The sequence below is a fragment of the Desarmillaria tabescens genome, assembly GCF_030435595.1.
Source record: "Desarmillaria tabescens strain CCBAS 213 chromosome Unknown EV420scaffold_91, whole genome shotgun sequence".
Lineage (NCBI taxonomy): Eukaryota > Fungi > Basidiomycota > Agaricomycetes > Agaricales > Physalacriaceae > Desarmillaria > Desarmillaria tabescens.
In genome coordinates, this window is record NW_026848390.1 from 1 (window position 1) to 54,926 (window position 54,926).

At 47.0% G+C, this 54,926-nt stretch overlaps 6 protein-coding genes across 6 annotated transcripts; 3 read left to right on the forward strand and 3 right to left on the reverse strand.

Moving 5' to 3' along the window:
• Positions 1-1,005: 1,005 nt before the first annotated feature.
• EV420DRAFT_1486481 (uncharacterized protein) lies at positions 1,006-2,082 on the forward strand (the record flags this gene model as incomplete). The annotated part of the gene is made up of 2 exons (XM_060470395.1): positions 1,006-1,605; positions 1,639-2,082. The coding sequence occupies 2 exons, from the start codon at positions 1,006-1,008 to the stop codon at positions 2,080-2,082; spliced, it is 1,044 nt and encodes a 347-aa protein (XP_060323088.1).
• A 20,622-nt stretch (positions 2,083-22,704) lies between these two features.
• Positions 22,705-23,780, reverse strand: EV420DRAFT_1651166 (uncharacterized protein; the record flags this gene model as incomplete). Its single annotated transcript, XM_060478522.1, has 2 exons — positions 22,705-22,746; positions 22,791-23,780. 2 exons carry the CDS (start codon positions 23,778-23,780, stop codon positions 22,705-22,707), a joined length of 1,032 nt encoding a protein of 343 aa, XP_060323089.1.
• A 1,247-nt stretch (positions 23,781-25,027) lies between these two features.
• On the forward strand, positions 25,028-25,819 carry EV420DRAFT_1735690 (uncharacterized protein; the record flags this gene model as incomplete). Its single annotated transcript, XM_060480012.1, has 3 exons — positions 25,028-25,401; positions 25,585-25,597; positions 25,688-25,819. The coding sequence occupies exons 1-3, from the start codon at positions 25,061-25,063 to the stop codon at positions 25,817-25,819; spliced, it is 486 nt and encodes a 161-aa protein (XP_060323090.1). The 5' UTR covers positions 25,028-25,060.
• A 3,298-nt stretch (positions 25,820-29,117) lies between these two features.
• Positions 29,118-30,675, reverse strand: EV420DRAFT_1279801 (ankyrin repeat-containing domain protein; the record flags this gene model as incomplete). The annotated part of the gene is made up of 2 exons (XM_060468165.1): positions 29,118-30,290; positions 30,340-30,675. Coding segments are annotated over 2 exons (1,509 nt in total), but the record flags the coding sequence as incomplete, so codon positions are not given.
• A 329-nt stretch (positions 30,676-31,004) lies between these two features.
• On the reverse strand, positions 31,005-32,172 carry EV420DRAFT_1651169 (uncharacterized protein; the record flags this gene model as incomplete). The annotated part of the gene is made up of 6 exons (XM_060478523.1): positions 31,005-31,354; positions 31,419-31,571; positions 31,631-31,687; positions 31,721-31,739; positions 31,798-31,995; positions 32,041-32,172. The coding sequence occupies 6 exons, from the start codon at positions 32,170-32,172 to the stop codon at positions 31,005-31,007; spliced, it is 909 nt and encodes a 302-aa protein (XP_060323092.1).
• A 13,297-nt stretch (positions 32,173-45,469) lies between these two features.
• EV420DRAFT_1486485 (uncharacterized protein) lies at positions 45,470-48,271 on the forward strand (the record flags this gene model as incomplete). The annotated part of the gene is made up of 8 exons (XM_060470396.1): positions 45,470-45,876; positions 45,927-46,017; positions 46,102-46,120; positions 46,172-46,298; positions 46,403-46,493; positions 46,565-46,932; positions 47,045-47,416; positions 47,608-48,271. 8 exons carry the CDS (start codon positions 45,470-45,472, stop codon positions 48,269-48,271), a joined length of 2,139 nt encoding a protein of 712 aa, XP_060323093.1.
• Between the last annotated feature and the right edge of the window lie 6,655 nt (positions 48,272-54,926).

Below are 54,926 nucleotides of genomic sequence, written 5' to 3' on the forward strand. Positions count from 1 at the left end.
TGATAGGGATGAACAAACATCAGGATTTGGAGTGATGAGGAGGAGGTGGAGCTGGATGAGGAGGATTATGCGGATCTCTGAGGGAACAGTGAGTTCCATGAGGGGGAGCACTGTATGATGTAATCATGCTGTATCATTTATTCATAATTTCATTATTTTTACTCCTTTCCTGCATGTCATCAAGTTATTTACAATCATAATCCTAATTGGGCAGTACGGGACATCTAATACTGCACCACCGACATACTATTTGTGCTGTTGCTAATTGAGAAAGTGGCTGCACTGGATGATCTATATTTAGCTTTAATTACACCTATTGGTAACAGGCAAGTAGTCTACTGGTTAAAGTCTGTGCTGTTGCAATGATGTCATAAGCTTAGTCAATATTTTGCCGCGTTGCTGGTTCAAACCCCGGACCTCGCCGGTTCTTGTCTCTGATGTCGTAACTGCCAGCGCGGGATCCTGTGGGATTTGTTAGCCCAGGCGTTAGTTGACACTTGGGTTCTAACTGACACTCCTGATGCATCACAATTAAGTGCCAACTGACACCTTTCAAACAGAAATCTAGCAGTCCAGGCTGTAAACATTCGTTGTGGTACAATGAACCTTACACCTCTCACCCCCTCAGACCACGCCGCCATTATCCTCAGAAGTACCTTCAGTACCTTGACACTACTAACTGCAGTCGCAGTTATCCACACTACCTGTACCCCTCGAGAGCACTGACCCTCATTCAGTGGGCGAGTAACAGGCTCTACCTTGACTACCCTTGTCGTTTTCGTTAACAGAACGATCGTAGTATCCAGAACATTCAAAATTGGAAACCTTTGTCGCTATACAACAAGTCCTTGGGGTTGCTCACCCCTACAAGAATATTTTATATTCTCCCCGTTGTTCAAACGATGGTGACCATATGAATCCTACAAATGCTACTGTCGCCTGCATCCTGGAAACCCTTACATCCCTAGTAAAGCACCCCTCGTACTGCAGTGCTCAATCCTACCCATGAGATGGATCAACTCCCCATCACAGGAGGCGACCACCTTCAGACCCAATACTCCGAAAATCCACAATTTGCGACTGGATACTGGGAAGATACCAATGGATCCTGGGATGATCCCAGTATCTCCATCCTCACTGACATTCAACAGTTCTACACCAACGAGTACAACTGACTCATCAGTGTACGAACTCTGGAGAAAGATGATGGAGACGCCGCTGATAAAGCAGAATGGTGAGGAACCACCTTCAAAGAAATCAACAACCCTTTCCTCCCTACCCGGGGAATCAATCAAGAAGGTGGACATACCACAGCCGGTAGAAACCGACGCAGGAGGACATCGAAGAGATGAATCTCTAGAGCTGATTGGAAATGCTGGACCAATGCTCCATGCCTCAGAACTCGGAGGGGGAATCTACTCCCCCACTGAAATTTCAAGAAAGGCATGGGGAGTCCACACCGGACTGGGTACCTCCTCACAGGAACTATCCCTCAAGGGAGATGTCTCCTGTTGGAGCCCAGACACCGACTCCTCCTATGAGGCAGAAGTCATCCAGCTCAAATCTGAAGTCACCTCCAGGAGATCTGCTCGCCTCTGTAACTGGGTATATCAATGGTATCACTAAATCGCTCTCCAGCTTGCACACGGAATCCACCAATTGGCTAGGAAGGAAAGAGGAGTGGCTGAGGAAAAAGGGATACTGGATTGGGGGGCCATCTTTCCAGTGGATTACTGGATCACCCCCGAAGAGGGATCCTGGGACCTACCCACCATGCCCTCTGACTCAAATGCTGATGACACCTGGCACTTCATTGCTGGGGACAGTTGGGAATCCCCCTGGCCAGAAACCTCCTATGAGGCCTTTCCATGGGAGAACGAGCAGTATGAGGCCATCTGGCCCAACCCAATGGCCAGAACGCACATTGATGAAAACCTATGGGACTCGCTCTCCACCCCCTTATTTGTGGGGGAAGAATACCAAACAGTCCCAGAGGCAGAAGAAGGCGGCAATACCCTTACCGACACCTCCTCTGATGATGACGGGACCATCCACATCTTTGGTGCTGAATTTCAGCACTGAAGACATCTTCAACATGAGGAGACCTGGGGGAGACTGGACCAAATCACACCTACCATCTGAGGTGTTTTGGACCATGACTCTGGACCCAGAACTAGGAAGAAGGGTTCTTTCTCTTTTCCAATACAGAGGTGCATCACACCCTGAAGGGATGGACATGGATTGTCTCAAGAAAGAGGGGAGATGCTTCTAATGCGGAAACACAGGACACTTCAGTTGAGACCAAAGGTGCCCCACTGACAGATCAAAATGGCATGAGATAAGAAGGCAAAGGCCGATATTGATGCCATTTCATGGACACCCAGAAACTGTATCAGGAGGAAGTGGACAGCAAGAATTTGTGAGGGAGCAATGTCTCCACTGTGGATTCAATGGACATGTCAGGTGGGACAACAGATGCCCATCGGATCGGTCCAAATGGCGCTCTGCTTAAAAGGCAGAGCAAAGGTCCCTCAGCAACGACCGATGAAGGGAAGGAGTCCACAATGAACCAGGCAATTTGCCTTTGTACACCAAGACTCAATTTCTTTCAGGTAAAAACCTGCTCTAAATTTTATATGTTGAAATCCTATCTGTAGGTACCACTATAAATATGGACAATAAATTCCTTTTGTCGCAGTCATATCGGGAAGGAGAAAACCTTTAAAAATCAGATGACCATCAAATTCTTTGAGAAGTTCAAACAAACTGGTCATGGGAGCTGAGCGCTTCTGCATAATGTGGAAATGGAGGAAGTCATCACCCTCGCAATCCAGCCCAGGGTCAAGGAGATCATAATGGGTGAAGACAATATGTGGCCTACCACCTCCTGGGAGTGGAGGTGCAGGGTCCTACAAATGGACAAGAACTATTGAGTTCATCTTGCCCAAGGTGGGAAGTATCCCAGCGGGACCACTGGTTCCAAGCCCAGAACAGCAGGGGGCTCTTCGAGTGGCTCAAAGGGCAGAAGGGATGCCACTAAATTCACCTACAGCAGTGAAGGTGAACCTATGGATATCAATAGTCTCAAAAGAGAAAAGCGATACATCTGGTGCAGACACACCAGACACCAGGGGCAGGACAATAAATGTCCACCCGACAAGTCGAAGTGGTTTCCAAAGAAACCATCAACTTTGCAGCCCGTCTCCGAGCCGTCCTAGCAGAAATAGAGGAAGAAGACCTCGCTAGCTCGACAGAGATTGAGGAGACAAAGGAGACGCCGGCATAGGACTTTGTGATTCTACTTCGTTGGCTGGGGTTTATCACAGTGCGCCTCATGACATGAATATTCATGCTGATGTTGTATCTGTAGATACTTGCAACAATATATCGCATTCATCTCGCATTATGAGGAATCGCAAAACAAGAACGGTGTAACAGGGGATTACCACCACCTGTCAGGCAATGAACCCCGAGGGTCGGGCACGAAAGAGTCGGACCTGACTAGCAGCTCGAGGCCATACCAGTGCGGGACGGATCCCGATCAGTCGATCAAGGATCCAGAAGCAACTCTTGATCATTCAATCAAGAACCTGGAATGAGTTCTCGATCAACGGATCAAGAGTTCAGGCATGACCAGGAATGAAGCCCAGGATCGACGGGGCTCCTTGCGCCTGTCCCCTCCACCCAATGCTTGCATAAAAGCAGGAGGGGGACCCTTGAACTTGCGCATCAACAGTGTACACGGGATTTCCACTGCTTTAACTAGCAATGAACCCCACCAGCCAAGTCCTAGTGCTGGTGGTACCTGCTGTGTCCAAGCCACTGCAAATACCCCTTTGGGGCACATGTACAATGCAGAGGAGCCTACCAGTTTGACAGGCGACCAAGGGTGGAACCTTGGGGGTGTGACGTTGTTGTTCCCTGTGGGTGATGTCCACCATATGGGAGGTCAAAACGAGGACTACGAAGTCCGACTCCTGGGAAAGCCACACATAGTGGCAGTGGATCCAGACGATGGTGAACTGGCATCTCCTCCAGGCATCAAGGTTCCCCAATGACAGACCACTTCAGTGATGGTGAGGTCAGGGACACCAGGCAAGCCTAGGGACAAAGCTGAGGGCCGGCAAAGCCCAGTGGACCCGATGGTGGACTGTTGTAAAGCCTCTGAAGATAACCCAGCACCACACGTGGAACCAAGTAGAAAGGATACCTGAGGAACGGCCACCTCTACCCTAGAGGACACCGGCCAAAAAAGCTCAATTGCCCACAAGGATCAAGCAGGCCGCACAGGAGAGAGAGACTCCCCCTTTCAGGTATGTCTCCCCTTTAAGGATAGCACTAACAGCAGAGACAATCCTAGTTATTTAAAGAGTTTACAGAACTCTCCAAAATCCAATGAAGTCCCAACTAACCCGAGTGGGTGTCCGCACTGAGGTGAAAGGGAACTGACCAGTCGCACAGTCATAGGAGCAGGGCCTTTGTGGCCTATGGACTGTGACAACGAGAGGAAGACCCCGATACAGTCAGCATCGGTGGAGTACTCTCAGGGCTCCCAATGGCTGAAGCCCTTCAGAGCTGCCTGGACTCAGCGAGCTATGCAACTCGCCAAGACCCCAGGAGAGAAGATATCACTTCTCAAACAGTGGGTCCACCCCTGATGACAAACGGAGGTGGATGAGCTGCTGGTTACCGACTTGGAACACCAAGTCAGGGAGTCCTATCGGGACAAATATCGAAAGCTGGAACATATGGACCAGCTTACCAAACCACCCCAATACATCCGAGGAGTGAAGGGGCAAAATATCATGATCACCCTACAACTGGAGACCTTTGATACTATGGCCCATCACTCCGCAAAGGCCCTGATTGACAGTGGCTGTACCGGAAGTACTATTGACCAGCAATGGACCCATGATCATGGTATTACCTTGCATAAAGTGGCTCACCCCACTCCAGTCTATAATGCGGATGGTACTCGCAACAAAGGTGGCGACATCATCAAATTCACTGAGGTCCGACTCAAGATCGGAGACCACAGCAAACGTATCGAATTAGCAGTCGTTGACCTAGGAACAACACCCATCTTCCTAGGACACGACTGGCTACAAAGGCATAACCCACTTATTGACTGGAACACAGGTTCAGTAACCTTAGCGTGCTGTGACTGCTGCAAGGTACCGTTCCGACTCCCAGATGAGGACCTGGAACAGCAGTGGGGAACTGAAGTCGAGGATGGGGACACTATCCTCATCATAGACTTTGAAGCCTTTCACGTACGAGCGGTGGGACATAAAGCCAATGACTTAGCAGCCAAGGCCAACGAGGGAAAGAAAATAAAATTGTTTGAGAAAATCATCCCCGAACACTACCGGGACTTCATCAATGTCTTTGCCAAGGAGAACTTCAATGAGCTTCCCCCTTGCAAACCTTGGGATCATGCCATTGAGCTGATTCCCAATACCAATGCTAGTTTGGATTGCAAGATATATCCCCTGAACCCAAAGGAGCAGGAGGAATTGGACAAATTCCTTGATGAAAACCTGGCTACTGGCCGAATTTGACCCTCCAAATCCCCAATGGCATCTCCCTTTTTCTTTGTCAAGAAAAAGGATGGAAAACTGCAGCCAGTACAAGACTACCGCAAGCTTAATGAAATAACCATCAAAAACCATTATCCTTTACCGCTTATCTCCGATCTTATGGATAAGCTGAAGGATGCGAGGTATTTCACTAAGCTAGACATTTGTTGGGGGTACAATAACGTTCGAATCAAGAAAGGAGACGAATTCAAGGCCACGTTCTGCACTAACCGAGGGCTCTATGAGCCCATAGTTATGTTCTTTGGATTAACCAATTCACCAGCCATGTTCCAGTGGATGATGAATGATATCTTTAAAGATCTCATCGCTCAAGGAAAGGTCACCATTTATTTGGATGACATCCTCATCTTCACCAAGGACAAGGTGGAACACCAAAGAATCATGCGGGAAGTCCTGAGGATCCTGTGCAAGAACAAGTTGTTCTTGAAGGCGGAAAAGTGTGAGTTCGAGGTACTCGAGACAGAGTACCTCAGGGTCATTATCAGCGAAGGATCTGTTAAAATGGATCCAGTAAAAATCACTGGTATCATGGACTGGCCAGCACCCTCCAAGAAACAGGAATTACAGTTGTTCCTGGGATTCACCAATTTCTACTGGCGATTTATCTGACACTATAGCGCAATCATCAAACCAATGACGAAACTCACTGGGAAGAACCCTTGGACATGGGGAAAGGAACAACAAGAGGCGTTTGAGGAACTCAAACATCAATTTGCAACGGGAGTCGTTTTGGCGATGCCAAATGACTACAACAAGTTTCGCTTGGAGGCAGACTCCAGCGAAGGAGCAATCGGGGCCATCCTGTCACAGGAACAGGAAGGAAAATGGCACCCGATTGCATTCCTATCGAAATCCCTTTCCGTGACAGAACAGAATTATGAGATTTATGACAAGGAACTGTTGGCAATAATGATTGCCTTGGAAGAGTGGCGACATTATCTTATGGGTGCTCGTCAAGATTTCGAAATCTGGACGGATCACTCAAATCTGCAATATTTCCGCAAACCCCAGAAACTCAACTGCAGACAGGTGCGGTGGGTTACTGAACTAGCAGAATACCACTTCATGCTCAACCACAAGCTGGGAGCATCCAATAGGAAGGCTGACCATGACCAGGGCAAGAAGGACAATGACGATATTGTCCTCTTGAAGCCAGAATTCTTCCATGCCCTAATAATGCCAACAGAAGAAGAAATTCATGGCAAAATTTGAAAAGCGACAAGCGATCGCCAACGGTGGGACTGAGGAATCGCTTCAAGCCTCAATCATGAGAAGGGGGTCATTGAGAAAGACCACCTTCTATTCTACGATGGACATATCTATGTCCCTCGTGACCACACCCTACGGGGAGAACTCATCTCCCATCACCATGATCATGTCTCCGCAGGACACCCGGGCATTGAAAAAACCAGGGAACTAGTCTTAAGAGACTACTGGTGGCCCAGAATGCAAAGGGATGTGGAAACTTATGTATGAGGATGCAAGGCGTGTCAAAGGACAAAAACTGATACGCAGCAGAAAGCAGCTCTGCTACATCCCAACGCCGTACCATCCCGACCCTGGGAACACATCTCAGTTGACATGATCACTGGGTTTCCAGAATCCAAGGGCTACGACATGGTATTAGTCATCGTAGACCGATTCTCGAAATACATCGTGTTGATCCCATGCACGAAGGAACTCTCATCGAGCGGATGGGCCAAAATCTTACGTGACGAGATCATTTGTCGATTTGGGGTGACCCCCTCCAAAGTCATCTCTGACCAGGGATCCCAATTCGTGTCAAAATTCATCACTGAACTATACGCAATGATGAATATTCAAGGAAATCTGTCAACAGCCTATCACCCTCAGATGGATGGACAAACGGAGTGGGTTAACCAGGAACTTGAAAAATACCTTTGAGTCTTCGTTAACCACAAACAGGACAACTGGAGCAAATGGCTGCAGTGGGCAGCATTCACTCACAACAACTGCCAACACTCTGCAATGGGCTTTTCCCCCATCAAGATCGTCTTTGGACGAGATGGGGAAATTCGCCCAACCACGGTGAGGCAGTCGGAAACACCATCGGTAACTGACTTCATCGAAAGCCTCCAGAGAGTGCGCAAACAAGCGGAAGACTCTTTGAATAAAGCCGTCGAAGTTATGAGAAAGGCTTATGACAAACACACTCGCCCTGCACAGGAGTACCAACCAGGAGATAAAGTCTGGTTGGACTCAACCAACCTTCACCTCCCCCAACTGGCAAAAAAGCTAGGTGACAAATGCATCGGCCTCTTCAAAATAGTTTCCAAAAAGGGGCCCTCCACATACAAACTAAAGCTGCCACCAGGATGGAAGATCCACAACAAGTTCAATAAACGGTACCTAACTCCGTACGTCCCTCCGGAGTTTTCCAATCAAGAGAAACCTCCACCACCCAAGCCAGAACTTGTGGAGGGCAAAGAAGAATATGAAGTAGAGGAACTACTTCAGGACCATGACTGAATCATCAGCTGAGGACACAGCTGGAGGACCATAACAGAATATTTGGTCAAATGGAAGGGATACCCAGTGGAGGAGGCTACTTGGGTCAAGAGAAGCAATCTCGCCAATGCCGAAGAACTCATCAAGGAATACAAGAACGAGGAAGACTGCGTACAGGATCACGATTTGCAACACTTGGAAAACAAAGGAGGATGCATAACCATATCATCTCCTGGCTCTTCAGCAACTGAGAGCTCAACACTCTTTCCAACTGCTGGCAGGAATCATACCGATCCATTATCCTCCGACGAGCAGGGCTTTTATTCATTGGACACGGATGAAGACATCTTCGAAGACGAGCACTCCATGTCTCCTCTAACGACTCAGACCAACCCCAACTTCCTCCTAGAAGAACAGGGCATGTCTGCTTGGGAACAAAACAAGGACTACGAATCAGATATGGAATCTACTAACTCCCTCAACTCAGGGGGTGAGTACGTCTAAAGGACTGTTGGGATGACAGTCTTAGTCAGGGGGTATTATTACAGTTTTACCCCTATTTTCCTTATCTTATCTTATCCTTATCCCTCAGAACCCCAGACCTGCCTATCTTATCTCTCGGACCCATGATATTCTGCTGGCACACTCTTTACCCACTTACCTGGTTGCCGTCACCCCAGTTCACAGCTGCCGCATCCCAGATGACTGATGACCCACATGTGCCATCATGCTTCTCTTGATGGCATCATGCTTCTTAGTAGTTCGATGAGAGTCGACCGCCAGTCGAGAGCGGTCTACAGGATGCAGCCTATTCAGACGGAGTCCCATGCAGATGCAGGTGATATGCACTCTTTACTCTCATTTGTCGGGAGTACACTTCTTTTAGTGTCCTCTCTCCTCATTCATTGAAAGATGCACTTCTCACTGCATGCGCCCTTGTAGACACTATTCTTAGTACGAGTCTAACATGTATTTAAGCTAGCCTATGCTGTGGCCTTAGACCCCAGCTTCAGTGATGAGCCTCAAGGCTCTGTACGCTCAGAATTCGTGGATTTTAGCATTATAATAAATGCCTTGTCCACTTAGCGGACTTTCACTAAGTCAATGATTGCAATCACAGCAATACCCACTCTTACTGCCAACTATCCTTCTCAGCTCGTATTCCGTATCAATATGCGCCACTTCATTAATGCCACCAGGCACCTGATTGCAGATCTCATGGAATTAGGACCATCATTGATCGCCCAGCACAGCCATCAATGACATCAGCATCAAGCATCATTTAGAAGAATGCCACAGTCAAAGTATCAACTCCACAGCAAAAGACCTAATACTGTGACCTTTCCACTCACTTTACTAAGGCTGTTACAATGCCAAGATAATGCCGCATGCATCTACTTCAGTGTACTACCTTCAGTGTACTTTGCCACAGCAACACAGCAGCCCAAGAGTCCATATGTTGGGGGAATTCTTTCTGATCACTAAGTCTATACATGGTAAAACCATGTGGGTGCTGTTACTTTAGAACTCTGGGAGCATGCATTTTGTATCATTTCTTACCAATCAATGTACTAAGGACTTACTAAGGACTCGTTTCAAGTATTCTAATTTTATTCCAGACTTGTAGTATAAAAGCTAGTGTAGTAGGAGTTGCTAGACACAAGTTACTGGACACTAGCCATCATCCACGTTATCGACCACCGTTATCGCTTGTACTCGCTAGGAGATAGACAATAACAACATAGTCACTCCAAGTTATACTCTCTGTCACTGCTTTTCTTCTAATGGTATTGGTGTACGCTCATATTGCGCCAATACATGGAATTTGGTGTCCACAACTCGCTTTTATCTTTTAATCCGCCAGCATCATTTCACTTTCACCAGCCAGCATCGTTTTCATCAGTTTTCACCTTCTACGTCACCATCGTTTTACCCAGTTCAGTTCAGGATCGTTACATCCCCGTGTGGACTCAGATTAGGATCGTTATTGCTGCCAGCAGCATCTGTCACAGAATTTCAGTCAACAGCTTCAGTATAGGATCATCAGTCATGGTATTTGGTATCTTGCTGTCAGTTTCAGTATAGGATAGTCTCCATGTAGACTCAGGATTAGTATCAGTTTTGTTTTGCTGTCGTTAACCTCAGTATAGTTTCAGTTTCAGTCCAGTCCAGTCCCAGCCATCGTTTTGCCGTCACTAGTTCCCCCTCATATCATTGCCAGTTTGTCTTATCTTCGTTTTACCACCAGTTTCTCGTTTCTCGACTACAGTCTTCATCTCTTGCCATCACGGTATTTGTTATCTTGCCAATGGTATTGCTCTTTGATGGCATTTTCTCTAATTTCATCAACATTGCCCACGGCTTTTACTAGTTAAATTGCTGTCACTTTGTTCACGGTTTGCTGGTATTCCCAGTTATACCGGATTCTGTTCCTTCTCGACTATCGAGACCCTTCCTGACTTACAGCCAACGTTTTCTAGTACTCGATCGTTAAGAGTACTACTTCACTGACTGAAAAGTCGCAGTGTATACTTGTGTTCTTGAGGAATTCATCGCATGGAGGTGCACCGAAACACTCGCACAACAACAAAGCCTTTATTGCCGCTACATGCCATTTGCCATGAACTCCTCTAGAGTTTTGGTTTTTGCCATTGCCATGGAAGTTTAGGCTCATCATCGGCTAAGGTTATATACTCCTAACTCTTACAAGCTCCTTGCTTTTGCTATAAAGTGATGCCTAACTTCTCGCAATCTACCAACGCCTCTCTAACACTGAATCACCGAATGCAAGTGACAGGATAGAGATCAGCCTTGGTTCAGATTAGGGTTAGTGCTTAACACCGCCCGCCTTCATTGAACATCTAGAAAAACCCTGCTCCCTCTCTTCATCTGTGGGCATTTCTCATTCCGGATCTTCTAAGCTAGGGCCTCTGCCTCTGGTTCTCAGCCCTGACCTGCCTCCTCCTGCATTGTTTTGCGAGTGGAGTGCATAAACTTCATGCTCCAAGTCCTGCTTTTCTTGGAGAAGGACCGCCAGCGAGCCTGAGACGTTCAGCAGACCAGGAGTCACTGGCCCCGACAGTAACATGTTCTGACTCAGGTTCTTTGACGCATCCAGATGAGCATAATACTCATCAATTCTGTTCTTGATGTAGGGATCCCTTATTTCCTTGGGAATGATCCCTCCGCCTGGCAGGTGAGCTCTACCATTCATGAGGACTATCTTTCCTGTATTGACATAGTCCATTTTTGTAGGGCACTCAGCAGATATGTGCCCGTCTTTCTCTCCACAGAACCAACAGTCTAGTGAGCTCACTCCGGAATTGACATTACCAGACCTTGGGAGACTCCCAAACCCTGGATTCAGAGTGCACGTGCTAAACTGAGGCTGCTGATTCAAGTGCTGTACTTGGTTCTGCATCTGGAGCTGCTGATTCTGTAAGAAGCTCATCAGGCCTCTCTGTTGTTCGATGAAGGCTTTCTCTAGAGCTGCAATCCTCTGGTTTCCCTGCTGGGTTTGCTGCTCGAAGATATCCTTCATTGACGCCAAGAATCCTCCAAAGTCTTCTTGTTTTATTGCTGGCTTGGGTGACACACTATTTCTCGTACCTGGGCAAGCTCTGTACATCTCCCTCGAGGCCAATACAGCTGTATCTAGCCTGCATGCTTCGTTTCTTTTTCGATCCATCGAGGAGAACACTCCTTGCAGGACGTCAAGCCCACTGGCCATAACCTCTTCTAAGGTATACAGGTTTGCCAGGTCTCTCTTAGTTTTCCCCGCCGGTAGAGGCAACCGTTCCACCCTAATTTTGATCGACTGGTACAGTTCCTCTGACATCGGCGTAAGGAAGTGGTCGACGAGCTCTCTATTTGACAGTACTTTATCTTTTGTAAGCGTAGCTGCCAGTACTTGGAACTCTCTTTTAAACAACATAAAATCGGACTTTTCTTGAATGGGTGAAAGATTATATCTTCAGACCAATTGCTTTAGTTCCTGCACAGCATCTCGGTCCCCAGCAAGTGTGCCATCATAGCTACCCATGACTTCCTTTTTGAAATCATTGTATGTCCTGTTTTCATAGTGATCAATGACCTTCCATTGCTTGGCGGTCTTGATATCAGTGTATACGGTCGCATAACGCTTCTTTTCTTTATCATTGGTAATGGCACACTTGGAAAATAAATCTTCCAAGCATTCAAAGAATCTCTCAAGCTCTTCAGGGTCTGTTGAGCTATCAAAAATGGGCATGGCCTTTTCATTCGGGCTGGGCATAGACTGAGCCATAGTGACTGCAGTACAAAAGGGGGGAATAATTAAATTCGGGTTGTGATTTTGGTGCGAGCTTGGTGGAGCTCTAATCATACCATAAGGTCCGGGAATACTAGAACTACAAGCTCTACGATGAGTAGCTGTTACTGGAGCAGGGATATTCTCTGCACGTGCTGAGGGCACTCGCTGCGATGGGCTGGCCTGACCGGTTCTTCCTCTCTTGGGTACCTGTTCCACAGGCTGGAATGGGAAGAGGGGTGGAACAGTTAGTCTGCTCGCTGATTTTTGTGCTCTAGTTACAGGGTCCCGACTTAGAGAAGGTCCTGGTTGTCCTGGTTTATGGGATGATGGTTTTCTCTGTGAGGGGTTACCTTGGTTGTTGGCAGTCCTTGGGTTAGAAGGACCAATGGATTTGCTCCTTGAGAAGGAAATCTTCGATAAGCTTAGTAGCTAGTTACACCGAAGTGTAAAGATTCTCCACGAAACTTGAAGTAAGGTTAATTCACAGTTGAAACTCCCCCTCGCGGTGGGCTCCAAATGAAGAGGCTGGCTGTGGGCACCTGTGGAATAGTGAGCATGCTAAAAGGCAAACCTCAAAAACCCACACACACACTCACACAACTACACAAACTACAATCACCCTTGTAAGTTCTAGGGGGAGCAATTATTTCTAATGCGATCCAACTATACTTCAATATCTCGAAGAGTTTCTCTTATTCTCAGTGCTCTTAGCAAAGCTAAGCTTTCTCTAATGAATTCCTAAGTCTAGGAACTTTTTACAGGAAGGTCATTCACTGGTGTTATTACGATTTCACGCCGTATCATATCTTATCGGCTCCATCGTAATCCTGCTATGCTAAATATCCGGACTTGATCGCATTCACCATGAGGGTATTGTGTGCTTAACGCACCGTTGCAGACACTTGTAGTATATTTAGCACGACCCAAACTGTATTTAAGTAGCTCGACTGCAGGTCTTAAACCTCAGTCTCGAACTAAAGTTTATTCACCCGATAACTTAGTCTGAACTCACTCTCGCTCAACTAAGCGATAGCTCCCCTAACGCAAACCTGCGGACAACATAAAGCACCTGACCGAAGTGCGAGTCACGCTTAGTTGTTTGATCTTGTTTGTGAAATCGGTCGCTAACAATTAGTTCGAGACTTTCTTACTCTTCATCAACAACCACGTTGACGAACAGTAACGAATGAACCCTGTCGAACAATACCTCACCGACCTCTTTGGACTTCAAGGCTTCATAGCCATAACCTATCTCGCCTTCCTATATGGATACGAGCACCGACGAAACCAGGAGCCAGTCTCCGAAGAAACTGTCCCCGTCGAAACCCCCAACCCGGAGGCTAGACGACCGAACACACCCCCTCCCGAGTACGTCGACCACAGACCCGAACCCATTATCCATTTCATCTTCATCACCGACAACGGGTGGAACGCAGAAGAGGACTCCGACTCAGACGAGTCCAGCACCGAAATGGAAGGATGGCCCGCACAAAGAGGCCCAGTCGTTGAAGAAGAAGAAGAGCGAGGACTCTACGAACAAGGGGTGGGCCAGCGTGTTCTCTCTCCCATTACCGAGGAAGAAGACGAAGGGGAAAGCGAAGGAAGTGATCCCTGGGACGCCCCCTCCCCAACCTCAACAGAAAACTCAGCCGCCAACCCTGGATATGATTCAGACGGACAGCGCCTCTATCAAAGAGGGCTTAGATATCATCTGGGAGAAAGAAGAGAGGCTGAAAATGGAACTGGAAGCAGTTCAAATGAAGAAGACAGCGATTCAGAGGAAGACGACAACGGCGAAGAGCTCCCAGGGCCGCGCAACAACTGGTCCCCTCCCCGTCTCGACTCCAGAGGAGAAACGTGGGGCTACTACTACGCCCGCAGTGACTCCTCCGACGATGAAGGAAGCTATCTCCAGCTCGTCACGCGCCCAAACACCCCAATCATCGTCAACGATAGGGCCGGAGAAGCCACAACCGAGCTCGATCACTGCCAGCCCACATACGACGCCGACTCCAGCTGCGATATATGCAGACAAACACAGGACTACGCCGACGCATGGAGAATGCACGAGGGAATTGAACCCCCCGCATCTGTCGTCCCCTACGCCATCTATCCAATCGCCCCCGAACACCCTTTCGCAGCCCCAGTACCATACATCGCACCATGGGTATGGGATCGACCCCGAAGACCAGACTTCGACCAAGTCATTCTCAGGGTCAATGAGTGGGCAAGAATCATTAGAAACTGGAACCGTATCATCACGGGAAGCACGGAGCCTTTCGAGCGGGTCCGACCTATCGGACTTAGAAGAAGGCGAAATCTACGAGAGCCCTGGAATAGGGCGGACTTCGACCTACAGCAGCAGCATAGGGTCGGAGAATACGGAGAGGAGGATATTATCCCCGAATTCATGGAAGGATCTAGCTCGGGAACCTACTGAGGCCGAGCTAGAAGATATGACATATTTAGAGATGTTGCGATGGATCGAAAGGAAGTTACCGCGAGAACTGTCATGGAACAGTTCACCGCAAGGAAGGTATTTCCAGAAGGAAAAGAACTCACAAATTGGAGCGGAAGTGATCTATAGAGAGACGGTTTTCCACACGAACATCTTGTGGAACCGAGTACACCCGGACGATTACACGGACCCTGGAGAACGATACCAGGTGCCCGTCCCATCAGAAGCGTCGAGTGGAAGCACAGTAGATCTCAGCCACTTGTCCATTCTCCGAAGAACAGGGTACGTGGACCCTAGTCGGCTATTCGCAGCCGCAGGAACACCAGGAAGCGCAGCCGCAGCAGCTGTCCCTGCCGCACCAGCACCGGCACCAGTACCACAAGGCCCACTCTCGCCACATCACAACCCGGCACTACGATCACTACCGCGACCCGCGACAATCCCCATCCCCGCAGACCCCGTACAACCACCGAACACGCCACCACCCTTTATCGTAGGAGTGGCCAACGCAAATCCATGGGGACAAGTAAAACCGCAACTCGCGGACCCTCCCGAAAAGTTCAAAGGGGAGTCCAGTGACGTAGACCGATTCCTCAATCAGTGCGAGGACTACTTCAATGTTTTCCCGCAACAATTCACGATGAACACACATGGACAAAGCCCAAATCGGGTAGTATTCTGCACGTTCCGCCTCGCCGACAAAGCATTGCACTGGTGGAATCACGCCAGAGACGAGTACTATGATGAGACATGCGGATACCTACGATACCCCGCATGGCCTGCCTTCAGGCAAATCGTAGAAGACCAGTTCCGAACAGACGCGGAAGTAGAACTCAAGCTACAGGAGTTCAAACGCCTTCGACAAAACACGTACAAATCGGCAAAAGAATTCTTCCGCGACTTCGAACGATTGGCCAAAGAATCCGGAAAGCGTCACAATGAGGAATACATGATCGAAATCCTCAAACCAGCTATCCGGAAGAACGTAAAGACCGCGATACACGCCACCGGAACTGCGCTACCCCGAACCTATACAGAATGGAAGTTCCGCGTGGAACAAATGGACTACAACTACCGAGTAGGACTAGCGGAAGATGCCGGCAGAAATCAGGGAACGCAGGGACAGCAGAACAAGGGAACGGGAAAAGCCGGAAGTTCCGGGAATTCCCAGGGTGACAGGAAGACAGGAACGGGTACCACGTACGGAGGCCAAGGTCAACCCATGGAGATAGACCGACTTCGCAAGGAAGGACGATGCTTCCGCTGCGGGCACAAAGGCCACAGGAAGCAAGACAACAAGTGCCCCAAAGATGAAAGTACGTGGCTCGTCAAGCACCAGCCCAAGTTCTCACGCGCCCAAATTCGAGCAATGTATCAACAAGTACTGAAGGATGAAGAAGGAGAAGCCTCCACGTCGAAGGTCGAGGAGGTAAAAGACGAGCCGGCGGCGTAAGCGACAAACGCGCGTCGGCAAAGGACACAATTTCATTTAGTGGTGCGTCACAGAACCCCGTTGATCGGACTAATGTACCGCATGTAGTACCTCGAGGCAATGACAAATCTTTCACGCTATCACAAAATGAAATTACCAAGTCGCATATAAAGAAGAACGGTGTACAGGGGATTTCCACCGTGCTCGAAGAAGAACCCCACGCAAGCTCCTTGGCCACCGGTGCGAAAGCACAAGCGGCGCATGCTGCGCAAGGCGGCGGGATACCCGGGATCAAAGTCAACATCGCTCCGTGGAGGGTAGGTACCGGCGCAGAAAACGGAGGAAGAGCGGCCGAGCCAGTAGTGGGCGAAGGCGCCTCCAGGCGGGAGAGGAACGATGCAGGGCCTCGCCCGAAGGCGGAACGTACGCACCTGCCCTATGCGGCCAACTACCCCGACACGACGGAGCCGCAAGAGGGAACGCGAATCCCTATCAAGAAATCCGCCGCCCCCGCAAACAACAGTCAAGGCGACCGGGGACATCATTTATACTCCCCCTATCACGGTGCGTCTCCCTTCGTCATCACTAACACATAATGGCACCGGGGGCTCGTGTTCCCCGGTGGGCGGGTCGGTGGGACCATTATGTGCATCTCCCATTTGTAATAAAAAGAATGTTTCTATCGAAGAAGTGCCTGATGAGGAGGACGACTACAGCTACCAACAAAGCCTCAAAAGGAAAGGGGAAGACCCGGTGGTCCACACCGAGGAGTACCCGGAAGATTATGAAACGACAGAATTAGAAGAAGAGTATTATGACGACAAATGGGACCGAGGGTGGCTCAAGCCACACAGCGCAGAATGGGTTAGGAGAAAAATGAGACAAGAAAGAACGATGGACGGGAAATTAGCCACCCTTCGCATGTGGGTACACCCCAGACGACTGATAGAAGTAGATGAGGATCTTGTCCTAGACCTCATCGGTTCCTCCAAAGAAAGCTATCGTCAACGGGAGCAATGCTTACAAAACATGGAAGACTTGCGTACTCCCCCTCAATACATACGAGGAGGAAGGGGAAGGAGCGTTAACATCCGCGTACAACTTGAGACCCTAGACACAGGGCAAGTACGAGCGGTTGATGCTCTAGTGGACAGCGGGTGCACAGGAAGCTGCATAAACAGAGCGTTCGTACGGGAGAACGAAATGAACACCGTAAAACTATCCAAGGCACAGGCGGTATACAACGCAGACGGCAGCAGAAATAAGGGAGGAGACATCACAGAGGTCGTCGAACTTCGAATGACGATTGGAGACCATCATGAAAAAATCGATCTGGCCGTCGTGGACTTAGGAAACGTACCCCTATTCCTTGGACACGACTGGCTCAAGCGTCACAACCCGATCATCGACTGGAAAACCGGAGCAGTAACGTTAGCCCGATGTTCGTGCCGCAAGATACCATTCCAATTACCAGACGAAGATCCAGAGCAAGGATGGGGAACAGAAGTAGAGGAAGGAGACACTATCCTCATAGTGGACTTTGAAGAAGCCTTCCGAGTACGGGCCATGGGAAGTAAAGCCAACGAGTTAGCCGCCAAAGCAAACCAGGCAAAGGAAACCAAGACGTTTGAAGAAATAGTCCCCGAAGCGTATCGGGACTTCAAAGACGTCTTCGACAAGGAAAACTTTGACGAGCTACCACCTCGAAAACCATGGGACCATGCTATAGAACTCATTCCCAACGCACAAGCCAGTCTAGACTGCAAAGTCTACCCCCTGAACCCTACGGAACAAGAAGAGCTAGATAAATTTCTAGACGAAAATCTGGAATCGGGAAGGATTCGGCCCTCCAAGTCCCCCATGGCGTCACCCTTCTTTTTTGTCAAAAAGAAAGATGGGAAGCTTCGACCAGTGCAAGATTATCGAAAGCTGAACGAGCTGACCATAAAGAACCGATACCCTCTCCCCTTAATTGGGGAATTGATGGACCAGCTCAAGGATGCCAAATATTTCACAAAATTAGACGTCAGATGGGGATACAACAATGTACGCATCAAAAGGGGAGACGAATGGAAAGCAGCTTTCCGAACCAATCGGGGATTGTTCGAACCCATGGTGATGTTTTTCGGACTCACCAATTCCCCGGCAACATTCCAATGGATGATGAACGATTTGTTCAAAGAACAAATCGCACGAGGAGACGTTACAGTATACCTGGACGACATCTTGATCTGTACAAAAGACAAGAACAGACACCAGGCCGTTGTGAGAGAGGTCCTGCAGATCCTCCGCGCCAATAACCTATTCCTGAAGGCGGAGAAATGCGAATTCGAGGTATTAGAGACCGAATACCTCGGGGTGATCATTAGCCAAGGAGCAATTCGCATGGATCCCGTAAAAGTAAAAGGAATCACGGAGTGGCCGCAACCTACCAAGAAGCGAGAATTACAATCCTTCTTAGGGTTCACCAACTTTTACAGACGGTTCATCCAGGACTACAGCAAACACGTAAGACCGCTAACCCAACTTACCGGAAAGACAGAGTGGGTTTGGGGAACGGCACAAGAGAAGGCGTTTCGAGAAATAAAAAGAAAGTTGGCAGAAGAAGTAGTGCTGGCAATACCAAATCGTACCGGAAGGTATAGAGTAGAAGCGGACGCAAGTGAAGGAGCTGTAGGAGCCGTGCTATCCCAGGAACAAGAAGGAAAATGGAGGCCAGTAGCGTTTCTTTCAAAGGCCCTAACCGTGACGGAACGCAACTACGAAATCTATGACAAGGAACTTCTGGCGATAATGTTGGCCCTCGAAGACTGGAGACACTACCTAATGGGCGCCTACCAGGAGTTTGAAATCTGGACAGATCACCAGAACCTGCAATATTTCCGTAAACCCCAAAAGCTCAATAGAAGGCAAGCACGATGGGTAACGGAACTAGCAGAATACCACTTCACCCTGCATCACAAACCAGGGACGGCAAACAAGAAGGCAGACCTACTATCCAGAAGAGCAGACCACGACCAAGGAGGAGAGGATAACCGAGAAGTAGTGATGCTGAAACCAGAGATGTTCCGAGCACTAATCATGCCCGGGGAAGAGGAAATCCATAAACGCCTTCGGACGGCGCTGCGAGATGTAACGAGATGGGACAAAGGGATTGAAGCATCGCTTCACCATTCCAGGGGAATAACACAGAAGGACGGGCTGATGTACTATGATGGACGGCTATACGTGCCTCGGGACGCCAAACTACGAGGAGAACTAATAGCCATCCATCATGACCATATTACTGCCGGACACCCTGGGATCGAAAAAACCAAGGAACTCGTACAACGAGAATACTGGTGGCCAAAGCTCAAAAACGACGTGGAAAAGTACGTGAAAGGATGCGAAGCGTGCCAACGCACCAAGACAAGCACGCAGCGGAAGAGAGCTCCCCTCCATCCGCATGCAGTACCATCTCGACCATGGGAACATATCACTGTCGACATGATAGGCGAATTACCGGACTCCAATGGGTACAACGCCATCCTAATGATCGTAGACCGCTTCTCGAAGGAAGTAATCCCAGTACCATGCTCCACCGAACTAACCTCGAAAGGATGGGCCAAGATCCTTAGGGACCACGTATGGGCGAAGCATGGAATGCCGCAAAAGGTGATATCAGATCGGGGGCCACAGTTCGTATCAAAATTCATGAAGGAATTATACGAAATGCTCCACATTCAAGGGAACCCGTCCACGGCGTATCATCCACAGACGGACGGACAAACCGAACGCGCAAACCAGGAGATAGAAAAATATCTCCGCATTTTCATAAATCATCGACAAAGTGACTGGAGCGAATGGCTGCCACTTGCCGCATTCCAGCACAACAATCGAAGGCACTCAGCAACTGGCTACTCCCCGTTTGAAATAAATCACGGACAAAAACCCCATCTAGCTCCACTAACGATCAAGGAAGGAACCAATCCGGCGGCAAGGGAATTCATAATGGACATACAGAAGGTACATGAACAAACGGCGAAAGCACTAGAAAAAGCCGCCGAAAGCATGAAAAGGCAATACGATAAACACCAACAAGCGGCGATAGAGTACAAACCAGGAGACAAAGTATGGTTAGACTCTACAAACCTAGCGCTTCCACGACCAATGAAGAAGCTAGGAGACAAGCGTGTAGGACCCTTCGAAGTAATCTCCAAGCACGGCGCGTCAGCCTACAAACTACGACTGCCAGCCTCTTGGAAAATCCATGACCGTTTCAACGAAGTACTCTTAACCCCATACCATCCGCCGGAGTTCCCAATCCAGATACAGCCCTTGCCACCACCGCCAGATCTCATAGACGGACAGGAGCAATACGAAGTAGAGGAAATTGTAGACAGAAGAGAAACAGGAGGAGGAAAGAGAAGGAGGAGACGCGGAACAGGAATCGAATACCTGGTAAAGTGGAAGGGATATCCACGAGAAGAAAACTCCTGGGTAGACGAACAAGACCTGGACAATGCCCGAGACGCGATTGAAGACTTCGAACAAGTCTCTTTCATCACCAGACCCCCAGCAGAGTGGTGGGAAAACGAGGACGAATCCGATTCCTGGTCAGAACACGAATCAGTAACGGAGTCGGAAACCGACCATCCATTGGTACAGGCTATTCAAGAATACCTGATAAAACCAAATGCACCATCACTCGTGGGAGCCTACCTTCCGAAACCAAACTATAATGCAGTCGGGACGACTGCCTTAACAGGGGGGTAATATTACGATTTCACGCCGTATCATATCTTATCGGCTCCATCGTAATCCTGCTATGCTAAATATCCGGACTTGATCGCATTCACCATGAGGGTATTGTGTGCTTAACGCACCGTTGCAGACACTTGTAGTATATTTAGCACGACCCAAACTGTATTTAAGTAGCTCGACTGCAGGTCTTAAACCTCAGTCTCGAACTAAAGTTTATTCACCCGATAACTTAGTCTGAACTCACTCTCGCTCAACTAAGCGATAGCTCCCCTAACGCAAACCTGCGGACAACATAAAGCGCCTGACCGAAGTGCGAGTCACGCTTAGTTGTTTGATCTTGTTTGTGAAATCGGTCGCTAACAGGTGTGACGCAACCTTCAAGGCAGATTTGAGTTATAATACACAAGGGACACTGATCCCGACAGACACAGAGGCAATACATGCTGAAACTTTAGTGAGCTCACTAGAAGAACACCACAGGCAAGCACTGACTTAGCCCGCTCACTACACAACTGTATGTAGGGGTTCTCCAACTAACTCCAGCAGGTTATCTCGACTCAAGAACACTTTAGAAGTGCTCGGAAAACAGATTCAGAAATGGAACTTTGAACAGAACTGACATGGAACAGACTGAAACAGAACAGAACAGAACAGATCTCAGATTTCCACTTCAACACATTCTCTGAACAGACTTATCACACTTAACAGAACAGAAACAGCGTCACTGATTCGTATTCACTCTGACTAAGTTCTCAAAAGTCTTATCAAAAGGGTATCTTGTATTTCTCTGAGTGAGCTTGCTAATTCTATGCACAGCTCGAAGTCACAAACTGGTCCTTTGTTACAGTACTGCTTTCAATGTGTGCACGGGAACTTGGGGGCTCGAAACTTGGCTTCTACCTACTGTAACCAGCCTACTTATACTACAGGGGAATTAGAATTACAAACGTCGTGCAGTACCCAGACTCCTACATGCATAGCATGTTGCCACCGTTGCCTTACTGAGCATCCGAGTCGGACTTCCCAGTTTTAGTCTCATTTCTATAGTGAGCTTGCTAAATGCGTGCCAAGAGGTGCTCTCCCGACACCCACGGGCTTGTTCTCTAGTGACTGACAGGTCTAGGCACACGGAACTATCACTTCTGGTGTATGTCATTCAGGACTTCTTTCTTGGATTCACAGAGGCTTCTTGTAGACATGGCAACAAGTGAGTCTTTGAACAATGGGACTCAGAACAATGGAATGCGGGCTCGTGGACTTTGGCTGAAGCCCATTGCCCAAGCTCATGCCAGTGATATCTGTCATCTTGCTTAAGGATTTCCCCAGATTTTCAGGTACAACGCATCACAGTTAGCAAGCGCGCTAAGTGTTCTCAGTGTCAGTGCAATCTTCAAGGTTTTATCTAGCTCTCATGAGTGTGCTTGTAAGTTAGAGCCTAAGGCATTGGGCATAGGGTTTGGCCTTCTCATCATGCATGCCTGTCAGGTACAGTGCTGTGACTAAGTCCTGTTTAGAATCCCATTGCTTCTTATGCCATAAGTTATATTCCATATCATTGCACTGCGTAGCTTTAGTGTCGATGCGTAGTTTTAGTCCGCTCACTCACTATCTCTCAGTATGTGTGTAAAACACTCTAGATTGCAAAATTACACATGTAAATAGGCTGCAGTCGCAACACCGCATATCAATGTGGGGGTTACCTATCACATTGTTAGAACCTGATAATGGGGACCATCCCTGCAAACCACCAAGACTACTAGCCTTCAGGACTGAAGGGCTCGATAACTTGGAATGTACCTTTTGGTTGCCCAAAGTTGCATCGAACATCTCTTTGGTCTTGACATCCTCCGCGATCCTAACCTTCTTTACAGGCTTTGAGATTGGGGTGCTGGTAATTGGTGGGGTAAAGTTCATGGCCTCTCCATCACCTGAAACCTCACCCTTCATTACAGGTGTGGAGATACAGAATACTTCAGGTTCCACATTGGATGAACCACCAATCTGGCTGTCAGGTTTGGCAGAGGAACACTTGTGTGCCTTCCATGATCTCATGACATCTTCATAGATCACCTTTTGCACTTCAGGATCCTCGTCCTTCAAGAAATTGAAGTTCTCCCAAGCACGGCACTGATTCTCAGGATCCAATTCCTCATTGTCAATCCCTGGAATTCCAGTGTCACAAAAATCATGAATCTTTCCTTTGTTGACAAAAGGCTTTTCCACAGGTATTTCATTTCCTGCCTCATGTTCAGTATCTGACTCTAAGTTTGACACATTTTCAGCTTGCATAGCTCCAGCCTGAGCTTCGAGTTGAGCTGCCTCTGCCACAGCCTCTTGTTCCCTTTGGACTTGACTTGGAATATTGAGAAATTGCTTTTCAAAATGCTTCTGGCATACATCATGTACAAATTTTATGGTATTCTCAATAGCGACCTTATTTTCATCAACATCAGAATCAGATAAAATTTCATATCTATTTTTCATGCTAGCAGTAAACCCAGTGGTTTTCGAACCAGGGTCCAGCAAAGGGGTACATCTACCCTTCTTCTTTCCCACAGTCTCCCATCCCATAACTTTGCTAGGGTGGAGAATGACAGAATTGTCATCAAGATCCAGAAGATCTACATCCAATACAGTTTGAAAACTGATGGAATTCAGCTCATTTGCAGTAACGCGACCACCATACTGGCTAGGAAGATTGAAGTCCTCAGATGTGACAGACTCCTCCTTCACAGGCCAAGAGGATAATCCCTTCTCACCTATGGAGACAGGGCCTGAGCTTCTCATGCTGATGTTCAGCACAGGGCTCACAATGCTAGTAAGGGGCAGCTCCTCATGCCAGTACTCTCATTCTCTCTCTTTCTTTCTTTATCTTATCTTCTTCCTTATCTATTTATTATATAGCTCTTCTACTTTACTGCGGTGATCCCACTTTCCTATTACTTATCCCACTGTTTACTTATCCCATCATTTACTTATTGATTAGCCTTCCTTATTCCTTTTAGTAATAGTCCCTATCCTACCAGTATATAAGACCATAAAATTCTCCTACGTATGCTAGAACTACTTGAATAGAGGTTCTTTTAACCTGGTCTTTCCTCCGTCCAACAGCTCTTGCTTTGTCTAACTCTTGTGTGCTGTTACTGCCAACTTCCCATCACAGTACCATCACAGTGAAGAATCTCCACACCAAAAAATTGAACAATGACATGTCAAGAGAGCTTCTGTTTGCATGCACATCTCCAGTCAAGCAATGATAGGGAGTGCTGGTCAGTTGAGGCTTTGTGTGTCTGTGCTCCATATTGATGATGGTCAGAGGATGGAAAGAATTTGGATCTCTGATCAATGCAGATCTGCCTTCAAACCTTCAAACCCTTCCATCTGATGGATCTTATTCAGAAAAGATGACACTACTGTACTGATAACATCTTCATGCAGGCTAGTAGTTGGGATGATGCACATATTAAGTATACTATCAACCACTAAAATATACTGGCAGCAGTAGTTCACGTTCCCAAAATCCAGATCCTAATGATGAAAGCATCACTACTGGACAAAACCATAATAATGCATGCAGAGCCAATATCTGCAGACCACCTGGTTGTCAGCATCATACAGAGGACACATTGCTGACAGATCAGGAATACGAGACAGGCATGGAATCCAGTGATGACTTGCTGCAAATGTCTGGAAAGCCCTCGGTGTCTACAAAACACTCAGAGCAGGATGTTTGCATGACTAGAGACATCGAGGATGAGACATTGAGTAATTGTGCTTGGTACCAATTTGATCTTGCTGTTGTCGCAGCCCTCATTTCACTAGTAGGAAACCTTCTTACTGGAGGTGACTTCATGAAAAACTTGCTGTATATATGACTCTTGCTATTTCACTTGCACCAGTTTATTGAAGGTGAGTTCCACTGCTCCTATGCAATCCTCACTCCTTTCTGCACAGTTCCTTGGTCCATGTATCAGAATGCTAGACCTCATCGACACTCATCACACTTATCCCCTGATCCTTCTCCCAATGACATTCACAAGAAAAATGCCTATACAGAACTCTGAAGAATGGAAATATTCTTTTTGATTCCAGCAACAGTGTCTCCCTTCCTCGGAGCCTCATTTCTTTGCTACATCCTAACTCTGATCACAGGCAAAGACATCCTCACTTGGTTCAGCACTGGTCTCTTCCTTCTTGCTACTGGCATCCATCTGTGGATGCATGTCGTTAAGCATCTTACCCTCAGAATATCACATCTCCATGATATCATACATTATCCCAGCCCTGAGCAGACTACTAAGAATCTGTGGCAACAGTTGGCAGACCTGAAGCAGCAGATGGAGAGGGTCAAGCACACCCTGGGAAAGGTTCAGCAGAGAATAGATGACAGAGCTGAGGCAATGTATGAGTATGTTGATGCGAGAAGCAGGATCAGAGGGTCAAGGACACTAAGATTTCTGTGAATTCTGTCATGAATTCACCCCTATTTTTCGCTTTAGTCATTTGCTTCATGTCATTCTTCCTTGATTGTCATCCAATTCTTGTCATCATTCCTGTCCAGCTCATTAGTAACCTGCTGTTGTGACTGCAGCCTATTTACGCAGGTAATTTTGCAATCTAACGTGTTTTACACACATACTGAGATATAGTGAGTGAGTGGACTAAAACTATGCATCAACACTAATGCTATGCAGTGCAATGATATGGAATATAACTTATGGCATAAGAAGCAATGGGATTCTAAACAGGACTTAGTCACAGCACTGTACCTGACAGGCATGCATGATGAGAAGGCCAAACCCTATACCCAATGCCTTAGGCTCTAACTTACAAGCATGCTTGTGGGAGCTAGATAAAACCTTGAAGATTGCAGTAACACTGAGAATACTTAGCACACTCACTAACTGTGATACATCATACCTGAAAATCTGAGGAAATCCTTAAGCAAGATGACAGATATCACTGGCACAAACTTGGGCAATGGGCTTCAGCTGAAGTCCGTGAGCCTGCGTCCCATTGTTCTGAGTCCCATTGTTCGAAGACTCACTTGTTGCCATGTCTATGAGAAGCCTCTGTGAATCCAAGAAAGAAGTCTTGAACGACATATGCCAGGACTGATAGTTCCATGCACCTAGACCTGTCAGTGCTAGAGAACAAGCCTGTGGGTGTCAGGAGAGCACCTCTTGGCACATGTTTAGTGAGCTCACTATAGAAATGAGACTAAAACTGGGAAGTCCAACTCGGATGCTCAGTAAGGCAGTGGTGGCAATGTGCTATGCATGTAGGAGTCTGGATACTGCACAACATTTGTAATCTTAGTTCTGAGAGAATAAGAATCAGTGAAGCTGTTCTGTTCCATTGAGTGTTGATAAGTCCATTCAGAGTATGTTCTGAAGAGGAAAAGTGAGATCTGTTCTGTTCTGTTCTGTCTGTTCTGCATCAGTTCTGTTTCGAGTTTCTGTTTTCTGAATCTGTTTCTGAGCACTTCTGAAGTGTTCTTGAGTTGAGATCATCTGTTGAAGTTGGTTGGAGAACCCCTACATACAGTTGTGTAGCGAGTGGGCTAAGTCAGTACTTGCCTGTGGTGTTCTTTTAGTGAGCTCACTAAAGTTTCAGCATGTATTGCCTCTGTTTCTGTCAGGATCAGTGTCCCTTGTGTATTATAACTCAAATCTGCCTTGAAGGTTGCGTCATGCCAGTGAATGACCTTCCTGTAAAAAGTTCCTAGACTTAGGAATTCATTAGAGAAAGCTTAGCTTTGCTAAGAGCACTGAGAATAAGAGAAACTCTTCAAGATATTGAAGTATAGTTGGATCGCATTAGAAATAATCGCTCCCCCTAGAACTTACGAGGGTGATTGTAGTTTGTGTAGTTGTGTGAGTGTGTGTGTGGGTTTTTGAGGTTTGCCTTTTAGCATGCTCACTATTCCACAGGTGCCTACAGCCAGCCTCATCACTGTCACACCCCAAGCTACTGAAACCCCATCAGTAGCCAACTTTGTGGAAGGACTCCAGGAAACCCAACAGCAGGCAGAGGTGGCCCTAACCAAAACAGTGGAAACAATGAAGCAGGCATATGATAGTCACCAACAACTCAGTTGAGACTATCAACCAGGTAACCAAGTATGGTTGGACGCAACCAACCTACATCTATCATGACCAGCTAAAAAACTGGACAACAAATGAGTAGGGCCCTTTGAAATCCTTGCAAAGAAAGGGCCCTCCACATATGAACTACGATTACCAATGGGGTGGAAAATTCACAACCGATTCAATGAGGTCTACCTCACTCCATACATACCACCCAAATTCCCCAATCAACAACAACCTGAACCTCCACCCCTGGAATTAATCAAAGGAGAAGAAGAATACGAAATCGAGGAGATACTACAAGATAAGGAAACTGCCATCAGGCAAGGAAAGCAACAAGTCCACATCACTGAATACCTCATCAAATGGAAAGGCTATCCAGTTGAAGAAGCAACATGGATACTGCAAAGTCAGCTTGCCAATGCTGAAGAGCTTGTACTACAGTACAAGCAATGCCTGGAAGCTCTCTCTATGGATGCCGAGGATGAAGATTCATACTTGGATGACTCTTACCTGTCCTCAGATGGCGAATCTGACACTGACTCAATCAGGACGACTGAGTCTTAGTGGGGGGGTAATGTCATGAATTCACCCCTATTTTTCGCTTTAGTCATTTGCTTCATGTCATTCTTCCTTGATCGTCATCAAATTCTCATCATCATTCCTGTCCAGCTCATTAGTAACCTGCTCACTGATACCCTCACATCACATCATGCTTCCATCATCACATCATCATTCTGATCATCAACAGTCACTTCTGCATCACTTAATCCCTGGTTTGCAGCAGATGAGCATAGACACTCTTACTCAGGTGGAGTCCTGACCACAAGGGCACCATGATTCCAGAACCTCACTCATCTCGCTGGCCACTCACCATTAGGTAGTTCTTTCATTGGCAGTTTGCCATTGGCCATGTTGCACTCATTCTCTATCATGGAACCATAGTAGCATAGTTATTATTAGCATACCTAACTTGTATTTAAGCAGCCTCAGCTGTGGGCTAAAACCCCAGCTTCAGCTAAGGTTACACACTCTCAACTCTTACCTGAACTCCAAGTTCCATGACTATCTAAGTCCCATCTACTTAATGTGGTCTGCATTGCTACCTTTGCTTTGCTTCACCAAAGTGCGAGTGATGAACTAAAGCTCAACCTTGCTTATCCAAGTTGGTGCTTGACAGATTCACTGAAGGTCTGAGAGCAGTATTTGGATGTGAACACAAACCCTTCATTGCTGTCATACATTTTGCCTGCATGGCTTGTCTCTCCACCCTCACATCCATCTGTGAAGTTTCCTCCTCCCCTTTCACCCTCATTTTCTACAGCATTGTCTTCCTTCACACCCTCAGAGTGCCTACTAACAATACCTGAAAATAGCAGGCTAAATTTATGAAAGCCTGCTCCAGAGCGTTCTATGGGGTTGGGTGCGAGGCTGCTCTATGGTACTCTGTCTCTTATGATGCTCGCTATCCATGTTGCAGTCGCCATAGTCAACCAAATTGTATAAAAAAATTTTATCAATCACTTGTTATTCTCATTTGTTATTTATTCTGCAATCCATTCTGTTCATCGCATGTGTCATTTGTATCATTTTCTCCATTCACATTTACTTTCATGTATCTGGTCTTTAATTTCTTCACTATAGACTATGTACATTGCGTGATTTGGATCTCTAGTGTGAGTGGTGGTAATTCTATGGAGCAATAATTTACACAATAGTTGATCTGATCTCACCAGTGACTAAATAAACCAACCTTCACTGGAACTGGGATCAGTGCTGAAAAACTGGCACTTGGTCTGCAATGCCATTTCTCCCTCCATTCTCACACACCAGCTTAAGAAACTGATTGTATCAATACCAGAATCCTCCTTGATGGACTTCAAAATGAGATCCACAGAACAATCAAAATTTCAAGGAATGATTATGAACAGAAGTAGCAATCTCATTACTAGGACAGAATATATGTGAATTGTATGACTAGTATGAATACAGGATATATATGTATATGAGAGCAGGATTGTATACACCTGGCACATCACTCATGCAGTCCTAGGGCCTTCCCTCTATGCTCTGCAAGCAGTGCTGCTATCTTGTTGTATCCCATTTCAACTGCTATATCATATATACTTTTGCTGTCATTATCCTTTATCATGATATCAATATCCTTGTGCTTTAGTAACACCTCAACAAACTCCAGATTATTCAAGTAGGTGGCAATATGAAGGGCAGTCTGTCCTTTGAGATCTGTCTTATTCACATCCATCTGGTCTGAGTTCAAGAGTATCCAGAGGATATTGCCAGTATAGTCACATCCAACAGTGACATGTAAAGCATTCCTTCCATCATCCCAGGTCACTAAAGCATTAGGATCATCCTTTCCCCACTCCAAGAGCACCCTCACAATTTCATCATGATTGAACAACATAGCATCAATAAGGGGGGTGTTGTTGAACCTGATGGAGGTGTCAATGTTAGGCTGTGATAGCAAGAGCTTAACCACTCCAGTGTTGTTATGCTGCACAGCTACTGATAGTGCTGTCACTGCTCTGCTCCAATATGGAGAGTTGGACAGCTTGTTCAATGCTTTCATGCCTCCAGACTCCAGGAGTTTTTTGATGATTTCTTCATGACCCTTGAACACTGCAGCAATGAGAGGTGTCCAGCCATAGAAGGGACCTGCAGATTCAGGGGCAACCTGATTCACATCCATGTTACAGGGAGGTGACAGCAACATGTCAACCATGTTGGGGTAGCCTGTGTACACTGCAATATACAGCACAGTTTCATTCTGCAGATTAACCCCAGGTTGATCCATCAGGATTGCCATGACATGTACCAGGCCATAATAGGCAGAAAACCATGCAGCAGTGTGTGGCATTTCTTCTCTGTCAATGCTGTCATACAGCACATCATCAAGATACTGCTGTGCAAAGGCTTCTGCCTGAGTCAGCAGGAAAGTAAGGATTTCCTGTTCCACAGTGCCTGGTCCACAAGCCCTGGCATGGTAGGTCCAGTTCCTTGATGAATATTTGAGGAAAGGATACTTCTTCTCAAAGTTCCAGCCATTAAAGCCCTCAAGAGAATTAAAAATGTCAAATGACATATATGTAAGACAGGTGCATGTGATTTCTTCGTGGATGTTGGGGAAAAGTTTGCATTGCCAATGAGTGAAATATTCTTGGATAGTATAGTCTAATAAAGTATTCAGCTGATAAAGAGAGAGAATTGAGATCTGAGATCTACTCATGCACAAACACAAAAGACCCTTTGCTGTCTATTATGACAAGTCTGGCACAAACACTGGTAAGAATGTCCTCACCAGTAACATTAATGGGATCAAGCTTCTCAGTGTTTGGTTGAATGGCCAATGCATGCTGCAGTTCTGTCACATTCAAAGGTTCCACAGCAAAAGCTATCCAGCCAAATATGTGATATGCAAGTTCTTTCTGACAGTCACCATAGTGGTCCACCCTCTTGAGTGTTTTGTCATATGTGTCCCATATATCCTTTGGTAGTTTTTCCAATGTCACCCAAAGAGTCCATGGATTTATAGTATCAGCAAGTGATTCCAGGTGGAGATGTGCCAGGAGGAACCTATGGAAAGTTGGTCAGTATACAGTATACGGAAAGCTGGTATTGCATAAGTAACCTACATGCTATCAGCTTTGTCCATGATTCTCATGAGTATCACATCACACAGAGTGGGATCTCTTTTGATGATATTGGCAAGGTACCCTTTAGAAAGCTTGTTCGTGATATATGAAGTGATATCTTCATTGGTAGCTTAGATTGTCAACTCAGTGGGGGTGGGGGTACCTGTATTTGCTTCAGAGAGCAATTCTATTGCAGTGATGCCAGGTCTTGACATCACAAGGAGATGGACATTATTGCCTAATAACCTCATCATATCGATCAGGTCCCCTCAAGTATCATCAGAGGTGGAAAACTCATCCAGTGCATCTAAAACAATGTAGACATGGTGGAATGATTTCAGCTCTTCTGAAAGGCATTTGATAAGGTCATTATGGGAAGGGTTTTTTTTTGCATCAACAGATTTCTCATGGAGGTCAGTGATCAAGGTGGAAAGACCACAGGCTTGAACCCGCTGTTTCAGGAGGCTATGAAGAACGTTGACTACAGTTTGTTCTGCTGCATGATTGTAATCAAAGAAGAGATTCAGAACAAGTGTCTGGGCCATTTTCAGTGATTGCAAATGATCAACGCTGATCAAGGCTAGGATGGTTTTTCCAGCATCCGCTGAAGATGTATAAGCTTCAAGGAAGTAATGAAGACATCTGCAAAAATAACTCATGACTGCTGTGACACCACAAAGTACAAGACATCCCAGAACCATTCACCCAGCTCTTAAACTTTGATGACTCAAGAAACCATTGTCCAGTGTTGCCAACATGTTGCATCAGCTTATCATGTTGGATGATGTTGTGGTCCGAAGAGGTGAGCCACTCTGCTACTTTCTCAGTCTTATGATCTGTGATGTATCTGTGCATCAGTATATGATCCAATGGCAGATTCCAAGCACAATCATACCCATCTGTTTCTGCTTCTCAATATCCAGAATTTCCTCACCCACACATTTGACATCATCTAATGTGCATTGAATTGCATGAGATAACTTACTGTATACTAAACTTAGCCTCTGATGAGCGAGTATAAGACATAAAGATCACTTACATATGATCATGTTATCTGGCGACCATAATCAAGGTCTTGATACGCTCGATCTTCCTCAGGTCCTCCTTGATGTCACCTTTGGTAAAAGGCCACTTCACTCTATGCCTCTTCTTTCTCCATGCATCCTCCAGCTTCTTCTTGAGTCCATCAAGGATCTCTGTAAGTTTGGTGAAAGTATCTCCCAACTTGAGTAAAGTTGCCAGCCATGGGTCTTTATCAGTCTATGAGTGAATATACATTGCCACCATGGAAAGACAGGTCTTCACATGCTTCAGCTCCATCAAGAGCTTGGTGCATTCTTCAGGCACTTTCTTTATGCCTTTGACATATTTGATGACAGTAGTGACATTTCCAATGAGGGCAGTAATGGATGAAGTGATTCCTAGGGCCTCTGCCATGGTGGTTGGTGAAGGGTAAGATTATACTCAAGCAGGGGATGATCAATGTAATGCATGGCAGTGCAGTCGCTTCACGGTTGAAAGTCACAGCATACAGCAACGTGCTGTATCCTTCCCTCCATGTTGATGGGAAACCGTCACTCACGTTATGTTCTTGAGAATTATCGATTAGCATGCAACCTCTAAGGTTACATTTAAGATGGAAAAGGAAAAAAAAAAGGTATAATGTCGATGTATTGCATCCAAAGCAAAAACATCAACATCATCCCAATAAGCACACTAGTCTTACCCTTTCGAACACATCTGTATCTCTCACATGTATGGACTCTACAACCTTCACAGACTGCTTTGCACAGCTTGGTCTAGGTATTTCTGAAATCAGGTGCAGCAAGTCCAACAGTGCCAAATATGATACGGCATCAATGACCGAGTCTTCTACAGTGGATTCACCAAACAGCTGGTACACTACAAGTGTAACCCCCTATATCATGAGGTGGATCTAGTGAAGAGTAAGTAGGCAATGACGAGGTGAAGGAGTGAACTGACATTGATCTTTGTTGCGGTATCTCCTATGGAGGATATTCACATTGGATCCAGAGCCTGGCAGGGTTGTCTTGGCAAGCCGAGATCCAAAGATGGGCTGTAAGGCCTTTTTGTTGTATCCAAGTCAGACATAGCAGTTGCGCCATCAATGCAGTACATTAAAAGATGGAAGTAGAACCATCTGGCGAGAAGAAAACAGTCGAACCAGCCAATTCAGGTTCAGAACCCTTCTGGGATGAGGTAAATCATGTCTCTTTTCACCATATGAGTCGATGTTTTGGTGAATGGCAGCATATCATTCCCAGAGTAGAGAGGCTGTGGTAGCATGCCTATCTGATAAAAGAATCACTGACGTTTGGTAACTGTACAGAGAATGGAGAATTTGGCCTAAACAATATGGCATGCCATTGGGAAGGAAGGATATCTATCGCCAATGATCTCATCATACGACATTGTTGCTGCTGGCTTGGGAAGGTTGGACCAGCCCAAGGTGTGGCATGACAAGCAAAACAATGAACGGAGGTTGTCTGAGGACGTTCCAGCAATGGAGATCCAGGAAATGTAGTATACTTGATAATGAGTTCCGAAAGTAAAGGACATTACTAGTCAGTGTTGTCTGATCATTTGCATCTCTATATGCAGCCCAACTTGTGTGTTCTTGCTGCATACAAAGCGATAGGAAAAATTAGCCAATGAGAGACCAACAAGAGAGTGACTTCCAGTAGCAATGGGGTCATCTTTGGCATTTCGCCATGATGGGACATTGTTAGCGACCGATTACACAAACAAGATCAAACAACTAAGCATGACTCGCACTTCGGTCAGGCACTTTGTGTTGTCCGCAGGTTTATGTGCAGGGAGCTACCGCTTAGCGAATCGAGAGTGAGTTCAGACTAAGTTATCGGGTGAATAAACTTTAGTTCGAGACTGAGGTTTAAGACCTGCAGTCCAGCTACTTAAATACAGTTTGAGTCGTTCTAAATATAGTATACGAGTCTGTAATGGCACGTTAAACACACGATACCTGCGTGGTTTAATGCGGTCAGAATCAGAGAATTAGCATAGCATGATTACAACGAGATCGATAAGATAAGATAAAGCATGGAATCGTAATATTACCCCCCTGTCAAGGCAGTCATCCCGACTGCAGTGTACTTTGGTTTCGGTAGGTATGCGCTGACTAGGGAGTCTGGGTTTGGTCGAACGAGATACTCTTGTATGGCTTGCACTAGGGGGTGGTCTACTTCTGATTCCGTTACCGACTCTGTTTCTGACCAAGAGTTGGTTTCGTCTTCGTTTTCCCACCAGTCTTGGGGAGGGTGTGTGATGAAGGATACTTGTTCGTAGTCCTCGATTGCTTCCCTCGTGTTGTCCAATTCTTGTTCGTCCACCCAGGAGCTCTCTTCCCACGGATAGCCTTTCCATTTGACCAAGTACTCTGTTTTGGTATGGCGCCTGCGACCTCGTCCCACTGTGCGTTCTCGTCTGTCCACTATTTCTTCTACCTCGTATTGTTCTTGTCCATCCACCAGATCTGGTGGTGGTGCTAGTGGTTGTATTTGAATTGGGAACTCCGGTGGGTGATATGGGGTTAGGAGATTTTGGTTGAATTGATTGTGGATTTTCCAGCCCATAGGTAGCTTTAGTTCATACGCGGAGGTGCCCTTCTTGGCAATTACCTCAAAAGATCCTACACGTTTGTCCCCGAGCTTCTTCATTGGTCGAGGGAGGTGGAGATTGGTGGCATCTAACCAGACCTTGTCACCTGGTTGATATTCTATCGCCGGTCTTTGATGCTTGTCATACTGGCGTTTCATTGTCTCTGCTGCCTTTTCCAGGGCTATAGCTGTCTGCTTGTGTATTTTTTGTATCTCCGCAACGAAGTCCTTGGCTGCTGGGTTGGTTCCTTCTTTGATTGTGAGCAGCACAAGATGAGGTCTTTGTCCGTGATTTATTTCAAATGGGGAATATCCGGTTGCGGAGTGTTTGCGGTTGTTATGCTGGAAGGCTGTGAGAGGTAACCACTCGCTCCAGTCATTTTGCCTCTGGTTTATGAAAATTCGGAGATATTTTTCAATCTCCTGATTGGCTCTTTCCGTCTGTCTGTCCATCTGTGGATGATATGCTGTGGAGGGATTCCCTTGGATATGCAACATTTCATATAATTCCTTCATGAATTTGGACACGAATTGTGGGCCCTGGTCTGAGATGACTTTTTGTGGCATGCCGTGTTTTGCCCAGACATGGTCATGAAGAATTCGGGCCCATCCTGCGGACGTTAGGTTGGTGGAGCAAGGAATGGGAATTACTTCTTTCGAGAAGCGGTCTACAATCATGAGGATGGCATTGTAGCCATTGGAGTCTGGTAGTTCACCAATCATGTCCACGGTGATGTGTTCCCATGGTCGTGTCGGTACCGCATGTGGATGTAAGGGTGCTCTCTTTCTCTGGGTGCTTGTTTTTGTTCGTTGGCAAGCTTCGCATCCTTTTACATATCTCTCTATGTCCTGTTTTAGTTTGGGCCACCAGTAGTTGCGTTGAACGAGTTCCTTCGTTTTTTCGATGCCTGGGTGTCCGGCTGTGATATGATCATGGTGAATGGCAATAAGTTCCCCTCGTAGCTTGGCGTCTCGGGGTACGTATAGCCATTCATCGTAATACATTAGGCCTTCTTTCTGGGTGATTCCTCTGGGATGATGGAGAGATGCCCCTATTCCCTTGTCCCACTTGGTCACGTCTCGTAATGCCGTTCGTATTTTCTTGTGTACCTCCTCTTCTTCGGGCATGACGAGAGCTCGAAACATTTCCGGCTTTAGGACTATCATTTCTTCGTTATCCTCACTTCCCTGGTCATGGTCTGCCCTTCGGGATAGTAAATCTGCCTTTTTGTTTGCTGTCCCCGGTTTGTGATGTAGCATGAAATGATATTCTGCAAGTTCCATCACCCATCTAGCTTGTCGGCGGTTGAGTTTTTGGGGTTTTCGGAAGTATTGCAGGTTCTGATGGTCCGTCCATACCTCAAAGTCTTGGTGAGCTCCCATGAGGTAATGCCTCCAGTCTTCTAGGGCAAGCATAATGGCCAGTAGTTCTTTGTCATATATTTCATAATTGCGTTCTGTGACCGTCAGGGCTTTGGATAGGAACGCTACCGGTCTCCACTTTCCCGCTTGTTCTTGTGATAGGACTGCCCCTATAGCTCCCTCGCTTGCATCTGCTTCTACCCAGTACTTTCCAGTACGAGTAGGTATCGCCAGTACTACTTCTTCCGCTAACTTCCTCTTGATTTCTCGGAACGCATCTTCTTGGGCCGCTCCCCATGCCCACTCGGCTTTTCCAGTGAGTTGGGTCAGTGGTCGCACGTGTTTGCTATAGTCCCGGATAAATCTTCGGTAGAAGTTGGTGAACCCTAGAAACGATTGTAGTTCTCGTTTCTTGGTGGGTTGGGGCCACTCCATGATTCCTTTGACTTTTACGGGGTCCATGTGAATCGACCCTTGGCTGATGATTACTCCGAGGTATTTGGTCTCTAATACCTCGAATTTGCATTTCTCCGCTTTTAGGAAAAGATTGTTTGCACGGAGAATGGCCAGTACTTCTCGTACGATGGTACGATGTCTATCCTTGTCTTTGGTACAGATTAGGATGTCGTCTAAATAGACAGTGACATCTCCTCGTGTGATTTGTTCTTTGAACAAGTCGTTCATCATCCATTGGAACGTGGCCGGGGAGTTGGTGAGTCCGAAAAACATCACCATTGGCTCAAATAATCCTCGATTTGTCCGGAAGGCTGCCTTCCATTCATCTCCTCCCTTTATGCGTACATTGTTGTATCCCCATCTGACGTCTAGTTTGGTGAAATATTTGGCATCCTTGAGTTGGTCCATTAGGTCCCCGATAAGAGGGAGGGGATAGCGATTTTTAATGGTCATCTCGTTCAGCTTCCGATAGTCTTGTACGGGTCTAAGTTTCCCATCTTTCTTCTTGACAAAGAAGAAGGGGGATGCCATCAGGGATTTGGAAGGTCGAATCCTCCCGGATTCTAGATTTTCGTCCAGGAATTTGTCCAACTCTTCTTGTTCTGCGGGATTAAGAGGGTAGACCTTGCAGTCCAAACTCGTGTTTGCGTTGGGGAGAAGTTCTATGGCATGGTCCCATGGTTTTCAGGGTGGTAGCTCATCAAAGTTTTCTTTTGCAAATACGTCTCAAAACTCCCGGTAAGGTTCCGGTACTATTTCTTTGAATGTTTTTGCTTCTTTGGCTTGGTTGGCTTTGGCAGCTAGCTCGTTGGCCTTACTTCCCATTGCTCGAATGTGCAATGCTTCTTCGAAGTCTATAATGAGAATGGTGTCTCCTTCTTCTACCTCCATTCCCCAGCTTTGTTCGGGATCTTCATCAGGGAGAAGGAAGGGCACTTTTCGGCATGAACATCGTACTAGGGATACCGCTCCGGTTTTCCAATCGATGATCGGATTGTGTCGTTTAAGCCAGTCATGGCCTAGGAACATGGGTACGTTTCCTAGATCAACGACGGCGAGGTCCAGCTTTTCGTGATGGTCTCCGATGGTCATTCGGAGTTCCACTATCTCGGTTATGTCTCTGCCCTTGTTTCGGCTCCCGTCTGCGTTGTAGACGGCTTGGGCTTTGGTGAGTTTTACCATGTTAAGCTGGTGCTCTTGTACAAATGACCAATTTATGCAGCTCCCGGTACAACCATTGTCTACCAGGGCGTTTACCGCTCGCACTTGACTGGTGTCCAAGGTTTCGAGTTGTACTCGGATGTTGATGCTTCTTCCCTTTCCTCCTCGAATATACTGCAGGGGAGCGTGTAAGTCCTCCATGTTTTGTAGACACTGCTCCCGTTGCCTGTAGGTTTCTTTTGAGGAGCCGATGAGGTCTAGGACTAGATCCTCATCTACTTCTATAAGACGTCTCGGGTGTACCCACATTTGGAGAGTGGCGAGTCTTCCTTCCATGGTTTTTTCTTGTCTCATCTTTCGTCTTACCCATTCGGCACTGTGTGGTTTAAGCCACCCTTTGTCTCATTTGTCGTTGTAGTATTCTTCTTCTAGCTCTGTCACCTCATAGTCTTCTGGGTACTCCTCGGTGTGAACCACCAGGTCTTCCCCTCATGTTTTGAGGCTTTGTCGGTAGCTGTAATCGTCTTCTTCGTCTGGCACTTCTTCAAGGGAAACCGTGTTTTTATTGGAAGTATGGAAATCACATAATGGTCCCACCGACCCGCCCACTGGGGAACACGAGCCCCCGGTGCCATTATGTGTTAGCGATGAGGGTGGAAGATGTACCGTGATTGGAAGCTTGGAAGGGATGGGGTCCCCGTTCATCTGGACTGTTCTTTGCGGGACAGCGGTTTTCTTGCTGGGGATTCGCATTCCCTCTTGCAGCTCCATTCCATGATGAGGGCAGTTGGTCACTCGTGGCTGGCATGTACATGCTGCCCTTGAGTGGGTTTCTTCACTGCTCGCTTCGGGCTCGGCCGCTCTTCCTCTGTTCCCCGCGCCATCCTCTGCCCTCGACGGAGTGAGGTTGATCCCGAGTATCCCGCTGCCTTGCACTGTATTAACGGTTTGCACTTTGGTTCCAGTGCCGGTGGCCAGGAGCTTGAGTGGGGTTCTTCTTCGAGCACGGTGGTAATCCCCTGTACACCGTTCTTTTTATGCGACTGGTTAATTTCATTTTGTGAATGCGTGAAAACTGTGATATTGCTTGGAGATACTACAAGCGATTTATTAGTCCAACCCGCAGGATCTGAGAACGCACCACCGGATGAAATTAAGTCCTTAGCTGATGCGCATTTGTCGCTTATGCCACCAGCTCGTCTTTTACCTCCTCAATCTTCGATGTCGATGCCTCTGCTTCTTTGTCCTTTAATACTTGCTGGTACATAGCCTGGACTTCCGCTCAGGAGAACTTGGGTTGATGCTTGACGAGCCATGTGCTTTGGTCCTTTGGGCATTTGTTGTCCTGCTTTCGGTGTCCTTTGTGACTGCATCAAAAGCACCTGCCCTCCTTTCGCAGTCTGTCAATCTCCATTGGCTGTCCCTGTCCTCCATACGTTGTCCCCGTTCCTGTCTTCTTGTCCGTTCAGGAATTCCCAGTACTTCCAGCTTTTCCCTTGTTCTGTTGTCCCTGGTTTGCGATGTTTCTCCCTGCATCTTCTGCTAGCCTGACTCGGTAGTTGTAGTCCATCTGTTCTACTCGGAACTTCCATTCTGAATAGGTGCGAGGTAGCGCAGTTCCGGTGGCATGTATCGCGGTCTTTACATTTTTCCAGATGGCCGGTTTGAGAAGTTCAATCATGTACTCCTCATTGTGGCATTTGCCAGACTCCTTTGCTAACCGTTCAAAGTCGCGGAAGAATTCTTTTGCCGATTTGTAGGTGTTTTGCCGAAGCTGTTTGAACTCCTGTAATTTGAGTTCTACCTCCGCGTCGGTTTGGAATTGGTCCTCGACGATTTGTTTGAATATGTGGTATGCCGGGTATCGCAAGTGATCACATGTGGGATCATAGTACTCATCTCTGGCGTGATTCCACCAGTGTAGGGCTTTTTCTGCGAATCAAAATGTGCAAAACATGACCCTGTTCGGACTTTGCCCATGTGCGTTCATGGTGAATTGCTGTGGAAACACTGCGAAGTAGTCTTCGCATTGATTGAAGAACCTGTCCACATCGTTCGAAGCCCCTGCGAACTTCTCCAGGGGTTCCGCTAACTGGGGCTTTACTTGTGCCCATGGATTGGTGTTGGCGACTCCAACCAGGAATGGTGGGGGTGTGTTTGGTGGTTGCACGGGGTCAGCGGGGATAGGGATGGCTGCAGGTCATGGTAGGGATCTTAATGCGGGATTATGGTGCGGGGATAATGGTCCTTGCGCTACTGGTGCTGGGGCTGCAGGTGCAGGTGCTGCTGCTGCTCCTGCACTCCCTGGTGTTCCTGCGGTGGCAAAGAGCTTGCTGGTACTTACGTACCCTGTTCTTCGGAGAATGCTCAGGTGACTGAGATCCACTGTCTCTCCGCTGTCTGTTTCCGAGGGTACCGGTACCTCGTACTGTTCTCCAGGGTCCGTGTAGTCCTCGGGGTGTACCTGATTCCATAAAAGGTTGGTATGGAAGATTGTTTCTTGATATAGCACCTGGCCTCCGATGGGATTGCTTCGGTTGTTCTGGAAGTATCTGCCCTGAGGCGACCCGTTCCATGATAGTTCTCTTGGTAACTTCTTTTCTGTCCAATGAAGCATTTCCAAATATGTCATATTTTCAAGCTCGGCCTCAGTAGGCTCCCGAGCTAGATCCTTCCACGAATTCCAGGATGATATCCTCATCTCCATACTCTCCTGCCCTGTGTAGCCGCTCCTGATCAAAGGCTGCCCTGTTCCAGGGTTCTCGTAGATTTCGCCTTCTTCTAAGTCCCATTGGTCGGACTCGCTCGAAAGGCTCTGTGCTTCCTGTGACGATTCAGTTCCAGTTTCTAATGATTCGGGCCCACTCGTTGACCCTGAGAATGACCTGTTCGAAGTCTGGTCTTCTGGGTCTGTCCCATACCCAGGGTGCGATGAATGGGACGGGGGAAGTGAAGGGGTGTTCTGGGGCAAGGGGGTAGATGGTGTAGGGGACGACTGAGGAGGGGGGCTCGATTCCTTCGTACATGAGCCACACATTGGCGTAGTCCTGTACTTGTCTGCATATATCGCAGCTGGTGTCAGTGTCGTAGGTGGGCTCGCACTGGTCAAGCTCTGTAGTGGCTTCCCCGGCCCTATCGTTGATGATGAGCGGGGTGTTTGGTCGGGTGATGAGGTTGAGATAACTTCCTTCTTCGTCTGAGGAGTTATCGCGGGCGTAGTAGTTGCCCCAGGTTTCTCCTCTTGAGTCCAGCCTTGGAGGGGACCAGTTGTTGCGTGGCCCTGGGAGCTCGTCACCATTGTGGTCCTCCTCTGCATCGCTGCTTTCTTCATCTGAACTGCTTCCAGTTCCATCTTCAGCTGTTCTTCCTTCTCCCAGATGATGTCTAAGCCCTCTTTGATAGAGGCGCTGTCCGTTGGAATCATATCCAGGGTTGGTGGCTGAGTTCTCAGTGGAGGTGGGGGATGGGGCATTCCAGGGGTCACTTCTTGAGCTTTCCCTTTCGCTTTCTTCCTCAGTAATGGGAGAGAGAACACGCTCGTCCACCCCTCTTTCGTAGATTCTTCGCTCTTCTTCTTCTTCAACGACTGGGCCTCTTTGTGTGGGCCATCCTTCCATTTTGGAGCTGGTGTCGGAGTCGGAGTCTTCTGTGATGAAGTCGTCGTCATTGAGGAATATGAAGTGGTAGGTGACATCCCCTGCTGTTCTGGGGAAGTATTCGGGAGGGGGTGTCTCCGGTCGTCTAGCCTCCTGGTTGGGGGTTTCGATGGGGATAGTTTCTTCGGAGACTGGCTCCTGCCTTTGTCGGTATTCATATCCATATAAGAATGTGAGGTAGGCTATGGCGATAAAGCCTTGTAGTCCTATGAGGTTGGTGACGGCTTGTTCGATAGGGTTCATTCATTACTGTTCATCAACGTGGTAGTTGATGAAGAGTAAGGGAAGTCTCGAACTAATTGTTAGCGACCGATTACACAAACAAGATCAAACAACTAAGCATGACTCGCACTTCGGTCAGGCGCTTTGTGTTGTCTGCAGGTTTATGTGCAGGGAGCTATTGCTTAGCGAATCGAGAGTGAGTTCAGACTAAGTTATCAGGTGAATAAACTTTAGTTCGAGACTGAGGTTTAAGACCTGCAGTCGAGCTACTTAAATACAGTTTGAGTTGTTCTAAATATAGTATACAAGTCTGTAATGGCACGTTAAACACACGATACCTGCGTGGTTTAATGCGGTCAGAATCAGAGAATTAGCATAGCATGATTACGATGAGATCGATAAGATAAGATAAAGCATGGAATCGTAATAGACATAGCATGCAGAGGGTTACTAGTATTGTTGGAATGTGAATGACACTGATAGGCATAAGAGCAACATTGGCATATGCTGAGTGGTGGGACCAATGAGATTGCAGATGAAGGTACACAACTATGGTGATTAAAAAAGAGTGGTTTTCACAGTCGAGAAAAAGGGGATAATCTTGGAGTCCTCTATTCAGCCGGCCATGTCTTTGATTTCCATCTGTTTTCTGATACTTTTGTATGAGGAACAATCAAGTCATCAGCGTAAAACACCGTCGTGAGCTATGGGTGGACATCGGAGAGACGATAGGGAGAGAGAGGCATTGGTATGAAGATCAACGGCCTGTACAATTAGCAGGAGGCTGATCATGCATGACACATGGATGATGATGGCATGAGCAAGAACTCGAGAACCAGACAATGTGTTGACTTGGGCACAAAGGACAGAGGACACATGAAAGAAGGATAGAGCGATGGCTTTGGTGAACGATTCAAGCTTCTTGGCGACCATTATGAACTGCACATGAAACTACCATCTGCATTGGTACAAGTTCAGTGGGATAAGGATGATAGACTTGCCAAAAATTTGGAGAGCTTTGACAAATACTTGAAGGGACCTCGATAACAAGCCCTTGCAGGAGCTCAACCTCACTAGCAATATGCCTTGGGACAATGAACAGTCATGAATGCCTCTGTGTCTTCCCACCCATAGCTGGTCCTCCATCTACACGATGCCAAATTCTCCACCTCCCTTCCTCCCTCTTCACCTACTATTGCATTGGTCTCACCATTGTCTGGGTTCCAGATGTGATCTGATAGATCTGAGTATGAGTATTGAAGGCCGCTTGCTGCATTGCACAGCAGGAATGTCAGATGTAGTGGTTGGGGCACCAAGGCATCTCATCAGGAGATGGAAGCAGAATCATCTGGTGAGAACTCAGACTGGTGGGCATTACTTTCAGAGTCTTGTTGAGACTAGGCAAATAATATCGTTTTTGGTTGGAGAAGCAATGCGTTACAGAAAGGGAATATCGATTAAAGCTCGTGGAGTGGGGAAAAATTGTGGTTGGTGTTTGATCTCTGGTCTCATTGTACAGAGAGAAGACAAGCGGCCAGTAGGCATGCTGTTGGGGGGAAGGACACTGCCAATTTCATGCCATCCATATCATCACACAACATGTTGCTTTTGGCCTGTGAAACTACATCAGTCTCATGTTTGGGAAAACTGGGCTGTTGTACATATGGGTTGAGTGGCTGAACATGCATGGGAAATGCATAGTGGTGTGATGAGAACAGCAGACGCAGTTTTGTTTGGTAACAAGGTCATCTTCAAATGTTTCAGTGATGTAGATCAAGGAGACGGAGAAGGCGGGGGATGGATGTGCCAGAGCATGCTGCTCCCGTTTTTCCCCTCCATATGTGGTCTTCTCCAAACCTGCATTAACTAGCACCTGACACAATATGCAGCTGTCCAATGAAGGACATCACATTCAGATAAAGGCAGTCATAGCAGAGGAAGGGAGAAGGCTGTGTGGTGGAAAAGAATGGTCATGGGAGATGCTCTGTCCAGAGACGAGGTGTCACGGATATTCATTAGGAGGATGTGTCAAAGGGACATTGTCTGCAGTAGGCATTAGATTGTAGTGCAATCTGGGTAGCAGGTGTAAAATGCATTGATGCCCTGCCTGTATGCACCACCATACAATGCAGATTTGAAGTGGTGCCAGTGAGTGATGAGAACAGGTTGTTGAGGTATTCCTGCATTGGGCAGGGGATAGTCAAGTTGTACAGTCCAGCCATCATCAATGTTGTCACACTTAGAAGCTAATCCAGAAGGAAGTTCACGTTCTTGGCATTATGGTAATTGGGAAGTTAATGTAGATGAACCAGATAGACGGAGAAGAGACAGTAGACTTGGTTGTGGGGCAACAGTGCTGAAGCTGAAGCTTAAAACTCCACCAATGGTATATGCCAATGAACAAGCCTTCCTTGGAGATGTTGCTCACATAGCTGAAGGACTCCTTCCGATTGTGCTTCTTGACAGTCTTCCACAAACTGCAGATGAAAGTCATGTCAGTCCAAGTCCAATGAGATGACGACAGTAGACATACCGAAAGTCACTCATAACACACTAGACGATGATGATTGTCAGAGAGCAGTCACAGAAACATCCCTCTCTGACTGGTCCCGATCATCCATGCAGCCTGAGCCTTTCTTCCTCCCAATCCGTCTGCATCTCCCTCAGTCCAAAACTATCTCATTGGCGTGTCATCCAAGCATCTCAAACTGAAGAGCAGCTACCCTTGGAGGTGCAAACTAAAAAGTCTCTGCACCTGGAAATTGGGGAAATGTTGATAAGGGAAGAGGGCTTCTGTAAGCACACATATCATTGTATGAGGAAAGATTTCACTAGTCAAACAGGCCAGGAGTATTAGTTGTTGAGAGAGGCTTTGTGTGCACATACCCGAGTTGATACAGGATCCTCAATGACGAGGAGAAGAGCATTCGATTCTTTTTACCCAAGAGTCGTACAGGTAAGAAGGACATTCTCCCAGCTGAACCCCACACAATGCCGACTACTGCTATCACTCTTCATTGGCATCCCTCTTCTACAACTATCCTCACCTCACAGAGCCATGGACACATCCCTCCCATCCCTCCCTCCACTTGCAAAATGCCAAATTCTGGGTCTCACTTCATCCCAGGCCATCTAAGCATTGTTGAAGTTGAGAGGCCACCATTGTTGGGGGTGCAGAGTTGAGGAATTGCCGCACCAAGAAATTGAAGAAAACCTTTGATGAGCAAAGAGCTTCTGTTTGTGTGTGCACCTTCAGTCGAGGTTTTCATGAAGCAGATGGCAAAGAATGCTGGTGGTTGATCGAGGCTTCATGTGCATGAGTCAATACCTATCCTTGATGGTGGTGGAAGACTAAGAGTCTGTTCAGCTGCCAGATAGTTGGGCCTGGATAGTTGCCATTTTGGGAAATCCAACATGATCCAACTATCCAGTGCTTTTCTGCACTCATCCTGCATGGCTCTGGGGGTAATTTCACTTCTGAAACCCAGTGGATGTGTCGAAAGTGCTCAGATTCTTTGTTTACAAGAGTTAGACCTGAGTTCTGCTGCTTCATGTCAATTGACAGTCATGTCATTTGAACATCACCAATAGTATCTATGGACTTTCCCCCTCACAATAATACAGCTCTTGTCATATCTCAAATACTTATGTACCTTATATATGTCATTCTGTGCATGTGAGACACTGCTGAGACTCAATTCAGCACACATAATTCCAACTGTGATACTACATTCTTCCTGCTTGTGTGTTCTGCATCCATATACCCTGGTTGACCTACAAGTCAGGTTCCTTTGACTTCTTTTCCATCTTTAGCCATGTCATAACTGTTTCTTTTTGCACCAGTACACTGAAAATCATGACACAGAGCAGGACTTCTTCGGAAGACTTGAATTGAGTTCTGCAGTTTACAGACGGTAGCACATGTAATTTGGTATAGAAAATAACTTAATAGTTGCATGATACACATTTAACATGCTCTTGCACCCAGTATCAAGCCTAGAACCACACAGGACAAGCACAGAAAAGTGCTGGATAGTTGGATCATGTTGGATTTTCCAAAACGGCAACTATCCAGGCCCAACTATCTGGCAGCTGAACAGACTCTAAAAAGGGAGTTTTGATCCTGCTCCCAGCTGTGATCGATTCGATGGGGTCATGCTGTACAGCAGCTATAACTCAGATTGGAATCAGCTTTTATGTCCTCCCCTTCTTCATACACTGCACTATCATTGACCTACTATGGCAGAGGCTCTTGGAATCGCTTCCTCCATTATCACCCTTGTTGATGCAGCTCATATTATTGTTAGTTATCTCAAGGATGTCAAAAAGACACCCAAAGAACATGACAAGCTCTCCAAGGAGCTCTCCAATCTTGCAATATATCTTAATGTGGTGGATCAGCTCACTCGGATGGTGGATGCAGGTGACCCATGGCTTGTGATGGTGCAAAGGCTATCTGGTCCATTTATGCAACTCGATGTACTACTGAAGGATATCAAGAAGAAGTTGGAGCCTGCATCAGATGGTATGGGAAAGATGAAGCAGAGACTGCTGTGGAAATTCAGCAAGGAGAGCATTGAGGATGCTCTAGAGAGGATCGAGAGGATCAAGTCCCTGATGATAGTCGCCATACAGCAGGATCATGTGTAAATGGTTTTCATGCTGTTGCCTGGCAGATGCTAAGTATGATATTTAGGGCTTTGTCTCATGCAATGAACCAAGCATTGGCTATCATCGACAGAAAGGTCGATGGAATTTCAGATAATATGATACATATCAAGCATAATGTAAGCCTCATAGGCAGGAACATCACCAAAGTCAACAACTGAGTGAGGTGTCTGGATGATGAGATATCGCAAATCCAAAGACAGACACAGAAGATCCAGGGTGGTATGCATCTTTGCTTTTCTATCTGCAGACTAGTTACTGATAGTTAAACAGGTAAAATGCTTATGCACATACTTTCTTGGCTTACCGACTTGAATTTCAAGTCTGTACAAGCTGAGAAGCTGAGCCAGTGGGTGGGGAATACTGGGAGCTGGTTCCTTAAGTCTGAACAGTTCCAAAGGTGGGTAGAAGGTTCAGCAGCATTGTCATGCCTGTGGTGTCCTGGAAACCATAAGTTGTTCTGTTAGATAGCTTCCCTGTCTTCAAACTAATGTATCTCTTCAGTGGGTGTCGGAAAGACCATCCTGGCTGCTATCATCATCAATTATTTGCAGTCACTGAACCACAAGAAAAACAGTTGTCTGGGCTGTTCTCAGTATCTTCTGTGATTATCGATCTGCAGCCGCACAAACTGTAGCCAGCCTTCTTTATGGCCTATTGAAATAGCTGGGTCAAGGCCATGGCTTCTCTTCTGCAACCCTATCATTCTTCCACGAGTGCCTTTTTGATGAAACACGACCTTCCCTTGACCTTCTTATCGAAATCCTTTCAGAAGAGCTGAAATTATTCCACCATGTCTACATTGTTCTTGATGCACTGGACAAGTTCAGTGGGGATAATCGGGAAGTGCTCATCAACACGATAAAGTCATTAGGAGACCATGTCTATCTTCTTGTGACATTGAGAGACATTGTCATGATAGGATCACTCTTTAAGAAAGATGCCAGGTTGCATATCCGAACCATTGACAATGATATAAACTTGTATATTGAGAGCAGGCTCTCTTGTGACCATCTTTCCTGCCACATCAAGGGGTGAGGTGATCTGCATGAGGCAATACTTACTGGAGTTGCGAAGAAGGCTAGGGGCATGTGGGTCACTCATGTAATCACATTCATTGTGCACACTGACCATCTTTGTGTGTAGGTTTCTTCTGGCAGGCCTGCACATGGACTCACTGGCTCAGACAACAAACCACAAGATGCTTCAAGATGCAATCAATAAATTGCTGGACAATATGGCAGATGCCTATGACCAGACACTGGAGAGGGTCAATAGTCAAGGCATGCATGATAAAGCCCTTGCATATCGCATATTTGGCTGGATAGCATTTGCTAAGTGCCCTTTGACCGTGTTGGAAATGCGATATGCATTGGCTGTGGAAAAGGATACAGCAGCCCTAGACCCTGACAATCTTCATGACAATGACCTTTTGGGCAATGTCTGTGCTGGACTTGTTGTCATAGACCACACATATACAGAGTTCAGACATTCTCAGGCACCAGAGCCTATAATGAGGTTTGTGCATACATATGGATGTTTTAATCCTTCCGATATAAACTAAAGACGAAAATTCCAGATTATACAACACAGGAGTATTTTGTCTCCTGAAAAGATATTCTGTTTCCTGATAATATCCATGACACTATCACATGCACCTGCCTGACATATATGTCATTTGACAACTTAGTACTTTCTTCTGATCACAGTGCTTGTCCCCAACAACTAGCTGAAATGAACCCACTCCTTCACTACTCATCCAGCTGCTGGGCATACCATGCCAAGAAGGTGGAACTTTTAATGAAAACTGAAAACATCGCATTCTTCTGTATAGAGCGTAACAGAGTAGCTGCAGGCACATTCAGAGCGACATTCTGTGGCACAGACAGCACAACATCCCTTCCACTTCAATTTGCTGCTTATCATGGCTTGATGCACATTGTGGAAACTCTTCTTATCCAAGGGGCTAATCCACAAAAAGAACCACCATTGATGGCAGCCGTACAAGGAAGGCATCTTGAGATGGTGAAGCTGCTCCTATCACAAACTGATGTTGACATCAATTGGGCAGATTCAATGATGAGACGTACACCTCTCATGGAAGCAGCATCTCATGCCCATGAAGAGGTGGTCAAGGTGATCTTGGAGTCAAAGCACTTGAACTCATTGAATGCAGTGGACCAATTTGGGGATTCAGCACTATTCTGGGCAATTTCTCATAGTTGTCCAGGGGTGGTCAGGATCTTACTTGCGACACCAGGTATCAATGTTACTTTACACAATAACAGCGGGCATTCTCTACTTGCTCATGCTGCGTCTCTTGGCCAGAATGTCATAGTGGAGATGCTTTTGGACCAAGAAGATATTGCCTAGTCACCTGAGACACAACAGGTACTCAAATTCTATGCTGAGAAACTCAGGTTGAAGGGATATCGGATAACCATATAGGTCAATAGTTAGCACACAGTAGAAGTACTGAGGACTCACACAAATGAATCTTCCCTAATTGCCAAGATCAAGTGTGCCTCATAGCATCTTCACAACCTGAACTACAGATAAAGGTGACATCAATATGAGTTTAGCGGGATGAGGATCATGGACTTACAAAGAAGTCATAGGCCTGAGAGAACCACTTATGATGCAGATGCGCTTATGGAATTTTGAAAAGCTGGATCCTCAGCCTTCCATGGTGACCTTCTCCATCTCTCGCACTCACAGAGATGTCTCTCCCTTCCCTTTCTTTCCACCGTGACTGGTCCTCTGCCTGCACGATGCCAAATCCTGTGCTTCCCTTCCTCCCAATCCATCTCTACATCCCTAAACCATCACATTGACGTATTGTCATGATCCTGTTCGAGTTGAGAAGCCACTATGAACAAACCGAGGAATCTCTGCACCCAGAAATTGGGTAAAATTGTTGATGAGGGGCTTCTGTGATTGTGCTGCATCTTCTGGTGAGGAAGGTTTTTGTATATGAGTAGGCCAGGCATGTTGCTGATTGACTCTGCATGTTTGCACCAGAGTCAATTCATTCCTCGATGAAGACTTTGGCATGGGTATGGCCATCACAGATGAACAGCTTCTCCATAGAGTTGCTGCTCACGTCGACTCTCATATATTGTGCTTCTTGATGACTGCTCATTCTGAACAACTGCAAATGACAGTCATGTCAATACATATTCAGTGGGCTGAATGTAGAGAGCATACTGGAATCATAGAGCCAAGACACCTTTCTGCTCCACTCGTGTGCATAATATTTTGAGATTTGAAGTAGTCATAGTGAATGTTCTCCTAGCTGATCCATCATGGTCCCCTCCACAGCGATGCTCCTCTGCTTACACAGCATGCCCCTCTCTTCCTGCATATGGTCATTTTTTGCCTATCTGTTCCTCCCGCATCTTCTTCTGTTGCTCCCATTCAACAAATTGGCCTGTCATCTACATGTCATTTAAGTCGAAAGAATGCAGAACACAAAAATCATTCAAAAGAAGGACCTTCTGTGACTGAGCATGTCTCCATGCGAAGAAACTTTGAGAAGTGAACAAGCAAGAAATGCTGACAGCTGAGAGGGGCTCAATGTGAAGTCCTTTATGATGGTAGTCAAAGACAGAAGGAGAGTTTTGATCATGATCCAATGTAAGCACTTCATAGCATACAACAAAATCTTGCCTCGACAGCTGCTGTTCTCTCAGCGATGACATGCAACTTGGCAGTATTGATTTTTGAGGACAGCTTCCCAACATGGTTGATATCATGGTTGCTGCATTGTGTTGGATGGTATGCTGAACATTGGTGACATGCAAGAACCTGACACAAGTGAAGTATCCAACACCAATTGCGATAACTGTCTGATGCCAGACCGGATATCCTGAGAGTGTCTCCCAGTCGGCCTATCATGCATAGTAGTTAACCGCATTGACATGGCATAAGTTTACAGTGCTTGGCCAGGAATTGCCTGATGAGAATAAGGCTGGATGTATACCTGGGGAGAGGGTTAGATGAAGATGCTGTGCTTTTCTGGAGAGAGGGGTAGCTCACAGTGGAGACAATCTGAAAGGCTTGAACGATGGCAGTAGATAAGATGATACTTCATTTTCTTATGCAGAATGCGGCCTTGTACTCCATGCGAGTGATATGTAAGAGTATGACGAGGACGTGTACACAGTGCAGACTGTGAAACATTGACCATGAAACACTGCAATTTTGCATTAGGCACGTCTCTGTTAGCGACCGATTACACAAACAAGATTAAACAACTAAGCGTGACTCGCACTTCGGTCAGGCGCTTTATGTTGCTCGCAGGTTTGCGTGCAGGGAGCTATCGCTTAGTAGAGCGAGAGTGAGTTCAGACTAAGTTATCGGGTGAATAAACTTTAGTTCGAGACTGAGGTTTAAGACCTGCAGTCAAGCTACTTAAATACAGTTTGGGTCATGCTAAATATACTACAAGTGTCTGCAACGGTGCGTTAAACACACGGAACCCTCATGGTGAATGCGATCAAGTCCGGAAAACTGGCATAGCAGGATTACGATGAGGACGATAAGATAAGATAAAGCGTGAAATCGTAATATTACCCCCCTGTTAAGGCAGTCGTCCCGACTGCAGTGTAACTTGGTTTTGGAAGGTAGGCGCCTACGAGAGAGGGTGTGTTTGGTTTTACCAGGTATTTTTGAATTGCCTGTACCAATGGGTGATCGGTTTCTGATTCAGTTACAGATTCGTGTTCGGACCATGAATCTGACTCGTCTTCATTCTTCCACCATTCTGCTGGGGGTCTGGTGATGAAGGAGACTTGTTCGAAGTCTTTGATTGCATCCCTGGCGTTGTCCAAGTCCTGCTCATCGACCCAGGAATTTTCCTCTCGTGGGTATCCTTTCCACTTGACCAGGTATTCGATTCCGGTGCCGCGCCTTCTTCCCCTTCCTCTTGCTCTTTCTCTTCTGTCCACAATTTCCTCCACTTCATACTGTTCTTGTCCGTCTATGAGATCTGGTGGCGGTGGCAACGGCTGTATCTGGGTTGGGAACTCCGGCGGATGATACGGAGTAAGGAGGTTCTCGTTGAAACGATCATGGATTTTCCATGCGATAGGAAGTCGTAATTTATATGCTGACGCGCCATGTTTGGAGAGTACTTCAAAGGGTCCAACGCGCTTGTCTCCTAGCTTCTTCATTGGTCGGGGAAGAGATAGGTTCGTAGAGTCCAGCCATACTTTTTCTCCTGGTTGGTACTCTATGGCCGCTCGTTGGTGCTTGTCATACTGTCGTTTCATGGTTTCCGCCGCCTTTTCCAGTGCCTTGGTTGTCTGTTCGTGTACCTTTTGTATATCTGCCACGAACTCTCTGGCGGCGGGATTGGTCCCTTCCTTGATGTTGAGCGGGGCCAAATGAGGTTTCTGTCCATGATTGATTTCGAACGGGGAATATCCAGTCGCGGAATGTTTTCGATTGTTGTGTTGGAACGCGGCAAGAGGTAACCACTCGCTCCAATCGTTTTGCCTATGGTTGATAAAGATCCTGAGATATTTTTCAATTTCTTGGTTCGCTCTCTCCATCTGTCCATCGGTTTGAGGATGATAGGCGGTAGAGGGGTTTCCTTGGATGTTTAGCATCCCATACAGTTCCTTCATGAATTTGGATACAAATTGTGGTCCCCGGTCGGAGATAACCTTTTGTGGCATCTCATGTTTTGCCCAGACGTGGTCGCGGAGTATTTTGGCCCATCCTGCGGATGTCAACTCGGTGGAACAGGGGATGGGGATGACTTCCTTTGAGAATCGATCAACAATCATAAGAATAGCGTTATACCCGTTTGAGTCGGGCAGTTCGCCTATCATGTCCATGGTGATGTGTTCCCATGGTCTGGTGGGTACCGCATGCGGGTGTAACGGTGCTCTCTTCCTCTGGGTGTTGGTTTTGGTGCGTTGACACGCTTCGCACCCCTTTACGTATCGTTCTACATCATTTTTGAGTTTGGGCCACCAGTATTCCCTTTGTACAAGCTCTTTTGTCTTCTCAATTCCCGGGTGTCCGGCTGTGATGTGATCATGATGGTAGGCGATGAGTTCTCCCCGTAGCTTGGCGTCACGGGGTACGTACAGTCTGCCATCATAGTACATCAATCCGTCCCTTTGGGTGATACCGCGAGGATGATGGAGGGAGGCTTCTATTCCTTTGTCCCATCGGGTTACGTCGCGCAAGGCGGTTCGTATCTTTTTGTGAACCTCTTCTTCACTGGGCATGAGGAGTGCTCGGAACATTTCCGGTTTTAGGATCACTACTTCGGTATTGTCGTTGCCTCCTTGGTCGTGGTCTGCCCTCCGGGATAGCAAGTCTGCTTTTTTGTTTGCGGTCCCTGGTTTGTGGTGGAGAGTGAAGTGATATTCGGCGAGCTCTGTTACCCATCGGGCTTGGTGACGGTTTAACTTCTGAGGCTTTCGGAAATACTGGAGATTTTGATGGTCTGTCCATATTTCGAAGTCCTGGTGTGCCCCCATAAGGTAGTGTCTCCAGTCTTCCAGGGCTAACATGATGGCCAAAAGTTCCTTGTCGTATATTTCATAGTTCTGTTCCGTTACCGTGAGGGCTTTGGACAGGAATGCTACGGGTCTCCACTTTCCCTCTTGTTCCTGCGATAGGACCGCTCCTATTGCTCCTTCGCTTGCATCTGCTTCTACGCGATACTTCTCCGTTTGATTTGGTATGGCTAATACCACTTCCTCCGCTAGCTTCCTTTTGATTTCTTGGAACGCGTTTTCCTGAGTTACCCCCCATGTCCATTCGGCCTTGCCCGTGAGTTGGGTCAATGGTCGTACGTGCTTGCTGTAGTCACGTATGAACCTTCGGTAGAAGTTGGTGAAACCCAAGAATGATTGTAGCTCCCGCCTTTTCGTTGGCTGGGGCCACTCCGTGATTCCTTTGACTTTGACGGGGTCCATGCGAATCGATCCCTGACTAATAATTACCCCGAGGTATTCGGTTTCCAATACTTCGAATTCGCACTTTTCCGCTTTAAGGAATAAATTGTTTGCCCTGAGGATGGTCAGGACCTCCTGAACGACCTGGCGATGTCTGTCTTTGTCTTTGGTGCAGATCAGGATGTCATCTAGGTATACGGTGACATCTCCCCTTGCGATCTGTTCTTTGAACAAGTCGTTCATCATCCATTGGAAGGTCGCTGGGGAATTGGTGAGGCCGAAGAACATCACCATTGGTTCGAATAATCCTCGGTTGGTTCGGAACGCGGCTTTCCATTCATCCCCTCCTTTAATCCTCACATTGTTGTATCCCCATCGCACGTCCAGCTTCGTGAAGTATTTTGCGTCTTTAAGTTGATCCATCAATTCTCCTATGAGTGGAAGGGGATATCGATTTTTTATGGTCATCTCGTTTAGCTTTCGATAGTCTTGTACGGGTCGAAGCTTTCCGTCTTTCTTTTTGACAAAGAAGAATGGTGACGCCATTGGGGACTTGGAGGGTCGGATCCTTCCTGATTCCAGGTTTTCGTCAAGGAACTTGTCCAGCTCTTCTTGTTCTGCGGGATTAAGCGGGTAGACTTTACAGTCTAGGCTGGCATTGGCATTGGGAATTAGTTCTATGGCGTGGTCCCATGGCTTCCGCGGGGGTAGTTCATCGAAGTTCTCCTTGGCGAACACGTCCCGGTACTCTCGGTACGGTTCGGGTACTATTTCTTCGAACGATTTGGCTTCCTTTGCTTGATTGGCCTTGGCGGCTAATTCATTTGCCTTGCTCCCCATGGCCCATACGTGAAAGGCCTCTCCAAAGTCAATGACTAGGATTGTGTCTCCTTCTTCTACTTCTGTTCCCCACTGCTGTTCCGGGTCTTCATCCGGTAACTGGAATGGTATTTTTCGGCATGCGCATCTTGCTAACGTTACCGCCCCTGTCTTCCAGTCGATGATCGGATTATGGCGTTTGAGCCAGTCATGCCCTAGAAATAGGGGTACGTTTCCTAGATCAACGACGGCGAGGTCAATTTTTTCATGATGGTCCCCGATCGTCATTCGAAGTTCTACGACCTCTGTGATGTCCCCTCCTTTATTTCTGCTGCCATCTGCATTGTATACCGCTTGTGCCTTGGGTAATTTCACGGTGTTCATGTGGTTTTCTTGTACGAACGTTCGATTTATGCAACTCCCTGTGCATCCGCTGTCGACTAGGGCATCGACTGCTCGTACTTGTCCCGTGTCTAGGGTTTCTAGTTGAACATGGATGTTGACGCTCCTTCCTTTTCCGCCTCGGATGTATTGTGGGGGAATGCGCAGGTCCTGCATGTTTTGCAGGCACTGCTCCCGTTGGTGGTAGGTTTCTTTAGAAGATCCGATGAGATCTAGGACAAGATCTTCATCTACTTCTATGAGGCGTCGGGGATGTACCCACATCCGCAGGGTGGCGAGTCTGCCGTCCATTGTTTTCTCCTGTCTCATCTTTCTCCTTACCCATTCGGCGCTATGCGGTTTTAGCCAGCCTCTGTCCCATTTATCGTTGTAGTACTCTTCTTCTAACTCCGTTACTTCGTAGTCCTCCGGGTACTCCTCGGTGTGAATCACCGGGTCTTCCCCTTTTCCTTTGAGGCTTTGTTGATAGCTGTAGTCGTCTTCCTCATCGGGCACTTCTTCGATAGAAACATTCTTTTTATTACAAACAGGGGGTGCACATAATGGTCCCACCGACCCGCCCACCGGGGAACACGAGCCCCCGGTGCCATTATGTGTTAGTGACGAAGGGGGAAGACGTACCGTGAGTGAAGGAGGATAAATGATGTCCCCGGGCGTCTGGACTGTTGTTTGCGGGGCAGCGGGTTTCTGGATGGGGATTCGCGTTCCCTTTTGCGGCTCCGTCGTGTCGGGGTAGTTGGTCGCATAGGGCAGGTGCATACGTTCCGCCTTCGGGCGAGGCCCTGCATCGTTCCTCTCCCGCCTGGAGGCGCCTTCGCCCACTACTGGCTCGGCTGCTCTTCCTCCGTTTTCTGCACCGGTACCTACCCTCCACGGAGCGATGTTGACCT